The following is a 72,089-nucleotide window of genomic DNA, read 5'->3' on the forward strand; positions in this document are numbered from 1 at the left end:
TAATCTCATTCTCACAATAGAGTTTGAGTATTCTTGCTCTTGTGATTGAAGTTGCTTGTATGATTTTCTCTTCTTCCTTGTTGCATGCATACTTACGGATTGTGTGAGAGAGTGATGGTGTTGATGTATGCTTTCTCCCTCCCTCCTTCTCTTATCTACTCTCTCGTGCTTTCACTCACTATGGCATATTGAGCTTTCCATAGCTCTCTCTCTCTTTGCTCCCCACCAATTGCAAAGTGACAACAAAGGAGGCAAGGTTGAGAACCCTAGCTCTCCACAAGAGAGAGTTACTCTACTAAGAGTGGCTTGAGGTGCAAACCATTATGACCCTTGCATTCTCCTCTCTTTTCTCTCTATCTTGCAAGGCTCAAGTGTTCTCCCCCGTGAACAGATAAGGAAAGCAACCAACCATCTTGTTTTTCTAGACTTTGAGAAGGCTTACGATAGAATTGATTGGACATTAAGAAGGCATATGATAGAATTGATTGGGATTTCCTTGAAGGAACTCTTAGATGTATGGGATTCTGTCCTCATCATGACTAGATTAAAGGTGTTTCATGCTTTTATTAAGAGGTTTAGAGTAGGGTGCTCGCATATGGTGGGAGAGCTAATCACTTCTAGATCTCTCATTCTGTAGTACAGGGATGCCCTTAGCCCCTTGTTATATCTCATTGTTGTAGAGGCTATGAGCATCTTTCTTCTCTCCATTTTTGGACTTTTTGTATGAGCCTTCTCTTGCACAATGAGGATGATTTGAGCTTGCTGATGATATTGCTATGTTCCTTGAGGCCTCACACATATGTTTATGTTCCTTTCGGATTGCACAAGAGGAGTTTGCCTAGTTGCAAGAGCTCTCATTAAATCGGCATAAGTACGGTGGTCTTTAGATTATGGACTCACAAAGAGTCAACTAGGGTGTAGAGCTCGACGGTTATACTTCAAGATATTTGGGGTGTGAAGTTGCAATTGATATATCGCTTGCATAGTAGTTGATATATCACTTGCACAATATATTACACTAATATATTACACTAGTACTTATGAACATAAGGAAGAAACTTCTTCACTAGAGTTCTAGGAAATTGGATCTAGCTCCAAATCTTTGGTGGTTAACCAAGTATTGCTTGTCTCATATTGGTTCATTGCCTCATGTTGGTGCTTCTCTCATGGATGGATTCACCAATTATGGAGATTGGTCTGCAACTCTCTCTCTCTCGCATTAAGTTTGGATAGTACACTTCATACCTGAGCTAGAGTTTCTTGGGAGATTGTTATACGCCCCAAACAAGAAGGGGGGATAAATATTATAGATCTAGATATACAATGCAGAGCATTGCTTTGCAAGTTAGCAGTCAAAGGTTTCCTTCTAGGCACTAAGCCTTGGAATAATCTCTTTATGTTTCATATCTCCGATTGTATGCGTCATGGTGGTGGAGATTGGATGCTCATTACATATTTCTTATTTATTGAGGTGACACGGTATAGGGCACCTTCCTCTCCACTCATGGGTGTCATTATTAGAGCCTATATAGCAGCATGAGACCTATATAGCCTCTCTCTCCACTCATGGGTGTCATTATTGGATGCTCATTACACATTTCTTATTTATTGAGGTGACACGGTATAGGGCACCTTCCTCTCCACTCATGGGTGTCATTATTAGAGCCTATATAGCAGCATGAGACCTTTTTTGAGATAGAGGCTTCCAAGATCAAAGGATGAGGCTGACAAACAGCCTGTTATGTGGAATGACCTCATTAGAGATGTGGTTGGGTGACCTTTGGGTATGTCTGGATATATATGGCACAACTGGGAGAGATGTGCATCCACGCAAAGTCTTCCTATGGATCGGAGACTTGCATCCACCAAGCTCCTCAAAGGGAGTCTAGACAAATCTAATCTAATTAATGCAACTATACCTTTTGAGTGGATTATTGGCACATTTCATGATCAGCATCATCCTAAGTGACTGGGTGCTTTCTCTACGACAAGAGTGCCATTACAAGTGTCCTTGTTGGATCAAGATGAGGAGAGATCATGTTTTTTATTCAATCTAGCCAGCATGGATACTCATGAAATGTTTCCCTTCATCTAGTGAGAGTAGCTAGTCGCTCAGAGAAACATGGGCATGTTGACCCTACACCTGATATTGTGACCATGGGTCTTGATGCTTGGGTTGTATGGTGGATGTTCTATCAGATATCTTCATTGGGATCTTGATAAGTGGGAGTGGATTGATGCAATCAATCCTATGAAGACTCAGTCTCTTTTCAACTACGCAATCCATAATGCAAAGCTCCTTTTAGTTGGATAGATTCACATGACTCCCTAAGGCCACAGAGGATTATGATATTACCCCATTTATTAAAAAGAGATTTTAGCCTAAACTTTGGCACTCACACAAGAGGAGCCAACTCTCCCACTTCTTTTGGTTACCCATAAAGAAGTGGAGGGCTAGATTTGGGGCCGATCCCACCAACCTCAAATACACGATAGCTTGTGAGACATTACTACATTGCATATGGGGGTGTAGAGCTACTCAGAGGATTTGGGTGCTCTATAGCTCAGCTTATGAACAGATTAAGGAGAAAGACCATTTATCTTACTTGGGATGCTATTCCTTGGCTCACTCAGTCTTGTCCACAAATATTTTCTAAGGGTAAGGATCTTGACACCGAGATAATAATGATATGCGGAGGTGTCGCACAACCTTACATGCTACTAGATATTCCTCGTATATAATATAGACCCCCTCTGCAAAGGATTGATAATAGTTGGAAAATCATTGCAAGTATCGCAACTTGGCAGATTTGGAGGGACAAATACATAGAGCATATTGAGGGCATTCACATGTAGGATACTCATTGCATTTGTAATATATGGGGAGATACTATTCACTCTAGATCTGCGCAAGCAAAATGCATTGTTTTTGTGAGAGAGGGATCGAGAAATCTTTTTCTCATCGACCCCCACACGATTCTCTTGGCACCTCTGTGCCCCATATTGGTTGAGATCACCCTACATTCTAGGATCATGATCTTTTGTTCCATCCTCTAGTCGTGATTTTGTATGGTCTATTCATACTTAATGGAAGTTTCCTTTCTGCCCCCTCCCCCAAAAAAAGGCACACATGCCGCATATAGTGTGATTTGACCAATGACTCACATTGACAACACACAATTTTTCACTAGCCATAAACGGACACAAAGTTGCAATACCTAGAAGACATGAAGGTGTAAAGTGAAGCCACAAGGAAGTTGATGAAGAAAACACACAGTGTTAAATGTGGCTACTACAAGCTTATGAAACTTGCATGAGACACAACCAAGGCACAATAACTCAATGAAGTGTCACAAAAGGACCAATGTATTTACAATGGTGAGCCCACAAGAAATTCTCACACTAGAGCCATGAGGATACTCATACACATGCTCACAACAAAAAAATCACCACAAGATAACTCCACCTAGACATTGCATCAATGACTACACTGTTCTTCTCGAAACGTACGTGACCTGGTTACGTAGTTTGTTTTTGATAGAGGGGGGTGTGCTATGGTAGACATGTCCAAGCATCTCAAGGGTAACAAAACAGAAATGAAAGCCTTGCAGAACTACAACTCTAAGTTGCAATACTGGAGGTTCTTAAAAAGACTCCTGCGGCAAAGGTGTTGGGGCTAAATCTCACACACAGAAACGTTGGCCGCCTGCTCTCCTACTGTGTGTGCTACTACTTCAAGCATGCCCAGCAGCTAGAGTGATTAGGAATTGAACCCTTGACCTCATGCTTGGGATATATACTAGAGGGGAGGGGACTACTCCCACCTCATTAACCCACAAGCCCACAAGGTTGTACACTCATAACAATGTATAACATTAACACTACCCTTGCTTTTTGCACAACACAAACAGTATCCTCATCCTGACAAAAGAAAAACACAATGTTATTATTTGAACACCTTGAAGTGGTCCTTGTCCTTTCAAGTTTCACTTGAAAGCTATTCAGTGCAATAATTCAGAAATACAAAAGATCAAAACATACAATTAAATGTAAGCATGTTTGTATTCTGATTTCAAGCAAGTTGTGCTCACCAAAAAAAAAAAAAAAAGCACATTCAACCAAATATAGTCTTAACAGTATCACATACAACTTGCATGGGATCTCTCACATCACAATGTTGGTATAGAAGTTGAATGCCAATTGGTCTCCTTGTTTGTGCTGCTGAAATTTTCAAGAATCCTTCACTCTCCTTTTTGTTGGGAAGGAGGTATTGATGCCTCTCCTAGTTATCCTGATGATTGCTACTTCCTCTTAACTATCCTTTGCTTATAAATATTCTTTTTCTCGATGATGGTTTCTACAACTCATGTAGACCACCTTGATAATTTCTCCTTGCTCTGGATGAGGGTTATGATTGTGAAGAAAGCATGAGGATCGAAACCTTGTTTATTTTGCTTGGTCTAGCTAAGGAAAATCACCATTGTTTGGCATTGAAACAAGGGCCAAAAGGAGGAACTTCTAGCTTTTATTGGGAGGACTATGTAAGAACACAATAGCTTTTATTTTGCTTGCTCTAGCTAAGGGTGATCACCATTGTTTGGCATTGAAACAAGGGCCAAAAGGAGGAAAAGAAGAGAGTAAACAATATTACTTCTTGCAAACTCTGATTACAAACTAATGGATGTCCACCCAACCATAGGCTCCGGGTAAGGAGCTTTAATGGTGATCTAGACAAACTCTCAAAAGAGGATGTCTTGATTAGTGCTTGAACACAATGAACTTGATGATGAACAAAGGCTGCCAAACTAGTCTCTATATAGTGTCCTGGGTCGGCATGGATATAGGTCGGCTACGTCAACCAACCCACAACTTGGTCCAAAATGACCAACCAACCAATATCATTCAACTATCCAACTTGGACCATATTAGACTACAATAGCTCCCACATCCATTTGAGATTGTCTAGACCCTCAAACGAGCCTCGCAATTCGAGAACAGTGGTCTCAATTTGTTATCCAGTGCTCACTAATGTGGTCACATAGCCCACACAAGCATGCACCCTCCTTGGCAGAGTACCAATTCTACATAAGTCATTTCCTAACTATCTAGCCACATTTGGCTACCATCCAATGTCTAAACTCGAAACTGTCGGGTGCCCAAGGTACTATCCACAATAGCTACTACTCATATAGGAAGCCTTATGAAATAGAGCACGTCTGTCACCTACAGTAACAACACGAGGGTGGAGAGCATTGCGCAAATTCTTTTCCAATCAATATCATCCAACTATCCAAGTAGGACCATATTAGACTATAATAACTAGGATCATATTAGACTACAATAGCTCCCACATCCATTTGAGATTAACTAGACCCTCAAACGAGCCTCGCAATCGGAGAACAGTGGCCTCAATTTGATGTCCAGTGCTCACTAATGTGGTCCCATAGCCCACACAAGCATGCACCCTACTTGGCAGAGTACCAATTCTACATAAGTCATTTCCTAACTATCTAGCCACATTTGGCTACCATCCAATGTCTAAACACAATAGCTACTACTCATATAGAAAGCCTTACGAAATAGAGCACATCCGTCACCTACAGTAACAACACGAGGGTGGAGCATTGCGCAAATGCTTTTCCAACACCCCCCCCCCTCCCTCAATGTCCACTCGGTAGGTGATCTACCTCTTCAGTCCAATACTAAGTCAATGAAGATAGCACTCCATCAAATCTCTCCCGAGAGCCTTTGTGAAAATGTTTGCACAATTCTCTGTCGTTGGACAGTAGACAAGCTCCACCTCTCCATCCATGATAAGCTCACGCACATAATGATATTGTATCTCAATGTGCTTCATGAGAGCATGAAACACTGGGTTCTTGACAATCGCCATGCAACTCTGATTGTCGCACAACAACACCGTCACTCCCCTACACCCATGTCTCCTAAAATCCTTCTCAACCAAACTGTTGCCTTGTACTCGGCCTCTGCAGAAGAAAGTGCCACTACAAGTTGGTTCTTGTTGATCCAGGATCTAATTCTTCCAGACTCAATAAGAAAACAATAACCATAAATAGATTTTCTCTCATGTCAATCTCCTACCCAATCTCAGTCACAAAATCGAGTCAAGGTATTGCCCGATGTGTAAGTGATGCCGTACCCAATAGTACCTTTGATGTACTTTAACACCCGTATCCTTGCCTTCCAATGATTCTTTCGGGGCTGATTTGAGAACCTACTAAGGACACCAATTGCAAAGCTGGTGCCAAGCCATTATTGCACAAAAAGATCAAACTCCCCACTAACTTACTATACTCCTTCATATCCACAAGTGGAGAAGAATCTTTCATAGATAGCTTTGCATCAACCTCCATGGGTGTAACCACTACTTGCACTCATCCATGCCAAATGCCTTAAAATTTTCTCTTGCATACTTTTGCTAAGAAATAAAGATTTCATTGGACTCTTGCCAAACCTCAATCTCCAAACAGAAATGCAAAGGCCCAAGGTCTGTCATTTGAAACTCTGAACTCAATCATGTGTCTGTTGGATCTTCTCTTCACGGTTCCTCGTCACAATGAGGTTGTCCACATATAGGATAATGATCAAATACATGTCTTTCTCCCCTCCGCGTTGAATTGGAAGAGACCTACGAGTGTCATGGAGAATGAGAGAATGCTTCGCACCCAGCACTTGAGAGGCATTAGTCAAGGATTATGCAAATGAATGCAGCCATTCCTAACCACTGGATCACATGGAACTTTGTGGAAGGACCCCATCACTTGTGGTTTGGGGTATTTTCAGAGACGGGTACCTATTCAGGTCATGTGCCTTCCCACTTTGGGTGAGGACGAGATGTACCAGTCGTTTACTCCATTTAGGTCTCTTAGAGAGAAGTCTTGAGTAGGATATCATTAAGGGTCCAACGGTCCGGCCGGTGAGGGTGGTGGGCAAGACAAGGAAGCACATCTATACTGACCCATCTCAAGCGATGATTATGGACTTCTTGGAGCCTCTAGTTATATGATGGGTGTCCTATCAGATACTTGCACTCAGACCGCGGTGAGTGGGAGTGGAGAGATGCTTTTAATCCCATGAAAAGCATGCCTTTCTTCAGTTACACTAAACCGAATGCCAGACACTTGGTTCTAGGAAAAATCTAGAGAGTCCCTACTTCTAGACCGCAATTGGAGGCTTATGCTATCACCCTTGACATTCAAGGAGCTTTTTGGTGGAGGTTGTGGCACTCTAGAGGGAAGCAAAGATCTCCTCTTTTATTTGGCTTTCTCTACATGGTGGCCTTGCCAGCAACCAATGGAGATAGATCATTGGTGCTAGCCCAGTTTGGTCGGGATGTGCACGAGCTTCAAAGACAGTCTACCATTGCTTATGGCAGTGCAGGGAGGCACATAGGATTTGGACTGCAATAGAACACCTTTTTGGAAGGATGATGAGGGATGCCTACATTTGTTTTGGTGCTATTGTTTGGTTGACACAATCGGGCCAACAAATCAAGTCTGAAGGGAACGACCGAGATATGATCACACGGGTTACCTAGGGAGTGGGTCGACAGCGTCATCTTCAGGACATGCAAGAGTTAGGCTACGTATCTCCAGCACAGAGATTTGGGCCCGCAAATCAAGTCTGAAGGGAACAACAGAGATATGATCATATGGGTTACCTAGAGAGTGGGTCGACAGTGTCGTCTTCAGGACATGCAAGAGTCAGGCTACATACCTCTAGCATAGAGATTGGACACTGCATGGGAGATCATTACTAGCATCATAGCCTGGCACACGTGGAAGGCTAGATGCATTGAGACCATGGAGGGCACTTTAGTTTATGATACAAAGTGCATTTGCAGGATATGGTGTGATATTATCCACACACTCATGGCCACTTGGGCCAGGATTCAAGGATATTCGAGGGCTCCAAAGAGAAAACGTGGCCAATTCATGAGAGAATGGGATCGTGGCATTTTTTTCACTCTCTCTCATATGGGGCCTTGCTAGCAACACAAGGCACCCGATTGGTTAAGATTTGCCCCTTGCTTGGTCTAAAATCTCCTTGTTTTTTTTTTTAAATTATACTTAATAGAAGTCTCTTTTTTGGAAAAATATAGGGGGCCTTACAAAATAGAGCACATCTGTCACCCGCACGACATGAGAGTGGAGCATTGAAAAAATGTTTTTCCAACAAACTAAGTACCATAAGATCTATGCTTTGTTGTCACAAGTTTTGTGATCCACCACACAGATTCTGAAGGAAGCCCATTCGCTTGCATGGGAAATATGCGAGGCAAAGGAGTAATTGAGATCAAGAAAGAAAAGGCTTGGCACTTCTTTAAGCAAGAAAAAGTACTTGAATTCCCCACCTTGTAATAAAGCTGGTTGGATATAGTCATAATACAGTCTCCCATAATTAAATTTAAGAGAGGCCAAGCTTTGCCATAATTACCTTCTGCAGTTCAAGGGGGAGAGGCAAGGTTCCTGCCTGCATTGGTGCTCACGGACAAATTTTATTTTCTTCCACTTATATGTGTTCCCATGAGAGGGCTGATTCGGGCAAACACAAAGGCTTATAATACATCAATAACCTAGGCTTTTGGTAGCACGATTTCCCTTAGAGATCCTTGGCATAGTACTCCAACACGCTTGATGTCCAATATTGTGCTACCTAATCACATTTCACAAGAAGCCATCCCTGTTAGATACGATGGCCTATACTTAAGTATTCAGAGATGAGGAAAAACTCTCCTTCTATGGCAAGAACATGGCATTAAATTCAAAGACTGATTAGCATTCCATTGCATGTGGTTGAGACCTAGACACTATGCCAGGTGTTGAGCAGAACCATCGGGCATGATGTAAGCCCTTTCCAAACCTAGACTTCCTACACCTGAACCAATTTTCTGAACCTAGATTTCAAGTGCGGAACCTACATCTCAACCAAACAAAGCAAGGTGGCAGGTTAGGGTTGAGTTTTATAAAACTCAATCTTAATATAATATGTATATTAAGATAAATTGCACAAAGAATGCACATATAGAAGGCAAATAGCATAATTAAGTTCAAAGCAATCACACTATGGAGGAACCATCACCTCCTATGAAGTGAAACTGCTTCACCGCTACTTGTAGTGCCAAGCCACTTTGCCCCTCGTGGCTCATGGTCTTCATTTTAGATAGATATCTTCCCACACAAAATCTACTTCCAAGAACATATGCGACCCGATACATAGAGTGTAAGTTGATTTCATCCTTTGCTTGTTGGATACATCGTAGGACCTTTGGCCCTTGAAGACCAAACCCTTGGACAATGGACGAGGTACAAAGGAAAGGGCTGGCAAGGCCCTCCTGATCATCCAGACCACCCAACCCTTACCTTCTTTACTACTAAGGTTTAGATTTGTTACTACTGTGTGACTAAGCATCAAATCCATTAGTCAAACTGCATGGCCACATCTCCAGCACATTCAGCATCCCCCTCCCCCCACACACAAATGTCCCATATTGACAAAATTCCCCTAGGGACAAGTGCGTAAATGGGGAATCTAGCATGCTAAGCCAATGTTTGAGGTGGCAAATTAGCACCCTCATAAGCTTCTCCTCTTCACATTGCCCTCCTCAAACATATGTTAAGCCCTCTAGGCTCTCTCCTCAAGGGAATCCCATCAATACAAGACAGTAACCACCCTCTTTTTTCCTTGCCGTACACATCATAGTATTTTAGCCACTCAGAGGACAGTGTCGGAATATGCAGCGGAAATGATGACCAAATCTGGGAACACAAGAGCAAAAACGCAGGCAGAAAAAACAGCACAAAAAGAGAGAGATGTAGGCGTGTAACTCTGCTCTGATATACACAAGAAGATCCCGAATATGATACAAATAAGGCATGGGGGCTGAGGAGCTATATATACTCCCCTAGAGGGCAGTCGGCCAGCACTGGAAGAGGCCCACGACTGGACAAAACCAACGACTGCTGAAAAACAGCAGTCGGCCAGCATCTGGTGCCCCATGTCTGCACAGAACAAGTCGGCCAGCGCTCAGACAGCCCACGACTGCTACAGATGCAGTCGGCCAGCTTCAGAGTGCTCCTGGCATCACCTGGCAGCCATCCCAAGCCTCAGAAAAATGGGAAAAAATAGGGGAAAAATACGGAGAGTGGGGAAAAATGATAAAACACCTCATAAGGGCGGGCACACCCACAACAAAGGCCCTGGTGTATAAATCTAGACAGGAGATGACTTCTAACACCCCCTCTCAGCTCCTGGCTGTGTGACCAACCACTGGGAGCTGGGGTGCCGCCTGAGCAAATCCTGAGAGCGACTTCGTGAAGAGGTCCACCGTACTGTCCTCCGTCGAACAGAACTCCAGCAAGATGTCATCAGCAACAATCTGTTCACGAACAAAGTGCCTCTGGATGACCATGGGTTCCTCCAGTGGAAGCCCAAACCTGCAATGTAACCTCCTCCTGCTCCGTAAAACTGCTCCTGGGCCATAAGTAGATCCCCTCGTGTCCGAATCTCCTCCCCAAACTGAGTCACTCCAACCGCGGAGTCGGACTCCATCCAACAATCCCCCTCCTGTGTACAAGAGTCTATGATCCTTCGCATGCCGCAAAAACCACAGGAAACGCAATCCTGCCTCCCAAAGAGACATCTGCAACCAAGAGCTCAACTGCCTCATCAGGAAGCTCCCGTCCAATCCGGTGTCCATCAACCAGATCCATGAACCATACAGCTTCTGAATCACAGAGACATCACACTGCTCACAAGGATCAACACCTGTTACGGTGCACAAGCAAGTCCTGGAAACCTGATGAAACCTGTCAACCACCCCCTCTGAATCCGGAACCACAAAGCCTGGAGAAACCACCTCCTTCTGCAAGTAATCACTTGTCACCTGCCTGGCTTTCCGAAAGGTCCCCGTGGAAAGAACATCCTCAACTACTGGAAGTTCTATGTCCCGAACACTACGAGACATCAGAGCATAAGTGACCTGTTCAGCTTCCTCTGACTCACGAACACAAGAACTACCAACCTCAGTACTGGAAAGTTCCTGCCAACTGCTGCCATCTACTGGTAAGCTATCCACCACCTGGTCTCGGAAAGCCTGTACCTGCAGTGTATCCACACCTGAGTAGCTATTACCACACTGCCACTCATCACAATCTTAAGGACCTGGGAGAGAGAGTGCTGAAAGCCTGTAGACTCCATTCTCCACTCCACCTTCCCAAACCACTTGGCCTGTTGCTTTGTCCCGGAGAGCAACAAAATGCTCATCAAACTCCACCCGTACGCCAGTCTTGCAAACCTGATGCACTGACAACAGATGAAAACCAAGTGCCGGAACATACAACACCTGGGAGGAATGCTTCCCCCCTCTGCCATCGGGAACTATCTCCATCCTACCCTCACTGTGAACTGGGATAGTGGACGTATCCCCAGTAAGAATATGACCAGAAAGCCTGCAGAGATCCTGTAAACCGGAACGGGAAGGAGTCATGTGCCTGGAAGCACCACTATCGAGAATCCACTCCCGAGTATCCGTTGCGGAGAGTCCTCCAATCTCCTCCCTGCCTGAAGAAAATGAAGCATCGGTGTCCATCACCTCCAGGTGCACAAAAGCCGGAGTCTTCATGATTGCTGAGGAGTCTTCACCCTTCTCGGTCTTCCGCTTGGGACACTGTCTCCAGTAGTGGCCTTTCTCGCCACAATCATTACAGGTCCTCTCTGCCTTCAGCTTCTCGCGGTCAGCGTCGGACATCTTCTCAGAAGACTTCTCCGATGAAGCCTTCCCTTTGCCCGAGTTACGGCCTTTCGACCGTTGGCCAGTAAAGGCCTCCGAACCTCCACCCTGAGGAGGGTTCGTAAATCGTTCCTCCTGGTCCAGGACCATGGGCACAAGCTCCTCCCACGTGATGGTGCTGAGCCTGCCACTGGTAATCAAAGAGGAGTAAAATGCTGAGTACGAAGAGGGCAAATGTGACAACAACGTGATGGCCATGTCCTCTGACGATATCTCCTTCCCAGCCTGGAGAACTTCCTGCTGAAGAGCCTGCAGCTTGTTAATATGCTCCCGCATCGTCGGCGACTTTGCAGGGCTCATAACCCGCATCTGTACTTCCAAGGAAATCCTCTTCATGGGCGATACCCTGTTGTAAAGTGAGGCCAAATGCTGCCATATACCTCTGGCCAGCGTCATGTGCTTGACATGATTGATTACCTGCGGTGTGCAGTTGAGGAAAATAAACGAACGGACCCTGGCGTTGACGCGATCCCACATCTGCGTCTGGGCCTCCCGGTCCTTTCGGGTTGACGGTAACTCCCCTTCCTCTACTTCCGGCCGTGGAACACCAACAACGACGAAATCGGCGAGATCGTAGGACTCCAGAACGGATTCCATCATCACCTTCCATATGCCGTAGTTGCTCCCGTCCAACTGACGGTCCACCGGGAACGTGGGGAGAGTCGGGATCTTCACATGTCTCTCGGCCATCTCAAACAGATCTGCCATAGCGGGGATGTACTCTGAAAAGGGTGGGTGGGTGGGAACAAAGAAGAACTGATACCTGCAAGTGGCTGTCCAGCAAATCAGCCCGCCTTCCTCTTGCTTCTCCTCTTCCCGAACAGTCCAAAACAGTCCACCAATCAGCCACAAAACAGCCCCCTCTTGCTCACACAAATCCCAAGACCTATCTAGAGCCTAGGCTCTGATACCATGTCAGAATATGCAGCGGAAATGATGACCAAATCTGGGAACACAAGAGCAAAAACGCAGGCAGAAAAAACAGCACAAAAAGAGAGAGATGTAGGCGTGTAACTCTGCTCTGATATACACAAGAAGATCCCGAATATGATACAAATAAGGCATGGGGGCTGAGGAGCTATATATACTCCCCTAGAGGGCAGTCGGCCAGCACTGGAAGAGGCCCACGACTGGACAAAACCAACGACTGCTGAAAAACAGCAGTCGGCCAGCATCTGGTGCCCCATGTCTGCACAGAACAAGTCGGCCAGCACTCAGACAGCCCACGACTGCTACAGATGCAGTCGGCCAGCTTCAGAGTGCTCCTGGCATCACCTGGCAGCCATCCCAAGCCTCAGAAAAATGGGAAAAAATAGGGGGAAAATACGGAGAGTGGGGAAAAATGATAAAACACCTCATAAGGGCGGGCACACCCACAACAAAGGCCCTGGTGTATAAATCTAGACAGGAGATGACTTCTAACAGACAGATCTTAGGGACGGGTACTTAAATGGGGAGTCTAAAGGGCTTAAGCACTGTTTGAGGTGGCCGACTAGCACCCCTCAAGTCTTTCCTCTCATATTGGCCTCCTCATCGAGCATTGGATAAGCCCTCTAGACTCCTCACACACCCGTTCTTCCCAAGGAGTCGTCATAATACAGAGCATGTAACCCCACCCCCCTCCCCCCCCCCCCAAAAGAAAAAAAAGAAGAAGAGAGACGTTAAGGGAATCTCACCCAGTATTCTTTGGGTTTAGTAACATGTTGACCTGCCAGCCCAAGTTTGTAAGGTTATCAGTCTTAGGTTTGTGAAGTTTTCATTGTGTTTTCAAAAGCTTGGCATTAAAAGGAGAAAATCAGTGCATGCATTGTGCAAAGTTGTTGACACCAAGGGCAGCCAGACCACCTTCCATTTCCTGCAGGTTAACATGCCTAGAACGTATTGCTGATGGCATGGATTCTTGTTGCTCAACTTTATTACACAGCCGAATCTACCAGGATGCCATCTCAACCTCATCATAAATAGGAACTTTTTAATGATCTAAATTGCTATTTTCAAGATCCAAAAAGTTGATGGAACAAAAGTTTCAGCATCTGTCTACACAAGCACTTCCAAGACAACATTCAACATTTCGACACAAACGCAAATATAAAGTTTGTACTCCTATGATTGTTTGACCTCATCCAGAAAGGATTGTGTGATCTAGCCAAATGATCAAATGAAGAAAAATCATACCTCCTCACTTTAACGTAGGTCAGAGAGATCTAAACTTCTTGAAAACAGGAGTTTCGCTGGTAAACCAGACAGGTACGTGCCAGTCGTGTCACCAAGCAATCTGCGAAACCCCAGGGCTGATAGCACTTTAATGTTGAACACATCATCATTTGCAGAGGTGCCTGAGACAGAATCCTGCCGGCCTCCACTCATATTTTTTTTACTCGTTTCACCTGCATAGAATTTTCTCGACCTCGAATGTATACTGAGGTGGCCAGTATAGCGTGAATATTCATCAAACACCTTACCACATTCCTGACATGTGATTGCCATAGGCTTTTCTGACGTCCGTGGTATGCTTCCTTCTTCCCTACGAGATCTTGCTCGTCTACCAAGGGATTCTGGCTCATGTTTCCTCTTTCGTTCCTCTGTTGCCTGCTTGATGTGACCTGCCCCAACAAGTTTTGGTGGTCTGCCAGTAGGCCTGCCTTTGACTTTACCACTAGACCTACCAACTGGTCTTCCAACTAGCTTGCTAACTGGTCTTCCAACTAGCTTGCTAACTGGTCTGCCGGTTATCTTCCTAGATTTTTTGAAGTGTGTGTCCAAATGATGGACATACTGCTTTTTCCTGCTAAATGTCCTGTGGCATTGCATACACTTGAATTGTCTAACCTTGTTTTTCCAGGAACGCCTACGCCACAAAGTCTCGAATTTTGTTTTTCCAAGAGTCAAACGCTTTTCAGAAACATTACCTTCAATATCATCCCTATTTTCAAACTGCTGTCTTTCAGCAGTAGGCTTGCTTGCCTGTGGAAAAAAATAAACATGCATAAGAATCAGCAATCCTCCTAAATCAGCCTCAAACCCTGACCTGATATCAGATTTCTAACTTCAACCTACCTTATGAAAAGCATGTCCTGTTGAGATTGCATGCCTTTTCAAGGTGAATGGCGTAGCATAGGTGTTCCCACAAGTGATACACAGGTAATCCCCACCAATCAAACGTTTCTTGTCCATTTTATTCCTAGAGGTTTCGTTTCTGAACTGAAAAAGTACCAAAAACTTTAATTAAAACTTGAACAATTTAACCTTTCAACACAGGACTAGGTTCAAGGCATTTACCACCTTTTTATCCAGCATATGTTCTGCTTTAGTTGCATGCCTTTTTAAGCTGTATGGGTTAGCAAAAGTCTTCCCACATGTACCACATAGAAGAGCACTTCTTTTATTCACTTTATCCAAAAGAGTCCTGCGCTTTGACTGCAGGGAAGGCAAAAAAACCTCTCATTAGCTTCGTAGAATCTCCAAGAAACCAGAAAAAAAAAAAGCATATGCATAGATTCCAGAGGGTTGCCTACTTTCAGAGGTTCAGACCCTTCCATCAAAGCGCTAGTTGATTGTGCTATTACAGTCTCAGATGACTTCAAATCACTTTGAACTTGAGTAGAAGCATTCATCCCAACCACAGAACCAGCACGTGTCGAGATATCTTTGAACGTAAAACATTCTTCAGAGCCCGAGCTTCAAATCATCCCAAAATCACCCAACCTTTGAGTTTAAAATAACAATGTATGCTTATTCATCAGCAAATTGGCATGCTTTCTAAACTACATTCAAAAATCAAAGAGAACAATCATAACAAAATTCCTGTGGCCATGAGACTTGATTTGATCGAGGATGGATGCACCATGTGCACCTAGCCCATTTCAAAGTGTAGTGTGATTCCAAAACGTTAAATGGATAGCCTCATGAAGGTAAAAAGAGACAACCTGATGGTGTCTACTTGTGCGAAAATATGGTTTTTTTCTCTAGTGGAAGGTTGTTTTGCACTCAGGAATGACCATAGTGCCTCCCAGGAGGAGATGGTGGAACAGACCACACCTGTGAAAGCATCTTCCTCAGTGGAGACGCTCTCACAGACCCAAGTAGTAGAGTACACCTCTGACTTTGGCCCAAGTTGAGGCGATGATGGACAACATGCTGCAACACTTCTTCCTCTTTTTACAGACTCAGCAACCTACCCTAGTTCTTCAACATTCTTCAGCAACCTCCCTCAATGGCCCAGCGTTCCGAGCAAAAATTTGCTTTGAAACAAGATCATCAACAACACAAGCACGAGCATGTATGGAAGAAACATATCAAGAGTACCAAGCAGAAAAGTTCAAACGGATTCACACAGCAAAGGAGACTGGCTGTCAGTGGGCTCTAGAGATCAAGAGAGCTGTCTCAGAGGCGGAGACGCATCAAATGACGTTTTTTTTAGTATTAGCAGCAAATCAATGAGAAATACCATACAGAGGCACCCGAAGCATACCTCCGCGCCCTTGCCCACAATTCAATTGCCATGGCTACTCCCAATACATCAATCTGTTCCCCCAAAAAGGTGTTTCCAGCCTATTGAGCTTGCTCAAAGCATGGAGTTAAAGTACAATCCCAGAACACAACACCTAGCCACAAAGTTCAGGCAATAAAGCACCAACCACGAGTGACGAGGTCCACCCCACCACAGCCTTCTGGAGTTTCTAGCTCCTACCCTGCAGACACCACATCCACACTAACCTAGGACCAGAAGGCTAAGAAAGGCGTGACAAGAGACTGTTTGTCCAAAGATGAATTGCGAAAGTATAACAAGAGAACCGATGTTTTTACTGCCATACAATCGGGCATAGCAAGAAAAAGTATCACCAGGTATGCCCCAAGGTACAGTTAGCAAAACCTAGCTCCACATCTTCCACAGTCATAGTTACAAGACCCAATCATTAGTACCATCCTTAGTAGGGTGCTCGAAGGTATGCATGAGAGAACCTCCACAGAACTAGAAACTAAGAGTATTGTGCCCTTGTGCAATGTGCAGGAGCATGTGGTACCTTAGGTTGAGAGCGCAAGCACACAGCTGATGGGGAGAGAGAGAGAGAGAGAGAGAGAGAGAGAAAGGGAGGGAGAGAGATGTAAGACAAGGCACGCGCAGGAGGGACGCTATGGCGGGTGATAGTCCATCGTGGAGATTCCACACAGAGAAGTACAATGCTTTTTATAGCCTTTGAAGGTCCGAAGGTCCTTTTGCATGACGTAAGCAGTGATGTCACACAAGGTGCAAGCCTTCGCTTCTCTTTTCTGTGGTGCAAGCCTTCGCTTCTCTTTTCTGTGGTGTAAGCCTTCGCTTCTTCTCCAAGTTGGCAACGCATTTGTTGTGCGCCGTTTCGAATTTGGGTGGCTGGCCAACAAGTTGGCAACGAGTTTGTTGTGCAAGAATGCTAGTATAGTGTGAACCATAGTCACATGAAACGGGAAACAGAACAAGAACGACAAGGCTATCGGAAACGGAAACGACTTAATCTTGGAAATGGAAACGGATAAGAAACGGCTTCTTCGAAACAACATAGTTATATTTTGTATGCAACCTTAAGAGTTTCATCAAGAAATGGCACAAAGGAAATGAGAAACGGGTGACATTGGAAACGGCGTTTCCGATCTGATAGGCCATAGGCCCCGAAACGGAGTTTCCTTGTGACTATGGTGTGAACCCACTCTTATAGTGATTCAATAAATATTTAGATATTTATACCAGGAATTTTATTATTTTAAAAAATAATAAAATAAAAAAACGTCTTGCCAGGTGTCAAATCAATACGTACCTTACAAATCTTTTGGGGTTGACACGGCCGAATCTTACCTCCTGAGATTACGAGCTCGCTGAAGCCTCCCGCCTCCACCCTGCATTGCGCGCCTCCACGTCCCCCCCCTTTTTCTCTGTCGCCGGTTCGCCCCCCATCTCTCCGCCATTTCGCCTCTTCACCCCCCGCCTGCCTTCGCTCCCCTCTCCTCGCTGTTGCGCCTCCCCCCTCCTCGCTTTTTCGTCCCTTTCCTCTCCTCGCCGTTTCGCATCGTCACCCCCCGCCTGCCTGCTGCTGCGCCTCCTCCCCATTTCGTCCCCCCCCCCCCCCCCCGCCTAGCCGCCTTCTTGTTTTTCCGCCCACTCTTCGCCTGTTCGCCTGTTCGCCCCCTTTCCGCCTGTTCGCGCCAGCGCCCCGCCTCCCCTCCCTTTCGTTTATTTTGCCGCCCCCCCAGGGCCTCTCCTTCGTTTTCCCCCTCTCCCTCCTCTTTCGTGCTGCTGGTCACCCCCAGGGGGTTTTGTTTTTTTTCTTCATTTTCATCCGGTCTTCCGCCTCTTTGGGTGCAGCCCGCTTCTTGCAGGTTTTCCGCATTCGCCTCGCCTTCGCCTGAGTTTCAGACTCTGATGGAGACTCCTCCCGCCTCGCCTCAGAGGGACTCACCCGCAGCCCCCTCGCCCGCCCCCGAGGACATCCCCATCAGGCTTTCTCTTTCGCCGGAAGAGGAAGCGAGCCTCACTGCAGAGGTGGAACGCCTCCAGGCTCATTCCACCATCTGCCGTATAGTCGGCACTCGCCCCAGCAGAGGGGAGATCAGGGATCTTCTTCAGGCTCACCTCCTTGCAGATGTGGGCAAGATCCTAGATGTACAGCTCCTGGGCCGGGGCCATTATCAGATCGAGTTCGAGGCCGCCCAGAGCGTTGCCAAGGTCCTTGCCATGAGTCCTCTGGACATCAGGGGTGCTCGGGCTTTCTTCAGACCTTGGCAGCATGGATTTGACCCAGCAGCGGCGGAGCAGGGAGAGCGCCTCTTCCATATTACAGTTTGTTTCCCTGGTCTCCGCCGGGAGTATCTTCCGCTCCTCTCCAGGCTCGGAGCATTGGTGGGCTCGGTACTAGAGACGGGCCCCTTAGCAGCTTCAGTGGTGGCCAGAGCAGCTGGGCTACCTTCGGTCAGAGTGTTGGTGTCTGACATCTCCTCCCTTCCTAAGGTCATTCAGCTACCTAGGATAGGGGGGGGGGGGGGTGGATAGATCAGAGAGTGGAGTTCTCGGGGCTCCCGAACCAGTGCTTCATTTGCAGGCAGGTCGGTCATCTGGCCAAGGCCTGCCCTCGCAGGAGACCTCGACCCTCACCACCGCCGCAGGCTACTGATGGCCCGCCCACAGATTCGGCTCGGCAGGCTGCCTCAGGGACACCTGCTCAGGCCACAGAGACCTCGGAGTGGCAGCCTGGACAGGGGCGCCGCCGAGGGAGACAGCCACAGCAGCACACACAGAGACCGCTGCAGCAGCAGCCACAGTCTCAGCCTCACTGGGTTCCCGTGAGGAACAGCTTTGCTCCCCTTCAGGAGGAGACCCCTGCAGCGACCGAGGACCAGGAGATGCCAGCTCCCCCTTCTTCACCCCCCCCACCCCCGTCCCCTCCCACCGACTCGTTTCCACCTTCGCCTCCTCCCGCCCCCGCTCCGATTTCGGCAGCGGCTCCCTCTCCACCTCCCTCGCCTCCCCCTCCGCTCGCCTCACCTTCCCGGGAGACCCTGGCTGTTCCCTGGCGCTCACCTGCAGTCCGGAGAGCGCTGAGCACTGACCTCGCTCGAGCATCACAGAGGAGACCTATGCCGATTAGGGCCTCACGGATTTCATCTATCCGCAGTCGGCTGAGTCGCCTTGGCATTAGACAGCGCTCGGAGGCCTTTGATTATACCTTTACACGGCTTTTTGGAGCAGAGGGCCCCCATGAGCCAGCACCCATTCGAGTTCATGTAGTGATACCTCCGGCCCGCGGGGGAGGAGGCACTAGACTCAGCGGTGGCCTTCTCGTTCCCTCTATGTGGACCTTGTGATCGGGAGTGGACTCTAGAGCTCGCTCTCAGCACTTTGAAGACTCAAGCAGTTGAGTTTTCTCACCACATGAGCGATCTGGAGGTGACTAATGTGATAGGCCGACTTTGGGAGTTGGCTCATTTCTTCTTGGATCCCGGGGAGTGTGGATACCTCAGGGATTCGGCATTTGGTCGTGCGCATAGTGGCAGACTTGGCACGCGACCCTGGATATGTGAGTATACACGAGGTTTCTCTGTCAGAGCAGGAGGCAGTCGCCATGGGCCACAGCCCCCACTGGCGCCTGATCCGGGATTCTTGCAGTACACCGGGTGGGCAGATTCGCAGCCGTTCGGATGGGGACTACTCTCCATCCAAGCCGCTTGCGAAGGCCCGCCGTACGGCTGAGACAGCATCCTCCTCAGCAGGGCATCCATGAGGATCATCTCATGGAATGTACAGGGCCTTGGCGGAGCACACTTTATACGCTATCGAGGTTGCTTGGGGCAGGAGCTTCAGAGATGCCTGGTTGGTGGCAGCATTGACATTTTGATGATGCAGGAGCACCATTTGGGTGAGAGCAGGATCCGGAGATATGGTTCGGTGATGCCTGGTAGATGGGACACTTTTTGGTCTGCAGGGTTTGGTCCTTTGGGTGGACAGGGAGGAGTATGCATGGTTATTGCAGATGTATGGCGGCAGGCCATTGTGGACCGAGGGATCATTGTGCCTGGTAGAGCACAGTATGTCACTCTGAGGATGCATGATGAGCTATTGGGTGTGCTCAACATCTATGCGCCCAATCATGCTAGTGCCAGAGCAGAGTTCTGGACTCAGGTTACAGATGCATTGCCAGAGGCCGCACATTGGTGTGTTGGGGGAGACTTCAACATGCTTGAGGACCCGGCAGATAGGGTGGGAGGCAGTCATGTTACAGTGCACGGCACGGAGCTTGCAGCTTGGGACCGGTTTTGCATGTCACTGAGGATCACTGATGCATGGCAGCATGGGGCTTTCTCCCGGTCTCAGGACAGTCTTAGTTTCTCTCGGTCGGATCGCCGGCAGGGAGGGACTAATCTATCTCGGATTGATCGCTTTTATGTGGGCGATTGGTTAGGGGAGCGAGGGGGCTCCGTCGGCATTCTTGCTGGCACCTCATTTTCAGATCATGCGCCAGTTATATTGACATTGGAGGAGGGGACACGGGAGCCCAGCTTGCAGTTGAGGATCCCAGAGAGGGTACTTGCAGATCCCAGTCTCGCTGAGGACATTGAGAAGATCTGGCATGATAGTCAGTGCTCTGACCAGGATGCAGCGGGCCAGTGTGCCCAGGGACTCATTGATCTTAGCTCTTTTCTACACGCTGCAGCTTTGACACGACTGGGAGAGATTCGCGAGCGAGAGCAACGGCTGAGACGCAGCCTTGCTTCGCTACAGCGCCTTCAGGAGCAGCAGCCTGCATGTGAGTGGGTGGCGTCCCAGCTGAGCCAGGCACGCCAGGAGGTTAGAGAGGTAGAGGAGCAGAGACATGAGTTTTACTATCGTCGTCAGGCCTCTCAGTGGACGCAGCTTGGTGATAGAGTGACTGGGGAGTTTTTTGAGATCATTGGACCCCGTCATGCGCGAGCAGGAGTGTGGGCCCATGTGCAGAGGAGGGTTACAGACCATATGCGCACAGTTCTAGGTGCGCCTCTGTCAGAGATTGAGCTTGCTGAGGCCTTGAGGGTCCTGCCGCGACATAGTTGCCCAGGGGAGGACGGACTGACGCCGGCCTTTTTTATGCGCTATTGGGACCTTTTGGGGCCAGGCCTCCGCAGGGGCTTTCAGCATGTTTTGGATACTGGGGTGATGCCGCAGAGCTTTTCAGAGGGCTTGATCTATCTTATCCCCAAGGGGGAGGGAGTATCGGATGACATTCGGCATTGGAGGCCTATTACGATCCTCAATACTGTCTACAAGGTCTTAGCAAAGGCCTTGAGTTTGAGGATCCAGCCCTTCCTGGGGGAGTTGATTCATGCTACTCAGACAGGATTTGTCAAGGAGCGCAGTATCCTTGACAACATCTTTACTTTCTAGGAGGCGACGGCCCGAGCTAGGTTTCTTGGCGAGGACTTGGTCGTGATGCTTCTCGATTTTGAGAAGGCATACGATAGAGTTGATTGGGGATTCTTAGAGGGCACTATGCTACGCCTGGGCTTTGAGCCAGGATGGATCAGAGGGGTGGCAGCTTTGTATTCCACAGCTCGCAGCCAGGTGCTGATTGCAGGAGGTCGGGGGCCGAGTTTTGAGCTGACCAGATCAGTCCGTCAGGGGTGTCCTCTCGCCCCTTTCCTTTTTCTCTTCTTTGCGGAGGCTATGAGTATGTATTTGACGGCAGAGGAGGTTGGTTTGAGAGGACTTCAGCTCCCAGTCCGGGGGGAGGATTTGCTTGATGCTGAGTTTGCAGACGACACGGGCTTATTTTTGCATGGCCAAGAGGCCAATCTTATTCGGGCAGAGCAGTCGCTCCAGGTTTTTAGTGCAGCTTCGGGAGCATTGATCAATTGGCGCAAGACAGTGGCCTTTTGGATCAGTAGTGCTCCCACTCCGGCATGGAGCCCGGACCCCGGTTTAAGATGGATTCCTCCAGGCACAGCAGTGCGGTATTTGGGATGCCAGATTGGCCTTGATTTGTCACCTGAGCAGCAGATTGCCCCGCTTCTTCTGAGCATTCGGAAGAAGCTATTGTATTGGAGTACAGCTCGACTATCCTTGGCTAGGAGGGTGGTGGTGGCAAATCAGGTGCTGTTAGCGACTGTGTGGTACATTACGTCTTGCTGGATTTTCTCGAGCTCTTGCATCAGCCAGGTACAGAGGCTGATCAGGAACTTTCTGTGGTCTGGGCGGGACGGTCAGCCAGCTCGGGCAAAGGTTGCATGGGCAGTTATTACACTTCCGCTGGCTCAGGGCGGTTTGGGCATTATAGATCCAGTCGATCAGAGTAGAGCCTTATTGGGGAAGCTTATTGTTCGGGGGTTGCTTCCAAGCGCTGAGCCTTGGAAAGAGCTCCTCTTGCAGCGACTGCAGGCCCGGGCGCCTCCTGCAGGGGGTACCTGGGCACCAGAGATTCGCTGGATCTTCATAGAGATGAGGAGGACAGGCCTCAGTAGAGGATGGGAGGACAGATTTGCTTTGAGTATCCTGAGGGCTTGGGAGCTGCTGAGACCGGGGCTCTCCCAGCGGCCTCCTTCTTGTGTTGAGGAGCGGGCCAGGCAGCCGCTCATCTGGAGCCCAGCGGTTCGTACAGAGCAGGGTCATATGCTGGGTTCTCGGCCTCGTCTAGCCTGGGGACCTTTAGCGGCAGGCCCAGCTCGTAGTTTTGGAGACTGGCAGGCTTTCTGCAGTCTACCAGAGGAGACCCAGGTGGAGAGGCTGAGTCACTTCAGAGGGGGGTTGATTATGCGGGATGATATTCAGGAGGCACTTACAGAGGAGTGGTTCACACCTCTCGAGCCAGTGGCCCCACGGTGGATGGGAGCCTTTACACAGTTGGAGATCCTGATTGCTGTCAGAGCTAGCACTGAGGATGGCAGATGCCTCTATTATGAGATTCAGGATGAGGGCAGACTCCAGAGAGTGGAGGTGGAGTCGCCTTTGGTTGCAGAGTGCACCTTTCAGAGGATTCGGGTAGTGGCTGCCGCTTCTCGGAAGTGGCATATTGACCCCGACCCTGCTGACGTGCTCCCGGATTGGCGCATATGGGCATATGCAGCGCGCCCCTTGGCCCGGCTACAGTGGGACCCCGGGGAGTACGAGTGGCATGATCCTTATGCATCCCTTGAGGCCACAGAGATCACTTTTTTCCAGTATACTGTTCGGCTGGGACGGCATATTTTGACGGCGAGGAGGACGGTTTCTCCAGCGGCAGCGGGGCATTGGCGATTGCAGGGACTATCACAGGAGTTCCTGGAGGATTTCTGGGCTCGGCTCTGGGCTAGTCGACAGGCCCGCAGGATCTCGGCTTTTCAGTGGCTGGTCACCCACAAGGGCTCAGCAGTTGGCACTTGGCTTGTTTACAGCGGTCTTCCGGCGGCCTGCGTCCGATGCGGCCACCCTATGGAGACACAGAGACATTGCCTTTGGGACTGCCCTCAGGCACAGCAGATTTGGCTGCGGATGCTGCGTATTCTGGCCCCCCTCTCTCCAGAGGGTATGTTTACGTGGGGTGCCGCTGCTTGGTCGACTTCGTCAGGGCCTGCTATGGGCTATGAGATGGAGCAGGGCAGTCAGGCCATCAGATTTATTAGGGGCCAGCCTCGCCTGGTTCCGGCACCGGATTTCTCGTCCGCCAGCTGGACACAGGAGAGGGATTTACGATGGGAGCTCCTCAGCAGCCTCACCATCTGGTTCACCTGGAGGGCTCGGTGCTTTTCGGCCTTTGAGGGGAGATTAGAGCCACCAGCAGAGACTGTTCGGGGGATTTGGCAGGAGTTGATCCACACCCTGCGAGGACAGTACGACCGCATCCGGGGAGACTCGGATGAGGCGATCTTACGGCGCCAGGCCTTCCACACCACTTGGCGCTGCGGCCCGTTCTACACCCTACACACGGGATCCCCCCGTTGGCACTACAGGCCACCTGCTTGGCTCTTCCCCCCCCCTATTGTATGATTTAGCCGCTCAGTTCTTTAGACTAATGCTTGTATTTTGCAGCACCTAGGGAGAGTCTCCCGGGCTGCCATGATGTATTCACTGCTCTTCTCTCTTTTAGGAGCAGGAGAGATCTCTTTTGTAGCCCTACGGGCGTTTTTTACATAACTAATGAAAGGATCTTTTCTCGGAAAAAAAAAAAACGTCTTGCCACCTTGCATAACGACCTCTCTCTCTCTCTCTCTCTCTCTCTCTCTCTCTCTCTCTCTCTCTCTCTCTCTCTCTCTCTCTAACCTTGCCTTGTGCAATGCATAAGGAAAGTCTAGATTTTGAAGCCTTCTTTTTGTCTTCCTATAGCTATGAGTATGAAGTTACAAAATGTCATCCTTTTCTGTCTTGCAATCTCTCTCCCTCTACTCACTCACTCTACTCTTTAGAGTTTAGAGTCTAGACTCTCTCTCTCTCTCTCTCTCTCTCTCTCTCTCTCTCTCTCTCTCTCTCTCTCTATATATATATATATATATATATATATATATCAAATTTCCATTCTCTCTCTGAGCTCTCTCTCATAATGCCTCCCAAAGGTACCAAAAGAGCTAAGAAGGTAAACTCTTGGTCATGGTGTGGGATGAAGTGGATGTCCTTGAACAGGGTGTTGGAGGGGGAGCTAGGAGATGGAAATGTCGCTATTGCAACATTACCGAATTCACGAGAGCCAACTAGGTACGAGGACATCTTCTTCATGAAGCTGGCCAGCCTTGTGGAGCTATCCCTACCGGAAAAAAAAAGGGAGCTTAACGCCAAGCATAATGCTGTCCTTTTTCATGCTCCCCCTCCAAGGTCTATGGCTGTAAACCCTTCACTCTTTACAGCTCCTTCCAATCCCTCTCAACCCATGAACTTCTCTGCATCGATTGGATCCTCTTCCACCCCCAAGAGCCACCCAATGCATTCTTGCTACCTCTTGGGATCCATGCAAAAGAGAAGCAGTGGATGCAGCTGTTGCAAGGTTTTTTTACCATGATTATACTGCATTCAATGTAGCAAGGTCTCCCTACTTCCAAGAACGGTTCGCCTCATTGCTGAGTTTGGGCCTACCTAATCTATCTATCATTGAGTCATGCAACACTCTGAGCAATGTCTTTCTCTCTCTAGCTCTCTCTCTTTCTCTCTCAGCACACACCATGGATATCTTCCATCCACCTTACGCATAAACTTAGGTGCACTTATTTAAACCCTAACCTTAATTCGATCAAGTCTCTCACCATTGGCCTCTGTAAGCTCAGCTTTGGGGATTTCTAATTTTGTTGCGTGAGCGTTGGCTTACGTGCTCAAGGTCTTATTCAAATCGTTATTCTGAACTTGGAGGACCTCCATGGCATGCTTATGAGTGTTGAGGAGTTCTTCCTATGTAGCCTCGGCCAAAACGAGCTCATGCTCAAGCTTGCGGACTTCTTCTTTGGCCTTTTTGAGCTTGGCTTCTAACATTACCACTTTCTCCTAAGCTTCATGAAGTTGCTAACGGGAGAGGTTATGCTTGGTGATCGCCTCTTGGATGAGCTTGTCATGGCACTAGAATTTCTCTTGTTGTGGGGCATGTGTCTTTTGGAAGATTCCGCGACATGGCCGATGAGGGTGACCCATTGTTGAGTGTCAACTTGTGGCTCTAGGTATGATTTCAAAAGCATTGAGTGAAGCCAACCCATGTGTTGGTTGTTGAAGTACTTGGTGGGCGGCTTGACCTTTGTCGGTACTAGCATTATGCACCTCATCCTGGGGGACATCCCATGTGAAGAACTAATGCCGCTCACAGAGATCATCTCCGGAGCAAAAAAGGTTCTCTTCTTGAAGTGGATGGGCAGCCGAGCCCGTTTTCCATGATCATTCTATTGTGGAGGCTCAAGGGTGCCAGGGTTCACGGGGAGGCGAGGGTGGACCATGGGTAATGGGGTTGGGTTAAATGAAGCTCCCAAGAGCAGCCGTGGGCGAGGTTCTGAAGGGTTGTGGGTCATCTCAAGCTTCTACTTCTTGGGGGGGGGGGGGGGGGGGGGGGGGGGGGGGGGGGGGGTCAAGTCAAGTTTGTTGAAGAGTTAAAGCTTGTCGAGGTGGATTATGTCATGCTGGGTACCTGTGGTGGAGGCTCTTTGCCGATGGCATGGTATAAGACCTTAGTGAGCATGTAGGCACAATTGATCTTGCCGACATCAGACTTGCAAACACCACAAAGTTCCGTAGTGAAAATATCGGCCCAATTTGCTGTGGTGCCTTCATGGAGTTTGGCCAGAATGGTGAGCGGCACTCTCCCATGCCAATCCTGAGACCTTTGGTGGGTAAGGAACATAAGTACCCCTTGCCGGCAGGCACTAAGCTTGGTACATTGAGTCAAATTTGACACCATTATTCTTGATGCCTTGCATCAGACACAAGTGGTGAATATTCAAGGAATGTTGGGGAGATTTTCTTTCATTTAAGTACCCATGATGATGTATTCCATGGACATGATGTAATCCTTTTGGTCGCATAGGTTATTTTGGCCTTATGTAGATGTTGATATCTCTCTCTCTCTCTCTCTCTCTCTCTCTCTCTCTCTCTCTCTCTCTCTCATATTACACCCCCGTTATGGTACTGGTGGAGCTAGACAAATCTGCATTGCATTCTTGTATACCCTGCGCATATAGGTTGCATACTGAGCCTCTAGCAGTAGTGCTCCATCCATCACACCCCCCACTAGCTCAGTACTTTCATATTTTGTTTCATGTTCATTTTTTCCTTTTTTTTCTCGGCATCCAGAAGACATTGACAGTTGTACATTGATTTGTCTCATAGGTCGAGTTCGGCCTCTAGTAGACATTAATACAGCTCTCTCTCTCTCTCTCTCTCTCTCTCTCTCTCTCTCTCTCTTATCTATCTATCTATCTATCTATCTATCTATCTATCTATCTATCTATCTATCTATATATATATATATATATATATATATATATATATATATATAGAGCTACCTCGGCCGTGTAGATCTAGGTGCCCTCCTCACCCCCTCGCTGATGTTGGACATCCTTTATGGAACCCTACCACACATCAATGGATAGCTCCCTCTCCACCCTCGCACCCCCATATCCTCTCCACCCATTTTGTATCCACGATGATGAGGATGGTGATCTTCCATGATGAGGATGACAATGATGATCTACATTTACCTAGGGATTAGTGTTAGTTCTTTTTGTTATGGTGTCTATTTTTCCATGATGAGATTCCATGGACACATTGTACACCTTTTGTCTCATAGACCCGTTGGGTCTTTTGCGAGACGTTAATATATCTTCTTCTTCTCTCAAATACTTGGCAAGGTTCAGATGAGGGGGTGGTCCAACATGAGGCTGTCGTGGCGGGAGGGGACCTTGCCAAGGACATAGCACGGGGTTGCTAAAGACGATGGCATGAGCAATGGAGTGGGCCGCAAGCAACTAATGCAAGGCGTGGGTGGCAAGCGCGATGCAAGGCATGGAGGTGCCGCAAAGCAAGGCGCAGGCGCAGTCCAAGGCGTGGATCATGGCCGTTTGTCATGTGCAAACATTGGTCGAGGGGCGTGAAGGTTTGGGGCGACGTGGCACATAGGTGATGTAGCAGACAGGGGCCACGTTCCCCGTCCGTATCGGCAACCAAGCACCACGGCCCCCCCCCCTCATGTGTGGCCATGCAAGTGGTCGGGTGGCCAACCGGCCACATGAGGCGTTGTGCAACAATTTTTTTAATGTAAAATACATTTTTTATTTTTGGAAAAAAATAATGTTAAGGGGGGTTTTTTGTAAATATGCAAAATTTACATATTATAGGTCCTTTTTTAAGAAAAAAAGTATTTTTTGGTATTTTTTATGGGTTTGTGTGCGTGCGTGCATGTGTGTGTGTGTGTGTGTGTGTGTGTGTGTGTGTGTGTGTGTGTGTGTGTGTGTGTGTGTGTGTGTGTGTGTGTGTGTGTTGGGGACGGGGGGGGGGGTAGTAATTTTTCTAGGTTTTGTGTGGTGTGTGTTTGGGGAGGGGGGGTTGTGCGTGCGTGCGTGCGTGTGCGCACGCGCTGGGGGGAGGCGGGTTGGGGGGGTGGTGCATTGTGGATGTGCACGTGCAGGTGTGTGCGCTTTGTCTCTGTGCATGTGCGGGTGTGTTTTGTGTCTGTGCACGTGCAAGTGTGTTTATTGTTTGTGCACATGCTGGTGTGTGCATTGTGATGGTGTGCATGCGGATGTGTGTTTTTCGTGGGGATGTGTGGTGCACGTGCAGCTGTGTGATTGGGCACGTGTATGCACTTTGTGTGTACGTGCGGATGTTTTTGTTTTTTTTTTTTTAAGTTTTTTATCATTCCTAAGTACATGTGTGTGCGGTTGATAGGGTGTGCTATGTGATGTATGTACAACAGGGAATTAAGGTTTTCATCTTACCATAAGCCTCAATGAACGAAGGTAGAAAACCGCTTGCCTAGGCCCCAACCACGACAAAAGCTTGGACGCTACTGCCACTAGCCTTGCTAGTGGGCCTGATTGAATTTTAGCTTTCTAGTTGACAAGTTGGTGTTACGGCATAAGGCACGGGGTTGTTGTGGGATTGTGGTGATTCCTTTGAGCCTTCAAATTGCTTGGCGCAAAGCAAAGGGGGTGTGTGCAAGGCTCTCTTAGAGTTTTGGCATCGTGGTTGGGTTTTCTTCTATTTGAACTAATGGGGGTACATGGGCTTGGTGATCCATCCACGGACTCTTGCACCATGGTCGGTTCTTCTTCCATTTGAACTGACAGGGATACGACCACCGCACATGGACATGGTGATCCATCCATGGACTCTTCCAATTGCTTTAATGGTGGTGTCGGCACATCAGTCGAGGACCAAGGTGGCAGCTACTGCTCTCCACTCCTACTTAGACTTTGGCGTGGCGTTGGAGGCACGGCTTTGGGTCTCCACTACATCTTGGATTTGACATTTGATGGGGTGTTGGTAGACGCTTGTGGCATGGGTTTCTTTGACCTTGGAACGTTCCCTTTGTAGAAGCCTTGAGCTTCTAGCAGCTTTGTCGGGATCCATAGTGGTGTTGATTGTTGGGATGGAATTGGGTGTTAGTGCCGTTGCTTGGCTCTCTTTGGCTTAGGGGATTGTGGTGCAGACAGAGAGGTTTTTGGGACCCAAACAAACAATTCCCCTTGTAGAAGGCTTGAGCTTCTAATACCTTGATGGACATCCAAACCAGCAAGGCTCGGGTTGTGGGTAAAACTCCTTTGCGTGAGACTCCCGCTAGGCAAAATTGTGCTCATAGCTAGGCTTTTGGCCAAAAGGTGGCTGCCAAGACTTGGCTTTGGCATCGTAGCTTCCTTGACTAGCCAAGGTACTCAGGGGTATGCACTCTTTTTTGGTGACCTTCCCAAAGGTTTGTTGAGGTTGTCCTTTGGGGGTGGTCTTCCTCTCTATCGACGAGGTTTTGGATCTCCATAATGGTTGGAGGGGGTGGCCGACACATCGAGGCAAGAGTACAGTTGAGTGTGAGGGGTTACCTAAAGTGATGGCTTGTAAATTGACAACGAGGCTACGGATATTGAAGGATTGGGGTGTTCTCGTCTATCACGGGTATGGTAACCATTATGTGGGGTACCTCAAGTGTCACGGTTCGCTTTCGACGGCTGACAACCCAGTCAGTGGCCACAATCCATGCCCTTTTGAGGATGATGCTCTCTTTCATGGTACCTACGGGAGTCACATAAAACTTGCAAGAGGCAACTTTAGTTCCAATAAAAAACTCCGCTTCAAAACAACCGGCAATTAAGGATTGGGAATTGTTAACCAGAGTAAGGGTAGCTCCAGATGGTGTGAGGAGGGTGTGGCCTAATGAGGTCCATGCCTCCCATGACAAAACACCGTGACTAGCTTGGATGTCAACCAAGGCTGCCCACGCAACTAGGAGGGAATTCTAGCTCAAGGTGAGACATGCCAAAGCTTACAGAAAAGGATTATACTTTGATAAATAATTTCAGCCCTTTGTTCTTTACGATGAATAGCACAATGTAGAGAAGATAAGACTGGAGAGAGAGAGGAGAAATAATTACACAACCTTGGGTCCGAAATACTCTCTAAAGGGTCCCCACCACGTGTAAGGGACTCCTCCCAAAGATCGCCTAATACACAGGCATACGCAAGATTAGAGAAACGAAATAAAAGGGGTGCAAGCATCACCCAGCCATAGGTTCGCGTCTGCAAACCTCCCCCGAGCCAAGGGCTAAGGTTCCACTCCTACGAGTCCATGCCAGTCAGTCATGGTGTCCCATACCACTAGTGCTTGCCCACAGGGGTCCTTGGCAAGACTACCCATGATCTACCATGTCCATGGCAAGACTAAGCCTCTTGGTCCAGGTCCAGACCACAATGAATCAATAATAACCCAAGACTCACTTATATAGTGTTTATTGCTGCTATAAATAACAGTCCAATCATAAATAGCCAACAACCTTGGATTTATTAAATGTGAACCCTAGCCACCTCAATCTATTTGCTTTTCCTAATCCCACGGCTCTCCTAGCCCTGATGGATTAGTCCCTAACCCCAAGGGTTAGGGTTAGGTACATAACATTCCTCCCCACTTAGGACATTTCCACTCTTGAAAATAAATGAAGGAGAATCTAGCAAATCAGGTTTATACCTATCCATAAAATCCACATAGCCACATATCAAGGAACCAACTCAACTAAAGCTATCATTTCTCCAACATGTGACCGTGGAAACAAGACAAAAAATAATAATCTTCTCAGGTCCTTGAAGAACGTAAACCATTCTTCAATCCTCCAACTCCTCATGGAATTGGAACCTAAAATCGTTGAGACAAATATCTACTAGCTGCAACATCATACCCATTCTTTTCATAATCTAGTAAACTCCTTGTACCTAGGGGGTATCATTCCTCCCTCTCAAAAACTCCTAAAACTATCAGGCACCACAACTATGTCTCCTTCAAGCTATCAAAGACTCACTGAATCTAGGTTTTGATCCAACTCCTATCAAACATAACCTAGCTATTGCCAGAACTATATGCTCAACAGTATCATAGGCAAACTTGACCATAGGGTTGCTCTCCCAATAAAACAGTCACGTGGAGCCGTATGCACAAAGCATAATCTCCAAAACCTTGTTCCACCCTCTTCGTCACCCGTATGGAGATTATGCACAAAGCATAATCTCCATAACGTCGGACTGAGGATGATCAAAAAAACACGTCTATCGAATCTCCGAAGGACCTGCTAATAAGAGCATTCCGATAATCATAAGAAATTCCTCTCCTAATCCCAACACAATCCGGCACACAAACTCTTCACCCCAGAACAACAGCTCGTTCCAAATAAAAGTAATGACTATCGTCCACCCTAACAAGTGGAATGATCCCTGAGTCCTGATCTAAATCAATGGAGCTTTTCGCTTGGACCTACTACCACTATCAAATGAAATGCCTATCGGCCCGACATAGCTCCCTCAAGGAATCATATAGGTCAGCACAAAACTGGTAAAAGATTCACCCACTGAATCCTTCAAACCCCATCCAAATTACCCTTCCGATTTCCTCCCCCATAAAGATATAACATAGCAAGGAGAAAATATAGACACACCCAAAAACTCTACATGCTGCATATCCTAGCGTCCCATACCACTAGGATACACACCATATAAAATTTCCTCAAGACTTTTAAAGCTGAGTCAAGGTGATCAATCCTTTCCTAACTAAGTCTTGGTAAACTACACCTCCACCCCATGCCATGGTCTGCCTTTCAAGTAAACCATTGAAATAACAGTGAAATAATTCACACATGTCCACACATCTTATAGCTCTCATCCTAATGGAGCTCCCACAAGGAAATATACCATGCAATTTGTCCCAATCTTGAGATTTTCCGACTACTGGTAGGCAATCTCATCCTCCCCTCGCTAGCTCATCCTAAGAGGCTGAGACCATGGAATCCAAACAATCTTGTGATCAACCAACTGTCTAGCTAGAAGACCACAACATAACTCAAGAAAACTAGCACTAATGCTTCCTAAACCAGTTTCTAACTTAACCATTATAACTACAATTAACATCAAATGAAACGGTACCAACACATTTAAACACTTCATAACAAATATACATTATTTCCGAAGTTCTATTGAGTTCGTAAAAATAGAGGATGGGACCGCAAAATCACCCTTCAACATATTGGAGCATCTTCCATTACAAAGGACAAAACATGACCCTTCCAACTCTCACACACACTAGTCCCAAATCTGTCCATGTCCCGCCGCCAGGTTCACACAATACGCGTGATCACTTGGTTATGTCACTCCCAACTTCTGCACAAGTTTAGCACTAACGAAGTTGTGAGTGCTACAAAGGTAAAAAGAATGTGCACACTCCCCTAACACCGACCCATACATACGTATCAAGCCGTTATGACCAAAGATTGCCATGCTGAAAACACATTCCATGCAAGCACTCTGACCTAAAACAATAATATTCACGGAAGAAATTTGAGGGTTACATGTTACTTTGGTCAAATGAGTTGCCTTGGTCTTTGCCTTCGGATAAATCGCCTTCATATGTCCTTTTGACCGCAAGAGAAATATCTGCCCTCCCTAATGTTATGGAGGATCTCTTGATGCTCTTGATGCTTCTTCAGATTGGGTTTTGTGGAGCCTTCTCAGACTTAAACTTTTGTTTACGCTTGGAAGCTTGCTCAGAGGTTTCTGTGGTTTGAGGTTTCTCAAAGACGTTCCTCTGAGACTGGCTGGCCATTGTCTCTTCATAAATCCTAGCATACCAAATGGCATCCTCTAGTGTCTTGCTATTATTGTTCTATACTTGGAGATTGTGTTCCCATGCCAACCCACAAATAAAAAACCCACACAACGTTGTGGCATCCATGTGTGCCGCTCGGGACTGCAACTCTCTAAATCTCTATAGGTACGTGTCAAAAGATTTCATGTCCAAGTCCATAAACTTGGCCACAATATCAAACTCATCCTTCACCTAGAAAGAAAGAAAGAAAGAAAGATTTTATTAACGTCTTCCAAAAGACCGAACTCGGCCTATGAGACAAATCAGTGTGCCTGTGTGGGGTATCCTCTGTCATCCCAACAAAATGAAAAAGTACTAAACTAAAAAGCTGAATTTGGGTGTGCAATAAGTACAATGAGCGGGGGAGGGGATGGAGCTCTACTACTAGGAGAATGCAAAGCTATATACATGGAGTATACAATCATGATATGCAACCTAGCTGGCTCCATCTTGTACCGTATTGGGGGTATAAAATGGTATACATCAATGAAGGGGCTGTCCATAGCTCCCTGAAGAACATGCCTGGGTCTGCTCTGAAGCGAGCCAGTCGCTCCGCACCCTCTCTGTGAAACTGAGCTCTGTCATCTCTCTCTGGTATAGGCGTGGTGTCCGAAAGCCACGTGTCCTCTGTCTCCTGCAGGCTCTGAGTGTCTCTGCTCTCTGAAGAGTAATTCCCTGCTGGGTAGGGGCTGGGAGTGGGATGGATCTCTGAAAAAATGTAGTAGTCTGTGTCTGTCGTCCCCCCCTGGAGCTGTCTGAGCCTATAATGATGTCTCTCTGTGACGCTGTATGTCTAGAATGAATCTCCCCCGTATGCGCTCGTCTGCTGCCTCAAAGATCCAGCGTAGGAAATATGGCTCTCTGAATAAAATGGGATCTCTCTCTCTCATGGCTGTATATGCTCTTCATCTGCATACATAATGCTCCTCACTCTCCACCTCCTCTCTGCACAATCTGCATACCCTCTCCTCTCGGGGGATCCGTGCTGCTCTGCCAGTCTCGATCTCCAATCGATGTGATGAAACTCTAAGCTGACCAATAGCCACTCGGGAGCCGTGTGGTAAAAAGCCCTCCATGTATCTAGGCCTCTCTATAAATCCATCATCAGTGATACTCATGAAGTGATCTCTATAGTATAGCATCTTCGGTGGAAGAGGCTATGTAGGCGATATCCATGTCTCTCGTGTATAGAGTTGCCATAGGTCCTGTCTCAATACTCTGTTCCTCTCACTATGAGAGAGACGGCTATGTGGTGCATCCCTATCATACTGGAATGGTGGTAGATGATCCATGTCTAGGCCATGCTGTGAGAACCAATGTGTGACCTGTGCATACCATGATCCTCTGTCTCCTCCCTCAGCCAGCTGTCTAGATGCCTCAAAAGCTCTGTATGACAATCTGTCCTGTGGCATCTCTTTGAATCTGTCTGGCAGGCATATAGTCTGGAATATGGCCTCTACCATCATAGGATGGCGCAGCAAACTCTGCTCGGATAATGTCATGAGGTACTAACGGTTTGTTGCGTATCATGCGTGCCATCATGAGGAACTGTGGTCTCTCTATCTGTGTCCACCAATGGGTAGCAAGGCCTGGCGCCCATACCGCTGCTCCATACATCAGTGCCGGTGTGACTAATGTGTCAAATAGCCACCCCTTCGTCCGGGGCTTCTGAAAATGCGCCTGGTGGCACTGTCTCTCTAGCATAGCCAATGCTGCATATCCCCGTGTCAATCTAGCTCTGGCTATTGAACCCATGATGGTGAAAGGCGTGGCTGCTGCTACAGAGAAGGTAACCCCTAGGTACACGTATGATGTCACCACCTCCACTTGGCGTCCTACGAGAAAGAATGTCAGCTGACTCCTGCCCTGTCTCGATGTATGAAAGACCATAACCTTGGTTTTCGCAAGGTTCAAGTAAGACCCCTCTGTGTGCAGAAATCATCGGGTGCATGTAGATGCTGCTGTAGACCTCCTGGAGACTCAGACACTAATACAATATCATCAACATAAAGCATAATATGTACTGAGGTACCTGCTAAATCAACTCCATCTCCGCCTCCCCGTTTAATGAAGTCAGCCACCTCATCAATGTATAACCCAAATAGCGTGGGGGAAAGTGGGCATCCTTGCTTCACACCAATGGTGCTAGCAATAGTCTCGGACATACCTCTCCTAGGCATCTGACTCGCCCAAAAACCTGCTCATATAATGCATAGATGCCCCATGTCATATCTACTGGTATGCCAAGAGACTGCAGGCGCTGAAAGAGCCTCTCTCGTGGTACTGTGTCAAATGCCTTGCGGAAATCCACAAAGCAGCAATAGAGCTTTCTCTTCCTCACTCTGGCCTAATCAATCATACATCTCAAAGTGAATACATGGTCAGTGGTAGAGAAAGCTCTCCTGAAGCCTGCCTGCCCTGATGAGCGTAAACCTGCTCGCTCAGCATATAAGCTAAGCTCTTGCTCCAACACTGCACCATAGAGTTTGGCCAACACGTGGCCAACCATAACCGTCCTGTAGTTGCTCGGATCGAGCATATCCCCTGCTTTGTGGATCGGCACAATGGTGTGCATCGTCCACTCCGCAGGCAAACCCTCTCCTAGTAATCTCCACCATGTCAGGACTTTCCCCTTCAAGAGACCCCTGACCATCTGAATCTTTTGAGCTTTTGAGAATGGATGAAATTCGAAGTGTACGTTCCAGCAGTTTAGCCAAGAGTCAACCACCTCCTAGGTTCTCTCCTTTGTCTCACCCGCAAAAGCCTCATGTGCAAAGGAAGGAGCTATTGTTGCCAGACCTACCGGAGCCGTTGCACCAATCACCACCCGTTGAAGTAAAACCACCTGATCCTGCAAAAGTTGGGTCTCTTCCCACAACTCTGCCCAGAGTTGTGCCATTTGCTCCTCGAAGTAAGTTTTCTCGCTCCATCGTGTCCTCACTCTATTATCACACCGGAATGCTCCTTTGCTAAGGGGGTGAAGATAGAGCTTCCTTTGCCTAGATGGAGACAAGAAGAAGATAGCCTTCGTGATGGTTCTTGTACACAAAAGGTGGGTGGAGAAGAAGATAATAAGAGAGAGAAGCCTACAAACAAACCTATCTAGCATGCATCCCTTAAGCAAGTAAGATTCAAGAGAACACAAGCAAGCGGGTAGGAAGAAGAAGAAGAGCTCACAATAAGTATTATATTGCAAGGGAATGAATGTATATTACTTCGTGTCAAAATTGACTTATATTCAAGTGACTAGTTTCAAACTAGACCAGCCAAAACTTAAAAATGATATGGCCACTAGTACTAGTCTTAAGCAAATATATACATGAATTCCTTAGACTTTCCCTATTTGATATTAAGCTCATGGTAAGGCCGCTTTATATGTTCCAGCGCCGACCAGACAAAACTTTAAAATGATATGGCCACTATTACTAGTCTTAAGCAAATATGTACATGAATTCCTTATACTTTCCTTATTTGATATTAAGCTCATGGTAAGGCCACTTTATATGTTCAAGCGTCGATCAGCCAAAACTTTAAAATGATATGGCTTATCTACTTTGACTAGTTTCAAACTAGGCCAACCAAAACTTAAAAATGATATGGCCACTATTACAAGTCTTAAGCAAATATGTACATGAAGTCCTCAGCCTTTTCCTATTTGATATTAAGCTCATGGTAAGGCCGCTTTATATGTTCCAACACCGTCTTATAAAAGATAGGTTCCCATTCGAGTAGATAAGATGGCAAAGCACCTTCCAGTAGGTTAGGAGGGTGAAACCATATTAACCTACGATGCGGTTAACACCCTTCTATACTAGATAAAAAATTTATTTTCATACCATCTTCATCAACATTTGCTTTTAGACTACCAAGTTGCTGAAGAATAGAGCCTATGTTGCTCAAATGTTCTCCTAGGATATTACTCTCTTTCATTTTCATATTAAAGAACTTTTGCTTCAAAACTACCTTTGAACTATTAATCTTGTTGCCAAAGAGAATCTCTAGCTTGTCCCATACCTCCTCTGCTCATTTGTCGAAGTCCACATAATGAATGAGACTATTTGCAAGACTAAGTCCAATGAGTGCAAGATCTTTGTTATTCTTGCCTTGCCAGACACGAATCTTCTCAGCACCTTAATCTACTGCAAGTTACCTGTTAATGCCCTTGACGACATTCCACAGTCCGTCTCTCATCAAGAGAAGCCTCATCTTTGTCTGCCAAGTACGAAAGTGAGCCATTGAATTTCTCCAATGCAATGTTGCATCTCTTGGTCTCCACAACTCACCTTTTTGAGAATCCCCAAATTAGCTAACGTGGCATTGCAAGTACAAGCTGCAAAACTAACAATGACGGTTGGCGCTCCTACCTAATGGACAGCGTTGTGCACTGTCTCACGAACGTCAAACTACTACTAGTGGGATGATGGGATCGTGATGTTGCTAGCGACGATCTACAGATATTTGAGATGGGTTTTTGGTGTCAACTTGGAAAGCATGGCTCGCAACAGTATGTTGATGGCGATGGACAAAAGCAAGTAATGCACTAATAGGAGCAAAAGCAACAAGGTTATGTGCTAGTAGGGTGTGTAGAGAGATGTGACAACGGGCAGATCATGACGGTCGGAGATGGTTGGGTGGTAATCCTTGTTGGTGATGAGAAGATGTGACGGATGAGACACATGGGGAGGCGAGGTGCAGGATCGCGAGAGAGAGAGAGAGAGAGAGAGAGAGATGACAAAGCTATAGAATGAGAGCTAGATTGCACGACTCAATGATGATTTGATTGATGTGTTGAACCTTCATCAAGTACATGCTTTTGTAGGGTTGAAACCTTATCTTTTCACCCATAGAAATCACACATCGAACTAATGACACATGGCACACCATCTTATCCGCACACATAGGGGGTGTTCACACCTACTAAGCCACGAATCTCAACAATTTCCTACATATAGGAGTGTCGTTTCATTCCATAACTATGATGCACACACTTATGCCCCAGACATAGGTATGGACATGTATACATAGTTATACTTGTATAAGTAAAAATTGTGGATGTGTGCATGTGCTTGTGTATCTTCATGTCTCACTTATGCATCATTATACATATCGAAACACAAATAAGCCCATGCATGCCTACGCATGCAAATGAATATCTACACACATAAACATATGCATGTCTACACATGCAAATGAATATCTACACATACATAAATATATGTATGCATTTGCAAATGCTTCATGTATGTACATGTTTAGCCATGAATAAAGCCCATGGTAAAGGATATCTGTGTAGCTTATTCATAAACGTGCATGTGTGAGTGCATACATGAATTTATGTAAACAAATATGGCTACAAATAATATTAATGTATATTGATTCCATGTGCATGTGCATACTCATATAACATTAAATAAATAGCACATTGATCAAAACATGTAAAAACAAGACAACTAAGTCACTTCGAAACCAAAAATATTTGTGATAATTCACCAGATATACCTAGTCACATCCCATCGTTAGATGTTTGTGATTGTCAGTCATAAACATATATACTTAGAAAAATTCAATATATATACCTTCATAAGGTCAGAAAAATCTGAACTTACGAATTGAGAGATTTGAGAAAGAAATAATAGTGAAGAAGGACAAAGACAAAAACAAAGCATTTGAAAGATCAAAAATAAATAAACTAACAAACCTAGCTACTAAGGAGATGAAATCAAAAGATACTATCAAACGAAGACTTTTAATTAAGACATTAACAAAAGAAAAAACAAAAACAAAAACAAACAAACAAACAAACAAACAAAAAACAAAACAAAAATTAAAATTTTAAAAAAACAAAATAGCGAAACAGAGAACTGTAAACTCTAGACCTAAAGCACTAAGAGCTAGAACCAAACATTAAGCTAAACTTTTAAAAAAGACTTCGACTCAAAAGTGCAACCATTAACTCCAATGTCTGTTCGAACATGAAGTGTAGGTTCATCAACTCTATCATGCTCTATCATGCATAGCGTGGACAATAAGCTATGACATCCCTACTCACGTCATCAGTGCCCAAGAGTAGATGCAAGTTTGTATAAGGTTAGTCCAAAAGAACATGCTTTATGAAACCAACAAACTGAGTTTCTATCACTCTCTGGAGGTGATGGGCATACTCAACCATGATAGAGACTAGCACTCAAAGTCTGCTCTAAGGTATAACAACAAACAATTACAAAACATAGGAAAGAACCAAACTAAGTCTATATTAAGCTAGAGCAAGAAAGAAAAGATTAACGAAGGCCTACTCTAAATTAAAACAACAAACCCTACTCTTAAGCCACTTTTACAAAAAAGAGCATTGAATTATGAATTAAGTCACCTAACCCTCTGGTTAGCATCAAGTACATAAGTCTTAGCTTTTACAAGTGACTTTAATGAAAAAGCAGAGGGCCATTTATATGCCTAACACCCAAATTAAGTCACCTAACCCTATGGTTAGCATCAAGTACATAAGACTTAGCTTTTACAAGTGACCTTTATGAAAAAGCAGAGGGCCATTTATAGGACATTTTTAACCTAAAATAACCAAAAGGCTATAGATCAACGAATATTACAAAAATTCAAATAGATCAACGAATATTACAAAAATTCAAATAGATCAACGAATAAAGTACACGTCATACATGAAGTTTTCATGCATTTTAAAAAATGTTGCGAGTGCAATGGCACGTGTATGCACTATTGTGTATATATACATAAGGGTGGGCACATTTGTGGCACATGTTAATTTGTGGGTGGGTGTGTGTGTGTGTGTGTGTGTGTGTGTGTGTGTGTGAGAGAGAGAGAGAGAGAGAGAGAGAGAGAGAGAGAGATCTTATGTGTGCACGCACACACTTGTGTATTAATGTAATTAAGCATCAGTGAAACACATGGCACGAATGTGATCACATTTGGATACACAAATTAGTGTTAGTGGTGGGAAAAGAAGATTCCATGCCTAATAAGTATGTCCATGAATATGTGTGCACTACATATTTAAGGGTATGTAGCGCGTCTACAAGCACATACATTACATGCTTTGACTTGCATGTACACGCACATGTATGGCTTGAATGCACAAACCCCATCTATACTTAGGTCACATACATGTGGCATGTGGACAAGTAAACACAATAATTTTTCTAAAAGAGAGTAACCTTAGCAAGTAAAACTACTCAAGCACTTCAATTACTCCGAGGGGGAACCACCTTAGCAAATAAATTTGTGGACAAAGATGACACTCATAAAAAATTTGATTGTGGCTACTACTAGGCGGCAACCCAACACCTAAAAGTAATATAATTCTACTCTCAGAGAAAGAAAAAACAGCGTTGCAGCACGGTATATAATTTATATGCCTAACGTGAAAATAATATGGTTATATGCCTAAGGTGAGAATATATGATTATATGCCGGCTGTGATGGTTCAGAAACCTCTAAGCATACCAGAAAGGAAAGTGTTGGTACATGACATACCCGATGTGCTTTACGACTTGGATCGCCTGCTTTTCCTCTTGTTGTTGCAACTCTGAACCATCGCGTGCCACTGCTTCAGCTTGAGACTCTGTGGTAACCATGGCAGACCTTCTCCGGGCTTCTTCCTTGGTCTTCATCTTCTTACTTGACCTGTGGGAGACCTCCGCAGCCACGGCCTTCCCGTTGGCTGCTGCTGCTCCCATGGACGGATCTTGACCGCCCGTGAAAGGGACTCTCCCCATTCTCTTCAAGCGGACTGCCCGGTTTCCGTCCCCCACAGCCGGTTCTGTACAAGATTGGTAGAGGGCACCATCCCCCTTCTCGGCGATGTGCAGCTGCCGACACAGGTGCACAATGAGGTCCCGATGGGACCGCCCCGCGGCTTCCACGGCCAGGTGGAGCTGAGCGGAGGCAGAGGCGGCGGAGAGGCGGCGATCTTTGTTGCGGGGCACGCGTTCCCTGTCGTAGGTCTGCCGACGGCTTCCGGCGCTCTCGTTGAAGATGGATTTGTCCACCATGACGTTGACGAGGTCCTGCAGCCTGGCGGGCACATCCCCGCAGAGCCTCGCCACGCTCTGGATCTCATCCTGCCCGAGCGAGCGGAGGTCCAGAAACCGCACTGTGGCGATGTCAACGAAGTCAGCAGCAGGATTCTCCATCTGCTCACAGACAAAATCACGCATACATCGAAGGCCCTGCTTTCATGGTGCGCTTCAGAAAGAGAATTTTGTTTTTTTCTTTAATAACATAAACATTACGGAACTGAAAAGCCTCGGAAATAAAGCTTTGCCTTTACCTCTGTCTTTCTTTCTCCCCTACAGTCCTGTCTCTCTTTCTCCTCTCTACAGTCTTGCCACCATGTCTAGCAGCATGCAAATAGCTCCCCAAATTGATGAGATAATATCAACTGCTAAGGATTATAATGCGTTGTATTGCCCAAACATAAATAATGTTTAATACCCTAAATATGTATATAATATATATATTTGCTATAAGAGTTCCTTGTAACTGAAATGATTTTAGTACCCTAAAAGTATATAATTGCTTATGTTACCCCCGAGAAATATTTTTTAATTAGAAATCTTCCACTTTTTAGAAAAAAAAATCACATTTTAAGCAAAACCTTACCAAAAAAAATTCCCACAAAGCTCAAGAAAAGCTCGAAGAATTCTCACTTATAAGAGAGGCAAGAGAAGAGACCTCACATCTGAGATCTCTATATTATCTTAAGGAGGAGTTTCACAAAGCTGTCACGTTGCAAGAATTTGGAGGTTCGGGGAAGAAGAGGAGGAGGTTTGGGTAGAATTTGATTTTGGAAGCCTCAAAAGATGTGCAAAGCACGGGTTCCCAACTAGTTATAAGAGAGGCAATAGAAGAGACCAGTCCAATTTTTAAAATCCCACAAAGCTTGAGAAATTTTGGTTCGAAGAGAAGAAAGTAAAGCTTGAGAAAATATGGCTCGAAAGAGAAGAAAGTATTTAGTGGAAGTTAAGGATCGGGTATGTGTGGAGGAACAAAATTGAGAGTGGTCCATTTATTTATGGGCAAACAACTTAATAGAAGAAAGTATTGAGTGGAAGTTAAGGATTAGGTAGTGGCACTCACACTCCAATGGAGGAACAAAATTGAGAGTGATCCATTTAATCAAATTTTTTTATGGGCATACAACTTTCTAGTTTAAACACCTACCTCTATAATGGTGGGGAAGTCAAGTATGTTGCCTTTAAATCACCCACCTCTATACTAGTGGGCGGTCAAGTATGTTGCCTTGATGGGTGTCAAGCATTTGGACCCTTTACTCTAGGGCAAATTACTACACAATCACTTAGAGATCTAGATAGGATTCCTACATAGTTGCATGTTACTCGCTCAAAGACCTAGCTAGGATAAAGGCCCCTAAAGGGCACGTGGGCCTATCTAGGTAGGGTAAAGGCCCATGTTTAAGGGTAGGTGGGTTTTGGTGAAGAACGTGCTACTACTAGCCTAATATTTTGTCATTCAAAGCTATTTTGATTCACAAACCGAGTGTCTTTCATGAAGTCAGAAGATATCTTGATTCTTCCTATGTACCCTTCCACTCATTTTGGTGGCATTCATTTTCACTCACCATCATTGTCATTTCATTAATACTAAGGTGAGTTTCTTTGTTGTTATACCTCTTAGAAATGCTCCACATCTCCTATTACAAAGTATAGTAATAGTAGCCCATGCCAACAGGAAAGTAGGGAGAATCACTTGTACACCAGAATAGTGGATATATGCTAAAGTAATAAAGAAGATATAAGCTAACAATATCTTCACTGAATAAGCCCTAACCCCACCCAAAGAGTGAACTCTAACTCACTTACCCTAACCTTGACCCTAAACAATCCCCCCCCCCCAAAAAAAAACACCACCCCCTAGGTCAAGGCCACACTTTCCCCATACCCATGCGTAGCCTCCATCACTCAAGTAAGGATGGAACGTGAAACATCCCAAGTAAGAAGTCCACTTACGTGTGGGTTCACCCAAGATCCACCCAAGATCCAAACATGCATAAACCTACCTAAAGCATATACAAGCATCTACATTCCATGGTTATGTACACATAAATAATAAATACCATCATAAGGATGATTCAACTAGCACTCACCACCTAACAAGAGGCTCCAAACAAAATGTAATGGTAAGCCAACCCCATCCCACCGCCCCCCCCCCCAAGCTAGAATGCAACCCCAACGTAGCCCGTAGCCTCAAGGCATGCATGTCCCATACCGCGTACCTGCAATCCTTATAGCTACCATTAGCAGCTAGCCCCACTAGACTAGCGAGTAGCTAGTCATTTAGGAGGGCATGCACCCTCGAGTAGCTAGGTCATTAGCTAGTCTAGTGGGGCTAGCCCCACTAGACTAGCGAGTAGCTAGGTCATTAGGAGGGCATGCACCCTCGAGACATGCATGTCCCATACCACGTATCCCCAATCCTTATTATGACTATCATTGGTGCGACTATCTAGTAGCTAGGTCCTTAGGAGGGCCCTCTCCCAAGTTTAGAGTCCGACCAAGGAACTCTCTCACAAAATGATGAGTAAAAATCCCAACTTATAACCCATGATCTAGTTCACACTATAATGAACTCTCTAGGCATCCTTGTTAGTTTACCTTGATTACTACTAACCTTGTTATGTCCGAACATGAAATATAACGTTGAGTAGGGGAGTAAATCTAGAAATTGGCTCTAAAATGAAGCAATATGCTCCCTCTGTTGTCTTCATTCTCATGATCTTTCCATTTAATCAACCACTCAAGACATCACCACTTTCTAAGGATTCGTTCCCTATTATTAAAATTGAAACCGGCTCATGGAGAATACAAATTGATAAACCCTTAAGTCTTGCAAACTCTTGGTCGAACATCAAACTATTTCCTGTCCATTCAAGAGAGACACAACTACATCAATCTTTTCCAAGATCAAATAAGGTTTAGAATACCTCAATTTATAGACTTTTTCAATTCTCATTACGTGAGAATCTTTACTCTCAAGTAAACCATTTGCCTTCTTCTAGGAATCTAGCTAATTGTTGTTGGTTACCTAGAATTGTGCTCTATCTTGCACACTCTTTGTATGCTCTCTTTTACAAACTGCAATATCTCTTGCTATTGTTTAAAGATTTCAACCACAGTTTCATATAATTGAGCTCTATCTTGCACACTCTTGCAAACTGCAACATCTCTAAACAATAAGCACACTCTCACAAACTACAACATCTCTTGATGTTTCAAGATGTCAACCATAATTTCAACTTTAACTTTCTCTAGGCCAACCACATCCATGATGCTTTAGGCTAATATCCATATAGCCATGCTTTTAAGATCTCAACCATAATTTCAACTTTAACTTTCTCTAAGCCAATCATCCATGAGGCTTTAGGCTGATAGCCATACATTAGCGTAAAAAAGGGTTCATCTTAGTAGCAAAATGCTTAGCACTATTGTAAGCAAACTCTACTAATGGAAGGTACTCTTCTTAATCAAACTGTCTCATGGAGACATACGCATGCAACTCCATTGTCTAATTGAGGCTTTAGGCTGATAGCCATACAGTAGCGTAAAAAAGGGCTCATCTTAGTAGCAAAATGCTTAGCACTATTGTAAGCAAACTCTACTAATGGAAGGTACTCTTCTCAATCAAACTGTCTCATGGAGACATACGCATGCAACTCCATTGTAAGCAAACTCTACTAATGGAAGGTACTCTTCTCAATCAAACTGTCTCATGGAGACATACGCATGCAACTCCATTGTCTAATTGACACGCTTTTTGTCTATCCACCAGACTCAAAATAATCGAATGAGCTTATACTTCACTTAGTGTCTGGTTTCTTGAACACCTTACACCATAAATGTGTCGGTGAAATTAAAATAATGGTCATTGTAAATGTCAACTTGCAAGCCATAAAGGCTAAACAAATTCCAAATAAACATTAAGCAAGTTGCATAGCTGAGATTTACTCTTTGGTTTGGAATAAATCTTGCCAACTTGATGAGTCAGTCAAGGATCACCCAAATGGTATTATTCAATCTCAAAGCTCATGGTAATCCAACCACTAAAATCCATAGAAATACTTTGTGATTTCTTTTCAGGTATTTCAATGCAATATAGGTGGTCATTATGTCTAAAGCATTCAGCTTTATTAACTTGGCATTGTTAATAATTTTGAACATATTGTTTGAAATAAATTTGCCAAAATAAATCTCTTCGAATGCTCAATCTTTAGTACCCATGATGCCCAAAAAGGGTGTGTTATGACACACAAACAAGATGCAACTCATTGCACCATCCATGTCGGTACACGAACCTTCCCATTTTGGAAGAGAAATCTATTTCCAATAGAATAGTACTTGCAATAAGTGTTGAATATGAGAGTATAGAATACTCTCATAATCAACACTTATAGGGGTCATCCTAGCCTGGACTATATTACAGGGGTCGTCCTAGCCTGAACTATATCCCATCCTCTCATAATCAACATTTATAGGGGTCATCCCTAGCCTGGACTATATCCCATAATCCTATAAGGGTTGTCCTAGCCTATATTATTTTGAATAGAATATTTTCATAATCGCTATAGGGGTCGTCCCTATCTTGGACTATATCCCATAATCCTATAAGGGTTGTCCTAGCCTATATTATTTTGAATAGAATATTTTCATAATCGCTATAGGGGTCGTCCCTATCTTGGACTATATCCCATAATCCTATAAGGGTCTTCCTAGCCTAGACTATTTTAAATAGAATAATCTCATAATCAACACTTATTATAGGGGTCATCCTAGACTAGACAACTTGGACAATAATCTAGGACTCAAGCCTTGAGAGTCATCAGATTGAATTTCAGCAAAAACGAAAGCTCATTCACTTATAGAATTCTACTCAAGGCATCTTCCACTTGGTGAATTATTATTAATAACCTTTCTTAAAAATTCAAAATCTTGCATAAGCTCTAATCAACAAAAGAGCTCCACATAGACCACAAAAAGTAGAGCCATATAATTAATGTTTCCACATTTTTTCTATGCATAGAAGCATAGAGTTTTTTCTATGCATAGAAGCATAGAGTTTTTTCTATGCATAAATTGTAAGCATAGAGTTTATTCTTGCATGTCCGTTACTTCCAACATAAAATAACAATCATTATGATTTGGCAAATGTGACCTAATATCCCATACCATCACTATAGAATGCCAAAACTCAATGCATGCATTAAATTGTTAAAGCAGTACTGTACATATGTTATTATCCCCATTACTTCCAAAATATAATAACAATCATTATGATTTAGCAAAAGTGACCTGGTGTCCCATACCATCAGTATAAAATGCCAAAACTCAATGTAGACATTAAATTATTAAAGCAACACTCTTGCACAAAATCTTAACATTTAAAGCTGTTAAGGACCCTCGTGTAATACAAGAGGAAACATAATAGTCAGCTATCATGCCAACATAATAAAAAATCCTTGTAATCATATACATATTCTTTTTTGTTTTATCTTTCTTGTCCACCAAGAGAACTGTTGCTCCCCAAGATGATTTATTAAGACTCACATGTGACTGTCTAGAAACTTCATTGTCCTTAGATTGACTCAATTTATAGGATTACCACTTATTTTTCCCACGTATAAGCTCAATCTTATGGTCTACACAAGGTAAACCGTATGGTAGTTTCTTTGAAAGCACATTTGAATACTCAAGCACCCCTATTTGGAGGTAAACCATATGGTGGTTTCTTTAAAAACACATATGAATGCTCAAACATAATCTCACAAAGAGTTGGTCCTCTAAAGAATTTGCACCCCTAAGGTCAACACCCTTCTTTAGAGTTGGTCCTCTAAAGAATTTGCACCCCTAAGGTCAACACCCTTCTCATACCTGCCAAATTCATGGCATGAGAACTCAGACCAACTTGTTGATACTAACTAAATGCTCAAGGAGAAAGGCAACACCCATTTTCCCCCATTTAAAATCAAATCCATAACTAAATGCTCAAGAAGAAAGGCAACACCCATTTAAAATCGAATCCATAACTTTATGTTAACAATGATTTATATATGTGTATGAACTTGTGGTTACATTGTCTTGCCACCACTTCACCACCACCTTCGTGTTCATAGGACAACCATAATTAAGCATGCATAAACTTGTGGCTACATTGTCTTGCTACCACCACCACAAAATTTGGTGTTCATACGACAAGCATAATCAAAGTGTTCTGGTCTATGAAATTTGTAACATGACCCCTTCACAGAGGCCTTAGGGGCTATAATAGAATTGGATTGAGGTCTCTTACGAAGAAGATCTCAGCTTTGATTACTCAAGAATTGAGGCTTGCCCCACCACTAGGTCTCTGGGTTATGGTGGTCCTTTTTAACCTTTGTTTTCTTCTTCCATTCACTTTTTCCTCATCAGGTAGAGGAGAAAACTTTGTCCACACTATCTTTGAAGAAGTAGCCTAATAAACATAACCACCAATGATAGTAACAAGTCCACGAGAGGTGGATTCATTAGATGATGAAGAAAAGAAGCCTCTAACACCATAGAAGGGGCCATCTCCTAAATGGGTGAAGCAGCTTTTAGATGGGAAAGCTGCACCACCAGCAATCATAGAAGAGCTAGCAAGCTATTTGTAGATCCACGAGAATAGAGGAATATCACATTGTCAATGTGGCCTTGATGGGGCTCAGATAATGGAAGTATAGGAGCTAGCCAACTTGGAGGAAGCATTAGTAGATCTAAATTGGAAGGGCGCCATGGAGTCAAAGTAGTATGACTCAATTTTGAGAAACCAAACTTGGGATCTTACGGTGGTTCGTCTTAAAAACATATGGTTATTAGCAGCAAGTGGGCTTGGAAGCTTAGGTACAAGTCTTATAGTACAAGCAAGGTTGTGGCGAAGGGTTTTGCACCCCAGGTTGAAGGGTTTGACTTTCAAGAGACATTCACCCCCCACAGCTAGATTAACCCTATTTGCACAGTACTAGCCTTGGCCGCTTATGGGAAGTGGTCGATATTACAAATGGATGTGAAGTCAACAGTTTTGAATGGCCATCTCAAGGAGGAGGTTTATGCGGGTATAGCCACCGGGGTTTGAGATACTTGGTTCAGCTGGGTTTGAGATACTTGGTTCAGAAAAGAAAGTGCGCAAAGTCCGGAAGGCATTGTATGGGTTGAAAAATAGGCCCCCCTCAGCATGGTACCCATGGATAGATTCTTCCTTTGTAAGTATTAATCTTTTGGAAAAGCTCATCAGATGCAAATTTGTATATTTTCTTTGAGTATCTAGCAAACACAGGAGATGTTGAGTTCAAAGTTTGATAGGATAAGCCTTTGGCTTATACATTTTTGTTTGGGGATTGAGGTATGGCAAGAGTAAGATGGAATCTTCATTGAGGTATGGCAAAAGTATGCAGGAGAAATTCTAAAGGCATTTGGCATGGTCGGTCATCAGTGGTGGCTACACGTTAGTCAACACTCTCGAGACCCACTCATACTTAGAATGAGATACTTATAACGAGCTTATATATCTTCTTAAACAACAATGGATATAACCCAAGCTTAATACTTCATCAATAAAAAAGCCTACATATCTTTGTATAACTAATAGTGGATGCAAAAACCAAATGTATCCTTATGGAGTAAAGCAACATTGAAGTTAAGTATCATATGTGACACCCAATAGCAAAAGTGTATCTAAACATCAAATAGAGTGTCTAAAAATCTAATAGAGTGTCTAAAAATAAAAAGTGTATCTAACCATCAAATCAAGTGTCTAAACATTAAACATAATGTCTAAAAATCTAACAGCAGTGCCAAAACATCCAATGTCATCAAAGTTAAACTTAGCCATGAAACCTTTTGACCCAAGTTAGTTTATGGGAGAGAGTCTTACTTGATGCTTGCCTCTATTTACAAAAAGGGAGAGCTTTTGAACTATCTTGAATTAACCAACTTCTAGACTAAGACATACCTTTAAGCATTCATGTATCCTTGTGGAGAAAAACCAAGCATTAGTACTTACCTATGAGTGTTAGTCAACACTCTCGAGACCCACTCATACTTAAAGTGAGATACTTAGAATGAGCTTACATATCTTCTTAAACAACAATGGATCTAACACAAGCTTAATACTTCATCAATAAACAAGCTTACATATCTTTGTAACTAATAGTGAATGCACTTCAAGTCTTAACCTTACTTTTAACATCATGAACTTGATTAGATACAAGTTATTCATGCCTTGTATAAGCAAGGCCAATCCAATACCAAAAGTTACTTCCATCCAACATTGCAAGAAACAATATGCACCACCATCTATGAATCAATGGTAAGTCATTGTCTATTAGTTATTGATGAGATTTTGATGATTAAGAAACTTAGTGATAAAGCTAAGAACAAGATACAAACTAGAATAAACAAACAAGACTTAAGCTTAATCCATAAACAAGACATATGCTTAACCCATGATCAAGACATATGCTTAATCCATGATCAAGACATAAGATTAATCTATAAACAAGACATAAGCTTTAATTAAGCATGCTTTAAGTAAATGATTAGTATTAAACAGAATGATTAATCTTAATCAATCTTAACCCTGTATGTTCTTTTCACTAATAAAAGAGATCAAGCATCATTAAAGCTTCTCTAATCAAAATATTTTATTTAAATTAAGCCCACGCTTTACGCAATACAAGAAATCACATGAATAATCATTAAATTAGATTAATCCTTCACTAATCAAGCTTAAGGAAATGAATGATTTGAATCTTGTTAATCTACTTCCACACCTTAGGGGGAGGGTCATCATTGGCTTGCTTTATAAGCCTAACCTCACATCAATAGACCAAACATGATGAATATTCACCTAATAAACCACTTAACCATGATTAGCATAAGATGTAAGTCTAAGATAAAAATAGAGAAAAATAGTCATTTTTGGGAGCTTCTCCCATCCATTTAGGGAGTCCAATGGACTACAAGCCAAGGATTAAGTACCCATATGGATCTATCAATACCAACCCATAGACCACTCCAATGCACACAAGAGGGCACTTGATTAAGCATGGGGGAAGAGGGAAGAAACTAAACTATTTTTTCTCTCTCTCTCGAAAAAGAAACTTCTATTAAGTATGAAATTTTTTTACAAGAAGGGATATTTCAGACCAAGCAAGGTGGAAATCTCAACCAATCTGGTGCCTTGTGCTACTAGCAAGGTCCCATATGAAAGAGAGAGGGAAAAAGATGCCATGACCCCATTCTCTCAGAAATTGGCCATGTTTTCTCTCTATAGCCCTCGAAGATCCCTAAATCTTGGCCCAAGTGGCCATGAGTGTGGGGATAGTGGACAATATCACACCAGATCCAGCACACCAAACGCACTATGTACCATAAACCAAAGTGCCCTCCATGGCCTCAGTGCATTTAGCCTTCCAGATGTGCTAGGTTGTGATGCTAGCAATGATCTCTCATGCAGTATCCGATCTCTTGCTAGAGGTATGTAGCCTGACTTTGGCATGTCTTGAAGATGGCACCACTGACCCACTTCCTGCGTAATCCACATGACCATATCTTTGTCATTCCTTTTAACCTGATTTGTGGGCCCAACTGTGTCAACTAAACAATAGCACCAAAAAAATGTAGGCATCCCTCAGAATCCTTTCAACAAAAAGGTGTGCTATCGCAATCCAAATCCTCTATGCCTCTCTACACTCCCATAAGCAATGGTAGACTGTCTCTAAAGCTCCTGCACATCTCGGACAAGCTAGATTAGCACCAATGACCGCCGATCACCACTACACTATTGTAAAGAGGGATTACTCATAATTAGGGAGAGCTTGAGCTATTAGGAAGAGATGAAGAAGAAGCGATCAAAAAATGAGAGGGGCAGAGTTTGGCAAGTTGATTGATGTTCCCCGTACTCAACACTCCTCGGCTGCACCCATAACTTGCACCCTTCCTAGACCTCGCTACCCTCTCCTTTGCCTACCTACCCCTGCTTTCTTATCGTGCACCTCTCCTTCCCTCCTCTCCGCTACCCCTTCCTTTGCCTACATGGTCATCCCTCCTTCCCCCTACCTACTATTCATGCACCCCTCCCTTGTCCTTCACTGCCCTTTCATCCACCTACCTACTCACCCTTCCACCTCCCTCCTCTTCATTACCTTTTCCTCCACGTACTTGCTCATCCCTCTGGCTACCTCCTCATCCCTTCGCCTAACTCCTATTCATTGTCCTTTGCTCTGCCTTCTTGCTTAACCCTCCTCCTCTCTCTTCTTCTTTGACCACCCCTCTGTCTCCATGCTTACTCCTTTTCCTCCTCCCTTTTCTTCGCTACCTCCCCTCCTCTGCCTCCTTGCCCCCTTTGAGTTGCCCCTCCTTTGCATTGCCTCCCCTTCCTCCGCTTGTTTCACCTTAGGTGACATTTTTTCCCCTTTTTTAGCCTTAAGAATGGAATACACTGAAACTTGGTTCACTAAAATAGGGTTTAAGTCAACCTTATTTTTTGATTAGCATCATGGCTAATCAATCCCCTCCAGCCAGTCTTCACAAGACGAGATTGGGACTCTCTTTGCCAAAACTTGGTTCACTAAAATAGGGTTTAAGTCAACCTTATTTTTTGACTAGCATCATGGCTAATCAATCCCCTCCAGCCAGTCTTCACAAGACGAGATTGGGACTCTCTTTGCCAAAACTAAGAAAGACTCCATGCCAATGCTAATTAGAAAAATATTTGGCACTCACCTTTCCCGTATACAAGCTCATGATTGGGTACTAGTGATGTTGCCTCAGAAGTGCTCACACAGAAGTGCTGCTCAAGGGTGTGCTTAAGGGTAGTCCTTTTCCTTTGGGACCAAGGAAGATTTTCATGCTACCCTCCTACACTAGCTACTTCGACCCTGCCGAAGAAGATCGAAACTACTGCTACCCTATTACACTCAGATTCCCAAGTCTTCCTCATGCTTATTGGAGGCCATTAGGGTAGCCTTTTTGTTGGTCCACCACCTTCATTGCTTTACCCACTTCTACTACTAGGACCAGCCTTTGGGTTAGTCCACCACTATCCCTACTTTCCCACTTCTACTGCCCAAGACTAGCCTTTGGGATAGCCACTTCTACTGCCGAGAAATATCCCTTGGCTTGGTCCTACAGGTGCCCACAACCATCCCTACTTTTCCCACTTCTTTTGCCCAAGTAGTCATGACCTTGGTTGATGTTTCCAGGGTTGTTGTGTTGACTCGTGATAGTGAGTCTTTTGAGGATTTTGTGCTTCTTCTGGGACCTAAGTAACGTATGGAGACATTAGGTAGGGTCTCTCACTAGATGGGCCAATTTATGTGAGATTTCGCTAGGTGTCATAGGAGGCAGCATAAATGCGCTCCTCAAGTGACACAACCTAATGCTCTGCCCTCAGCCAAATTTTTGTAAGGAGTGGCAGGCTGTCTCTCATGGTCACCCTCCAAGTGGGAACATTGGGGGGCATAGGATAATGCCTCTCCCAAAGACAATGTACAGAGTGATGAGATGTAGTAGGTCAGAGTGATGAGTTTGTAGAGTCATCCTTGCATAAGGATGTTGCATAAGGGCAGAATGACTATGTTCAATCCTCCTTGCTTGGGATGGACAAAATATGTTGGATGCACTTGGACAAAATATGGATGCACATAACACATTGCCATCTCATAACATCCTTGCATAAGGATGTTGCATAAGGGTAGAATGACTATGTTCAATCCTCCTTGCTTGGGATGGACAAAATATGGATGCACATAACACATTGCCATCTCATAAGGCCTTGTAGGATGCAGGCTGCCTCTCATGGTCACCCTCCAAGTGGGAACACTGGGGCATAGGATAATGCCTCTCCCAAAGACAATGTACAGAGTGACGAGATGTATCAGGTCGGAGTGATGAGTTTGTAGAGTCATCCTTGCATAAGGATGTTGCATAAGGGCAGAATGACTGTTTAATCCTCCTTGCTTGGGATGGACAAAATATGTTGGATGCACTTGGTATGGATGCACATAACACATTGCCATCTCATAAGGCCTTGTAGGATGCACATCACAATGTATGCCAGATGCCTCCTTACAAGGCGCCCATGCATTATGCACGCATGCAGAGAGTCTAGAATATAGTGAATGACAGTGGACTTTGCTCCAAGGATCACCCCCTCCTCTAGCATTATGGGAGGTGGGTTTAGACTTCGGCCAGACTTCGGCCAAGTGGTTGCTCAAGTTAGGATTGTCTCATGGAATGTGCAAGGTCTAGGGAGGCTTCCCAGTCTCGCAAGAAGCACCTTGTTAAGGATTAGCTCCACCCTGCCATTACAAGTGGACCTATGTATGTGTTGCTCCTACAAGAGCACAAATTGGATATGTATGAGTGTGATAAAACTAGTAAGATCCTTTCTGGACGTACTTTTTGGTCTTGTGTACAGGGGACCAAAGGTGGGGTGTACATTTCAATGTTGACATCACTTTTGCCTCATGTTATCAGTCATGATGTCAACATCACTTTTGCCTCCTGTTATTAGTGATGGTGTTCTCGTACCTTCTAAAGTATAATGGATTATGGTTATATAGAAGGGGCATAAGTTGGGTGAGATCTCTTCTATGCGAGCCTGCGATTGCATAAGGAGTTTCTTGGTTCATATACCTCCCGCATTCAGTTGAGGAGGCTAACAGGCAGCCCATTGTGTGAAATGACTTGATTTTGGATGAGTACGGTAGACCTCTTGGGGCAGCCACACAAATCCAGTGGGCTGCCTGGGTGACTCTTTTCTCCACCGTGTTGGATTGAAAGACACTTAAGGGCCTCACGGAGGATGAGAGAATGCGTCACGCACACACAACACTTGAGGGGCACTAGTCTGAGGATTATGTAGATTGATGTAGCCATGGGCCAACCACTAGATCACATGGAACTTCATGGAAGGGCCTCATCACTCATGGTTTGGGGTGTTTTCAAGGACAGGGGTACCCCTTTAGGTCATGTGCCTTCCCACTTTAGGTGAGGATTGTCGGGAATGAGCTGTTAGGGTTTGGGTTTTGGAAGGCACTTCAACAGGAGGCATGAGAGTAAGAGAGAGGAACACGACTGCTCATATATTGATTGTGATAAAATGAAGTACAATAGCCACATAAAGATGTGACCTAATAGTGTGTTCACATGGTCCGGCCATAAATAGTGCCAGGTGGACCAAAACCACTTATAAACCTTTATAAGTGAAACTAAGCTAAACTGGGGGAAAAAACCTCCACTAATTGAAGTAAAAAGTGCCCCAGTAACCTACTGATGATCACTAGCACTCCCCTGGGTGCATACACAACGTAAAACCCAACAAACCCCCCTGGAGTGATATGTGATCACTGTACATCATCCACCAAAAGGAAACAAATTCAAAGCAGTGCGGAATGCTTCGAATTTCGGACATGGTAGTGCCTTGGTGAAGATGTCTGCCACATTCTGATATGTAGGGCAGTAAATCAGACTGATATCACTTGCCTGGAGTCTCTCCCGAACAAAGTGATAGTGAATCTCAATGTGTTTCGTGCGAGCATGAAACACAGGATTCCTGGCCACGGCAATGGCACTCTGACTATTAGTATAGATAGGTGTAGGCTCCTCCACTGAAATATCCATATCAGTTCATAAGACGACGCAGCCAGACACACTCAACGGTAGTAGTGTAGGCTGCTCTGTACTCTGCCTCACAAGATGAAGTGGCCACTGTGGTCTGTTTCTTGCTTAGCCAAGAAATACATGAAGAGCCAAGAAAGAAACAATTTCCACTAGTGGAATGTCTGGTATCAAAATCTCCAGCCCAATCTGAATCGCTGTAAGCATATAGCTGCATGTCACCCCCCTCATGATAAAGTAATCCAAGAGACAAGGTACCCTGCAAATACCGAAATACACGCTTCACAGCTTGCCAATGTGACAATCGCGGGCTGTGCATGAATCTGCTCAACTGAGATACGTCATACTGAATATCTGGCCGTGTAGTACACAAGTAAATAAGGCACCCAACAGCCTGAGCATATATAGTGGCATCAAATAAAATACTGTCATCTTGTAGTGACAGTTTCATCCCAGGCTCCATTGGAGTGCTAATAGGCTTGCAATCCTGAAATTTAAACTTCTCCAGAAGTTTAGCAACATACCGAGATTGCAACAACCCAATGCCTCTGTTATCCTGCACAAACTGTATGCCCAAGTAGTAGAGTACGAGCCCCAAATCAGACATGTCAAATGTCTGTCGCAGTATCTCTTTAAAAGCTGCAATTTTGTCATCATTTGATCCCATGAGTAAAAGATCATCTACATAACAACTGATGACCAGCAGATCTTTCTCTTCTTTCTTTACATACAAAGTGGCTTCTGATGAACGTCACAAAGCCTTGAGTGAGCAGGAAAGCATCTATCTTTGCATACCAAGCTCGTGGAGCTTGTTTCAAACCATACAAGGCCTTTTTCAGCTTGCATACTTTCCCTTCATGACCATGTTCTTCAAAACCTATGGGCTGATGTACATAAACTTCCTCCTCGAGGTCCCCATGTAGGAAAGCAATCTTGATGTCCAACTGATGAACAACCCAACCACGATGTGCAGCCAATGCAATGACACTCCTAAGTGTCGACATACGGGATGTAGGAGCAAATGTCTCCTCATAATCAATGCCCTTCTTCTGTGCATAGCCCTTTGCAACTAGACGGGCTTTGTACCTGTCAATGGATCCATCTGCATGTCTTTTCAACTTATAGACCCACTTAGTACCAATGGCTTTCTTGCCTTTGGGAAGATCAACCAAATCCCATGTTTGATTCTTTTTAATAGAATCAAGTTCATCCTGCATGGCTTTGTTCCAATGCACATTGTCTCGTGCATCCACAAATGAATTAGGCTCATCATCATCCTGTAAACTGGTTGCCATAACCATATTTAAATCCATGATGTGTGCATGCTCATTGGTCCATGTCTCCCTACGAGTACGGCCAGCAAGAGGAGTCTCTAGATGGTTGTCCTGTAATGTCCTCAAATACCATCTAGGTATATGTCTGACCTGTGGAGCCTGTTGCCCCATATGTGGCTCAACTTCTGGCTCAATTTGCTGCTGAATTTCTGCACCACCTTCATGATTGACTGGCTGTCCTGCACCCTCATGGGTTGGATCACCAACTGTGGAATGAAACTCCATAGGTAGTAGACCTTCAAACACGTCATTTTCAGCCTGATTTGCATCATAACTAGCCATGGATAATTCTGATTTTTCATAAAAAATGACATCCCGACTAGTGAATATCTTCTTAGACAGTGGGTCATATAACCGGTAGCCCTTGCTCTCACGGCTATACCCAATAAAAATACATTTTGTGGCTTTATCATCCAACTTCCTCCTCAACTCTTTGGGTATGTGTGCATATGCTAGACACCCAAAAGTACGAAAATGTGTGCATATGCTAGACACCCAAAAGTACGAAAATGTGATACCGAAGGCTTGTGGCCATGCCAAGCCTCAAAAGGAGTAATGGAAACCAATGCCTTTGTGGGACATCGATCCAAAATATGACAAGCACACATAACAGCTTCCACCCAAAAGACATGTGGTAGCTTCTTTGCCTTTAACATACATCTGGCCATCTCCATGAGTGACCGATTCTTCCTTTCTGCAACCCCATTTTGTTGTGGAGTATAAGGAGTAGTAAATCGATGCTTGATACCTCTACTCTCAAGAAAGGAATTCAACATCTGTGACACATATTCCCCCCCTCGGTCAGAACAGAGAGTCTTAACCTTGCATCCTGACTCTGTTTCAGCAAGTGCTACAAAGGCCAAAAATGCATCATATACTGTGATTTCTGTGTCAACGGATAGACCCAGCATATACGAGAGGTCATCAATAAATGTAGTAAAATAGAAGCAACCTCCTAATGACTTCATTTGCATGGGACCACAAAGATCACTGTGTATAAGCTGCAACTTTGCAGTTGCTCGTAGAGCCTGATCATGTGGAAAGGAAAACCGATGCATTTTTCCCAAAATACATCCTTCACATATGTGATATGGAGGCTTCTCCATAAGAGGTAGGTTTGTCAACATGTTATGTCACTGCATAAGCATAAGACTACCAAAATTTACAGGCCCCATGCGAGCATGCCATAACTCCGCATCAACCATAGCTGGAGTAAGAGTGAATGCATTATAAGCAGACTGATCCACTGGCTGAAATGCATCCAACTGATAGAGTCCATGACATAATGTACCAGTAAGCATCAAGGTCAAGGCATTAGCTTTGTCTCTGACTATGCATTTGTCATCATCAAAGTTGACTTGCATACCACACTGTGCTAAAGAAGAAATGGACAACAGATTCTTCTTTATCCTTGGTACATATAAGGCATCTGTAAGGCGAAGAATAGAGCCATCAATGGCTGTGAGCTAAATCTTCCCAATGCCACAAACTGGATATGAAGCATTATTGGCACACTGAACAGTTTTGCCAACAGGGGCAGGGCATACATTACAAAACAAATCCCTGCGAGATGTGATATGCTTTGAAGCACCACTATCAAAATACCAAGTACATGCATGCTCAGTCACACTGAGTGCCTGTGAAGACCAAGAGGCATCATAACTGCATGTGTAGAAACAGTAATCCCTGTCTTCAACAAAGGAAGCAATCTCCGAGAGGCATCGTTTACAGACATCCCAGATTCCTTCTCCTTCTCTTTGGCAATCCTCTTCCTACACTCTGTGATGTAGTGACCTAGCTTCTTACAGTAATGGCATTTGCCCTTCTTCTTGGGTTGTCCATCACCTTTCTTGGTATCCTGAGATGAACCACCATCACCTGAATTCTGATTTGAACTCTTTGGCTGAACTTTGCCTTTCCCTTTTTGACCTGTCTCACAAATGCTTGTTCAGCACTTGTGTTCATGTTCATGTTCTTCCTGATTTGCTCTTCCTGTAACAAGAGAGCAACAAGTTCCTGATACTTTAGGGGTTCAATATCATTCCTCATACTTTAGAGGTATGAAAAGCCAAGTAGGATGAGGGGTTCAATATCATTCCTCATTCCTGATGTTGGAATTAGGGTTGCAGGAATGCACACACAACTTCAAGAAGATGAGGAAGCTTGAGCACAACACAGTAGTGTATTATGAGTGCCAAAAATGAAAGATTACTAGCCCTAGAAGATAATGGGCGTATATACAATGCACGGGGGAAAAAACCTCCTAGTGAGGGAAAAAGTGCCCCGGCGGTCCTAAGTGTGTTCACACACATCACTACTATAATATGGTAACAAATCCCCCCTGGAGTGATGCGGTGAACAAGAGCTAGCACTCATGTATAGGGAAGTGTCTAGCTATGTGGACGAATCCACAAAAGGGAGTAAGCCCAAAGCTTTGCGAAAAGCTTCGAACTTCTCACGAGGCAGAGCCTTTGTGAAAAGGTCTGCAAGGTTATCCTGTGTTGGCACATAAGCCAAACTGATCTCTCCTGCAGAGAGTCTCTCCCTGACATAATGGTAGTGCACCTCAATGTGCTTCGTACGAGCATGGAACACTGGGTTCCGCGCAACTGCCAATGCGCTCTGACTGTCAGTGAAGATGGTGGTGGCAGATGGCTGCCCAACACCCAAATCAGCCATAAGGCGTCTGAGCCACACACACTCAACCGTAGCTGTGAAAGCTGCCCTGTACTCAGCTTCACAACTAGAAGTGGCCACAGTAGGCTGCTTCTTGCTCAACCATGATATGCATGAGCTTCCAAGCATGAAGCAAAAACCACTCGTGGACACGCGTGTGTCATAACAACCAGCCCAGTCAGAATCTGAAAAAACATGTAAATCTGGCGGCAATGATCCCCCCTTGGGATAAAACAACCCAAGATGCCGAGTACCACTCAAATAGCGAAAGATACGCTTCACTGCCTGCCAATGCTTAATGCCTGGGCTATGCATAAATCTGCTCACCTGTGAGACTGCAAACTGAATGTCTGGCCTCGTAATGCATACATAAATGAGGCAACCAACAGCTGTCTGATAGAGTGTGACATCAAAGTGATCTCCAGCATCATGAAGACTCAACTTCAAACCTGTCTCCATTGGAGTAGCAATAGGCTTGCAGTCTTCAAGGCCAAATCTCCGCAACAATGTTTCAATATACTTTGTCTGACACAAAGCAATACCTCCATCACACTGCTTAAATTGTATCCCCAAATAATGATGCAAATGCCCCAAATCTGACATCTCAAAAGAGGCATTCAAATCAGCCTTAAAATCAGCAATATGACTCTTATTTGGTCCTGTGAGCAGCATGTCATCGACATAGAGAGCAATGATTAGATGTACACCATCCACACGTTTAACATACAAAGTGCTTTCTGTTGGACTATTCTGAAACCCATGTGCAGTCAAATATGCATGTATTTTTTCATACCAAGCTCGTGGAGCTTGCTTTAAACCATATAAAGCCTTTTTTAACCTGCACACTTTGTTTTCCTGCCCTCTTTGAACAAAACCACGAGGCTGCGATACATACACCTCCTCATGCAAATCTCCATTTAAGAACGCAGTCTTTATGTCCAGCTGATGTACATTCCAACCATTATGAGCTGCTAATGCACAGATGCTACGAACAGTGGTCATACGACATGTGGGAGCAAAAGTCTCATCAAAATCAATGCCCTTCTCTTGAGCATAACCTTTTGCAACAAGCCTAGCCTTATGGCGATCCACTGTGCCATCAGGCTTACGCTTCAATTTGTATACCCACTTAGTGCCAATGGCCTTCTTGCCAGGGGGCAAGTCACATAAAGACCATGTACCATTCTTCATAATAGCATCGTATTCTGCTTGCATAGCAGCCATCCAATTTTTTGAACTTTGTGCCTCATCAAATGAAACAGGCTCACTTTCATCGCACATACTAGAAACAGCCAATGCATAACAATCTGACGCATAAGAGGCACCATGAGAGCCAGAACGAGTGCGACTAGACAAAGGGGCATCCAACTTGCTGTCACGCAAAGTCTGCACCAGCCATCTAGGCATATTCCTAGAGCCCTCAATCTCTTGTCTCTCATCCTCAAGTGCATCATGCACATCTGCATCAGATATAGGCTGATCTGTGCCATCATTTAAAACCTGCATAGGCTGAAAAACTGCCTCATGAGGTATTGCACTTGACTGTGCACCACTGAAAAGAGGCAACAATGTATCATAGACATCACGTGAGCTGATATCTGTCTCCTTAGTACATGAAACCAAGGGCTGAACTGCATCTTCCACAAATACAACATCACGGCTAACCAAAATGCGCTTTGTCTGTGGATGATACAAACGATAGCCTTTGCTCTCAGCACTATATCCAACAAAAATACATTTGACAGCTTTGTCATCCAATTTTCTGCGATGTTGCACAGGCACTAATGCATATGCCAGGCAACCAAAAACACGTAAATGGCCAACAGATGGCTTGCGGCCATGCCAAGCCTCATATGGAGTGACAACCTGTAATGCTTTGGTGGGACACCTGTTTAGTACATAAGTGGCACACATGACAGCCTCAAGCCAAAAACCATGTGGTAGACTTTGACTCTTAACCATACATCTTGCCATTTCCATGAGAGACCTGTTTTTTCTCTCAGCCACACCATTTTGCTGTGGTGTATACGGCACTGTACATTGGTGTTTTATCCCACGCTTAGCCAGAAATGCATTAAATTCTGAAGACATATACTCCCCCCCTCGATCTGAACGGAGGGTGCCCATCTTACTTTCTGACACATTTTCAGCCATAACCAAAAACTGTTTGAAGCACAAAAACACTTCGGACTTTGCCTTCAAAGGATATACCCATGCATGCCTGGTAAAATCATCAATGAAAGTCACGAAGTAAAGGTAGTTTCCAAATGATGGAGTTTGCATGGGACCACAAACATCACTGTGAACAAGCTGCAATCTGCGTTCAGCTCTCACTGATCCATCTTTGGGAAAGGAAGCACGCTGCATTTTACCCAATATGCAGCCCTCACAAACATGCTTGACAGGTGCCTCAAGCTTAGGCAAAGAAGACACCATTTCAGATTTCTGCAGGCGCAGCAAACTTGCAAAATTCAGATGACCAAAACGTGCATGCCACAGTTTTGCATCTGAAATAGCCTGCGTATCCATAATAGCACATGATGAATCCTCTACACATTTGCCATCCATATTGAGCTTATACAGCCCTTGACATAGTGAACCAGATGCTACAATGATGTCACCACAAGAGAGATCATGAACAGTACATCTGTCATCCACAAATTTTATAACCAAACCTGTTTTGGCAAATGCGGAGACTGATAGCAGATTCTTTTTGATCCCTGGCACATACAATGCATCAAAAAGTGTAAAGGTGTTGCAATTTGCAACATTCAGCACAATCTGTCCAACTCCTTTAACGGGATAAGAGGAGTTATTGGCACAAGTGACAGTATTCCCTGTGGGAGCAGACTCAAGGAAAGTGAATAAACTGCGCTGCGAGGTGATATGCTTAGTGGCACCACTGTCAAAGTACCATACATCTGAATCTACTGCAGACATACATGTGTCATGCAAAGATGGGTCATAACTGCACTGCGCATTGAATGCCCATTCTGTATCTAGCACAACATTAGCAGATTCATTGTTAGAAGGAGAGGCATCTGCAATAGCCATACCAGCCTCTTTCTTCTTAGCCTCTTTCGCAGCCAGCTTAGGACACGCTTTGATGACATGATCATTTCCCTTACAGTACTTGCAAAATGTCTTCTGTTTGTCACCCTTCTTCTCATCTTTGTCTTCCTTCTTTGGTTGCGCAGCATTTGCAGATTTCTGCTTACTAGAAGAAAAGCCAGCTTTACCTTTCCCGCTTCTCTGACTAGCAACGAAAGCTTGATCTGCGACACGCATAATATTCCTGTTTTGCCTTGACTGGTCTTCTTGCAGCAAAACAGAAACTAACTCCTCAAATGATAAGGCGTTGGGATTGCCTTTCATCATCAAGCGAAGAGTGGAAGCAAAACCCTGATAAGAATCTGGTAGACCATTCAAAACAGTCTGCACAAGTGAACTGTCTGACAGGATTTCATCTGCAGAAATGAGCTGCTCTTTGAAATCCTTGATCTTTGTCAAAAAGCTATCCATAGAATCACCTTCGTTCATATGCTCACTCTCCAACTGTTTTCGGAGATAAGCAACACGAGCCTCATTTCTTGCCTGATACAATGTGGCAAGTACATCCCAAGCATCCTTAGAAGTCCTGCAGGAGCGAATATGTGGGATAATGGTACGTTTGACAGACAGCGCAATCAAGGCATGAGCCTGCGCATCTCTACCATCCCAACGAATCTGCTCTGCTGAAAGTGGTGGTTCTCGAACAGCTGCTACAGCACTTGTGCCTGCACCATCATCAACAGTACCTGTTTCTGATGTGTTTGCAGCATTCCCAGCCACAATAGGACGTGCATCAATACCCTGCACAATGTTCCATAACCCCTTTGCTACCAATACATGTCGCATCATATATGCCCACAATGGATAGTTGGTGCCATCCAACTTATCCTCAGCAGCCAACATGCGGAATACATCATTGTTGTCAGCCATGGCCAATGACTGTACTACTAGATGTAAATGCTGTCTGTAAGAGGTAAACCTGTATAAAATCGACCTGTGCTATGTAGCACAGCCCAAAACAGACGAATGGGCACCTGTCCTGCAGATTTTAATCTTGACAGAAAATCTGCACAGTAGGACGATTTTGCCTGCGCAGTACTTGGAATGCAAAAACGGAGGGCGAAATGACTTCAGATCAAAATTCTGAAACGAACAAGCCCTACGGGCTTACCCACGGCATATACTAACCTGCAGACGCTCGTGAAACCTCGTTGCAATCGGAGGAGATGAAGCGGCAGGTGCCGGTGATGCTGCCCGGGAGGAGGAAGCCTGCTCTGATACCAATTGTTGGAATTAGGGTTGCAGGAATGCACACACAACTTCAAGAAGATGAGGAAGCTTGAGCACAACACAGTAGTGTATTATGAGTGCCAAAAATGAAAGATTACTAGCCCTAGAAGATAATGGGCGTATATACAATGCACGGGGGAAAAAACCTCCTAGTGAGGGAAAAAGTGCCCCGGCGGTCCTAAGTGTGTTCACACACATCACTACTATAATATGGTAACACCTGATACTTTAGGGGTTCAATATCATTCCTCATACTTTAGAGGTATGAAAAGCCAAGTAGGATCTTGGCAAAGAGTTTAAGATGGTGGATACAAGCTGTGTCTCAGGAATAATCTCATCCACATTGATGAGTTGCTCTCTCAAATCTTGCAGCTTGTTCAAGTGGCTAGACATATCATCTCCTTCATGCATCTTCTGATTTTCCAGCTCTCTTTTCAAAAATGAGATCCGTGCCTCATTACGAGCAGCATACATTTGCTCCAAAGTAACCCATGCATTCCGTGAAGAGCCAACTGAACGAATATGAGGTATAATAGACCTTTGTACTGACAATGCAATAAGTGATAAGGCTTGTGCATCTTTGGCATCCCATGTCTTATGAGCATTTGTTCTTTGAACAGGTAGTGGCTGACCTGGTGCCTGTGCCTGTTGTCCTCGTCCACGAGCACCCCCTTGGGGAGAGGTCTCTGGAGCCAATGGACCTGGACGTGGTTCATCACCACTAACAAAATCCCAAAGACCTTTTGCCACGAGCACATTTCTCAGCATAAAACTCCACAAGGAGTAATTCATGCCATCCAACTTGTCTTCCTTAGACAAGTACGTGAACACATCACTTTGCTGTTGATTTGCCATTATGCCAGTGCACAATGCTGTACCTGTGTATCAAAAAACCCAAAAGCAACTGTACTCCACTGAATACAGTTGACCCAAATATGCCTGCACTCTCAATCCTCTGAATGTGCAACACAATGCACCACTGACTGAGTAGAGCAACAAAAGTGGCTCACACAGTGCCAAAATGCTCAAAAATGCCCAAAATTTATGCACCCAAAGCCTTGCAAAAGCCTGTAGAGATTTCTTTACAAGAAAACCTCCCTGTATTTGCCAGAAAACTTTCACAGAGAAAATGCCCAAATTTCAAAACATGTAAGGCTTACCAAAATGTGATTTTGCAGGTACACTCGGCTGTATGCTGTACGGAACAGTAGTAGGTACTGGTCGACTGTCCAGAGCAGACTGTCCAGAGCAGAGTATTGGTCGACTGTACATAGCTGCAGGTACTGTACGGGTACGGAGCTGCAGGTACACACAGCAGGTGCTGGTCGCCTGCTGTCTGTTGTACGGAGCAGAGCATGCGTCTGTACGGAGCAGGGCAGTCTGATGGCGAACCAGTATGGACAGAGCAGGCGAGCCAGTAAGGGCAGCTTATGGCCTGTATGGACAGCTGGTGGCGCACCTGTACGGACAGCTGGTGGCGAACCTGCACGGACAGCTGGTGGTGGCGAACTGGTTGTACGGACAGCTGATGGCGATGGCCTGTACAGACAGTTGATGGCGACAGATGATGGCGATGGCCTGTACGGGCACTGAGAGTGGCTGCACAGCTGAACTGAAAGCAGGCGAACTGATGGCTATGGCCTGTACGAACAGCTAGGCGAACCTGCTCTGATACCAAATGTAGGGAATGAGCTTTAGGGTTAGGGTTTTGGAAGGCACTTCAATAGGAGGCGTGAGAGTAAGAGAGAGGAACACGACTGCTCATATATTGATTGTGATAAAATGAAGTACAATAGCCACATAAAGATGTGACCTAATAGTGTGTTCACATGGTCCGGCCATAAATAGTGCCAGGTGGACCAAAACCACTTATAAACCTTTATAAGTGAAACTAAGCTAAACTGGGGAAAAAAACCTCCACTAACTGAAGTAAAAAGTTCCCTAGTAACCTACTGTTGATCACTAGCACTCCCCTGGTGCATACACAACATAAAACCCAAGAAGGATGATGTACCGTTTTGTCAACTCCATTCAGGATAGATGGTTCTTAGAGAGAAGTCTTGGGCAAGGATCTGATGGTCGGGTCGGTGAGAGTGGTGATGGGCAGAGCATGGAAGTACTTCTATATTGAGCCCTCTCAATATAGAATCTGATGGTCGGGTCGGTGAGAGTGGTGATGGGCAGAGCATGGAAGTACTTCTATATTGAGCCCTCTCAAGGGTGATTACACATTCTTAGATGGTTGAGATTTCCCCGTTGCTTGAGTTTCATCAAGCCATCCATCTCAAATTGATGTGAGACGGTATGGTGGTCCTTTAATTTGGGGTGCCAGTGGGAAACCGTTGATGATCAACACATAAAATAAAAGGCCGACTCCTCCAAGCGCTGCCTGCTCAGCGATGGGGAGCTGGAGCATCCACGAGAACAGGGAGGTGTCTTCCAAGTACCAGATTTTGGGGCACATAGGGTCTGGATCTTACGCCGATGTTTACCGGGGGCGGCGGAAGGCGGACGACGTGGTGGTGGCGCTCAAGGAGGTTCACGATTATCAGAGCGCCTGCCGGGAGATCCACGCCCTCCTCCGCCTCCGAGACCACCCTCACGTCGTCCAGCTCCTCGATTACCTCTGGCTTGCCGATGACGCCGCCGTTCTGGTGCTCGAGTACCTCCCCTCCGACTTGGCGGCAGTGATCCGCCGGCGCGGGCGGCAGCACGGTCAGGTAGCCATGGCGGCCGCAGAGGCGGAGGCCAAAGGGTGGTTGGTGCAGCTGCTGCAGGGAGTGTCCGCCTGCCATGCCGCAGGTGTGCTGCACCGTGATCTGAAGCCCTCCAACATGCTCATCTCGGCGTCGGGGATCCTGAAGCTGGCTGATTTCGGCCAAGCCCGCATTCTGGAGCCTCCCGTGAGTGAGGGGGAAGCGTATCCATCCTTGGTCACCAATGAAGAGGGAATCAGCCAGCCTTTGCCACTGGAAGAGCGAGACGACGGAAGGACGATTGCATCCGTAGTAGCCACGTTCCACACAGGAACCGTGGGTGCAGGCATGGACAACGAGGATGATCAACTACTCCCATCACCACCACTTATCGAAGGCAATCCAGAGATGCAGGGTGAGATGAGGGTTTTCCTTGGCTGCTTTTTTTCCTCATGTCTCATTCATTGTTAACGTGGGTACATTCTTTAAACTGCTAGGGGCCCTCTTATCAGCAGAGTTTTGATCTAATGTGGATTATTATTGTGCATGTGCATGCCACCTGTATGCAAGCGAGTCTTTCACAAAGAGCATGTTTTACCGCGTGTGGCTCCAGGTCAGGGAAACTTGCTGGCAGTAAACCGCACCAATGAGGATGCCAAGAAGAATCCCAAGTCACCAATGCTGAATTTTGTCTCTCTCAAATACAAAAGCATCACAGATGAGGATTTGAGAATGACAACCATGGAGAGAAACATGCCAATAAAAGGGCAAGGAAACCTTGAGATGGCAGAAGATCTGGCATGCGAGCTCACATCCAATGATTTGATTGTGATGGATAAAGTAACTTGCATACACAATGCCACCGATAATGAGATTGCCATGTCTCAACAATATTATGCTGGCACAGACGTGCTTGAGGGCAGACATTCTTTTGAATTGGCAGAAGAGGATGATTTTGGGCAGCCAGCTTGTGAAACTTGGGTAGAATCGGATGCAGATCAGAGCTGGACAGGTAACTTTATTACCAGGTCCGAGTGGGATTCACGAGGTGATCACGATCAAAGGCTGCATGATGTTGATGAAAGAGTGTCTGAAAGGAGTATGGAACTTTTTGGCAGTGAGGTTGGGTTTTACAAGGAAGAAGTGGGCTCTGAATATACAGGTTGTGTTGGGACAAGATGGTACAGGGCTCCAGAGCTTCTTTATGGTGCCACAAGCTATGGTACCGGTGTGGATATGTGGGCTGTTGGTTGCATGTTTGGTGAGTTGCTGCTAGGGCAGCCTGTTTTTCCTGGCTGTTCTGATATTGACCAACTCAGCAGGATTGTAAAAGTGCTAGGCAATCCAAATGAGGAGCGTTGGCCTGGTGTTTCTAAACTACCTGATTATGGGAAAATCTCTTTTGCTGATGATGGGAATTGCTTTTCTCTGCATCAGCATATAAAAGAAGGCTCGGAAGAAGCACATGAATTATTAAGAAGACTTATTAGTTACGATCCTGCTTCCCGTCTGAGTGCTGTTGATGCCTTGGAACATGCGTTTTTCCATGTGGAACCCCTTGCAGTACCTGCCAATGAGCTTCGAGTTCCTTCTCCTAGTCTGAGCGATGATGACTTTATGCATAGTCTTTAAAGTGGGAAGGCTGTGGCATGGATATCGTTATCAGATCAATAAGCCAGGGTCTTTCATTTGCATTGGTGGGACAAGGCATTCTTGATGTGCTATTAATGCTTCTAATTGCGATGACCAGGTATGGAAATAAATAACAAAGTAAAGCTAATGTCTTCAAACTTTGCCCATTGTGAGTCTGTTTGGCCCCCCTTTCATGTCTTTCTATACATGTATTCATTCTGGAAAGTATGTTTTTATGTAAACCACTTTCCAGGTGCCAAAGTTGGGGGGATGCACAACAATAGCTGGAGAGGATTTGGTAAGAAAGTTTTGAGTGCATGCTTTAATATAGGACTGTTTGCAATGCACCAAAGTTGAGGTGCACGCTTTCTAGAGGAGGATTATGTCCATGACTGGGGATGTTATCAACATAAATATATGTGTTGAGGTGATTTAGTGACTTAGTTTTGTTTGACTATGGCTGTATCTATTTCTTGAATAAGAAGGCCCCAACTACATGGTTGGTTTATACCTGAATGCTGACATGAACTTAAATTTTGCTTTTCTTGATCTGTTACTTCAAGTCTCTTAAGTGTTCACTAGCTTAATCATTTTGGCTTTCTGTGCCACCATTTAATGGTGAAGCATCAAAACTATTATGAGTTTTTGGTACTTTGTGAGTTTGGTTGTGTGCTCTGTTTATGAGCTTCTTTGCCATGTTATTTAAGTTCCAGAACCGATGCATTTAGCTAATTGGCATGTAATTTTTCTCTTAAAGAGCAAAAGGTTTTTTGACTCACCTCCACTAGATTGACTAGCTGAGCAGCCACATGGGTGGCCAGGATGGCCAGCAGGGAGTGCCTGGGTAAGCTGGGTGAGAATGCAACAGCATGGGCACCTGTCGGGGTCAGGTATTGCACGTCAGGGGAAGCTGCCCTTGCAAATAGGCTGACCAGCCCCTCGGGGTCCTATAAATAGGTACCCCCGTCTCAAACACATAAATTTACTGAGTAAGAAGTGCCGAGCTATTTTTTCTGAGCGCACTCTTAGTTGATTTGATCTAACCACATTTCTCAAAAAAATAGTATCACTTTCCTTCTCATTTACCCTCAAGTATACCGTAAATGAGAATGAGAATGATTGGGACATGTAAACCCACTTTCAAGGAAGGGCATGCATGCATCGATTCACTAAAGGGTGCATCGATTCACAAAAGGGTACACATGCACTGGTTCAAGAAAGGGTATATGTTAACCCTTCTTTGAATCGGAACATATGAACCCATGTACTTCAAGAACCCATGCCTTGAAGTACATGTGTACTTTTGTGAAATGGGTATACGTACTGATTCAAGTAAGGGTTTACATGTACCAATTAGGGAAGTGTAGTTGTGAATCATTCTCTGAATCAATACATGTGTAGCCTTCCGCGAATCAGTACATGTGCTTGAATTGGTTTATATGTGCCCATCCTTGAATCGGTGTGTGTGTGTACCCTTCCTTGAGTCGTACATGTGAATTATTTGCTGAATTAGTACATGTGTACCTTTCCTTGAGTCCGTACATGTGAGTCCTTCCTTGAATTGGGTTATATGTACCCTTCTTTGAATTGCTATGTGTGTACCCTTCCCCGAGTCATTACATTTGTGCCCTTCCTTGAAGTGGGTACACATGCATCAATTTAGGGAAGGGCAAGGGTAGATGTGACTTCTTTGTTGAAAATCGATACATTTGTATCCTTTCCAAATTGGTACACGAACCATAGATTCAGGAAAGGATATATACACATGTTTAGAATAACAAAATTGTAGTGGTTTTCGGAGTAGAAGGATGTGTTGTTTTTTTAAAGAGCTTATCTTGATTTTGTCCTTGTGATTCCGAAGCACTAATTTGGAGCAAATCAACCTCTCTCTCTCTCTCTCTCCCTTTTTTTTTTTTGAATCGAAATATGTTAATGTTGTCATTGACGGGCATAAAACTATAAAACCAAAGTAAGGGCATGAGCTCTTATGTTATCATTTAGAGGATTATTCCCAATTGCTAAATATGATAGAAATACAATGACAAGGAGCTTATCTTGATTTTGTCCTTGTGATTTTGAAGCACTAATTTGAAGCAAATCAACCTCTCTCTCTCTCTCTCTCTCTCTCTCTCTCTCTCTCTCTCCCCATTTTTTTTTGAATCGAAATATGTTAATGTTGTCATTAACGGGCATAAAACTATAAAACCAAAGTAAGGGCCTGAGCTCTTACTACAATGTTATGCATTTAGAGGATTACTCCCAATTCCTAATCTATGGTACACGAACCATAGATTTAGGAAAGGATATACACGTTTAGAATAACAAAATTGTAGTGGTTTTTGGAGTAGAAGGATGTGTTGTTTTTTTAAGGAGCTTATCTTGATTTTGTCCTTGTGATTCCGAAGCACTAATTTGAAGTAAATCAACCTCTCTCTCTCTCCCCCATTGTTTTTGAATTGAAATATGTTAATGTTGTCATTGACGGGCATAAAACTATAAAACCAAAGTACGGGCTTGAGATTATTCCTAAATGCTAGATATGATATAAATACAATGACAAGTCTTCCTAATATACATTGATTCTTTGAATGTTTGATGTGGCTTTGATTTGGATACTTGTGCATGTGGACGTGTTGAGAATAAACTTCTTGCAAAATAACTTCATTCACCTTAAAGTTGTTGGTCCAACTCTCCACATTTATCAATGTTAACCGTTCCGTTGGTCAAAATGGTTTCTGTCACCTGACATATCGTAAAGCGTGTTGATATTTTATTGTGTAAACTAATACTTGACTTTTGTAAAATGGTGCTCGAACATATAAAGTAGCCTTACCATGTGCTTAATGTAAGTTTAAGGACTTGATCTAAGACTAGTAATAGAGGCTGGATCATTTTTAAGTTTGGTTGGCTTAGTGTGAAAACTAGTGATTTGTATACAAGTCATTTTTGACGATAAGCAATACACAATTATTTCCTTATAATAGTTTTCTTGTGAGCTCTCTTCTTGCTTGCTTGTATACTATTGATTATTGCTTGCTTGATGGATGCATGCAAGAGTAGAATTAGTTTAAACAAAATGTTTTTTGTTTTGTTTTAGTGAGGAAAAAGAAAAAAGAGCCAGAGAGAGCGAGAGTTCAATTGTAAGTTTTCTTCTCGTAATAGTTTCTTCTTTTTCTGCCGCTTGTGAGAGAGAATCGTTTGCGAATGTGGATCTCTTCTTGTCTCCATCTAAGCATTGAGAGCTCTCTCTTTACTCTTTTGGCAATTCTAATGTAATAATGGAGTGAGAACGCGATGGATGAGTTAGAGCATCCACATTGGAAAGTTGCATTTATGGCTCGAAGGCAAAGATCCAATGATATATACTTTGGCAAGACTAAGGTAAGCTCTTGACTTGAATATATTTCGCGTCAATGATGTCGGGGATTAGATTAGGGTTAGCTCCATTTCTCTATTCATTTCAAGTATTGGGATCATTCAATATTGTTCGGTGTTGATTAGGAGGTTATACTCCAAAAATATATGGTTTTGGAGCATTGGATGTGTTTGATTGTGTGTGATTTTGATTTGAAGTTTATTTTACATTTAGGGCATTCTATTTCCATTTATCGGTAGGGCAAAACTTTGGGTCTTTGTAATTTGCATAAAATTGGACCCTAAGAGGCTTAGATTTCATTGCTTTGATCCAAGGATTAGCTTAGCAATTAATCCAAGAATTAGATTAGCAATTGTGATTAGGAGTGGAATCCACTCTAAAAACATGAGGTTTAGAGCGGGATTGTCAATTTTTGTTCATGCATGTCATATTTTTTCCATGCATTGTTGGAATTGGTAGATTAAAAGCATGTTAAATCATTAAAAAATAATTATAAAACACTTAATTAGTTGTATCACAACCATTTACTAGGATAAGGATCATTAATCACACTTCACCAAGTCCAAAAAATCACAAAAATCATAAAAAACAAGGTCAAATGAGCTCTTGGGTAGGGGACATGTGAGCCTCCTAGCCCCGTGCAAAAAGACATGAGTTTGTACATGTGAGCCTACATATGTGAGTCTAGACATGTGACCCGTAAACTTGGATACGTGAACCGATAGACATGAGCTTGGAGACGTGATTTTGGAGGTAGGTATAGCCAATATAGTACAGACCAATTATTACTACCATAAGGACTCGTACACGGACACATCCACCTATGTCCTTGGAGGATTTTCTTGTTATACAATTTGAACCAGAGCTATAAATTCTAAATTCTTGTACTTTGTAATTAATTGAGAATTAAGTATACTTATTCCTTAGTAATTGCACACCAACCCAGCCTAGTTCTTAGTTTGTCATGTCCCTAGGTAGGTTCATTTCATACAAGGAAAGTATGTGAGACGAGTTCATACAGAATTGACGTGAGCCTGTAGACGTGAGTCTAGAGACGTGAACTTGCATATATGAACTGGACACACAAGCCTTCATATATAAGCCTGGAGATGCGTGAACCTAGAGATGTTAGCCTAGAGATGTCAGCATGTTTGAAACCATTTTGAAACTTGGACCTTCTGTTTGAGCTAATTCTAGACCCCTTCCTAGAGCCAATCATAGAACCAATAAGGAAACCTCAATGCCTCTGCCAAAGGTTTTGATCAAAATTGTA

At 44.7% G+C, this 72,089-nt stretch overlaps 2 protein-coding genes across 8 annotated transcripts; one reads left to right on the forward strand and one right to left on the reverse strand.

Moving 5' to 3' along the window:
* Nucleotides 1-8,375: 8,375 nt before the first annotated feature.
* On the reverse strand, nt 8,376-41,589 carry LOC147634711 (uncharacterized). 6 transcript variants are annotated; one of them, XM_086803861.1, is made up of 6 exons: nt 40,585-41,344; nt 15,328-15,490; nt 15,092-15,229; nt 14,870-15,013; nt 13,988-14,776; nt 8,376-8,676 (listed from the first exon to the last, which is right to left on the reverse strand). In XM_086803861.1, the coding sequence occupies exons 1-5, from the start codon at nt 41,265-41,267 to the stop codon at nt 13,997-13,999; spliced, it is 1,908 nt and encodes a 635-aa protein (XP_086659987.1). In that variant the 5' UTR covers nt 41,268-41,344; the 3' UTR covers nt 8,376-8,676; nt 13,988-13,996. The 6 variants fall into 6 exon arrangements, with proteins under 6 accessions (XP_086659987.1, XP_086659991.1, XP_086659990.1 ...); XM_086803865.1 differs by lacking the exon at nt 8,376-8,676 and adding an exon at nt 41,381-41,589 and having other exon boundaries at nt 13,773-14,776; nt 15,095-15,229; nt 40,585-41,243; XM_086803864.1 differs by lacking the exon at nt 8,376-8,676 and adding an exon at nt 41,381-41,589 and having other exon boundaries at nt 13,773-14,776; nt 40,585-41,243.
* Nucleotides 41,590-65,342: 23,753 nt separating this feature from the next.
* Nucleotides 65,343-67,953, forward strand: CAK1AT (CDK-activating kinase 1AT). Of its 2 annotated transcripts, XR_015266780.1 has the most exons (3): nt 65,343-66,223; nt 66,422-67,558; nt 67,694-67,953. XR_015266780.1 is itself a non-coding variant. In XM_086803866.1 (2 exons), the coding sequence occupies exons 1-2, from the start codon at nt 65,512-65,514 to the stop codon at nt 67,438-67,440; spliced, it is 1,731 nt and encodes a 576-aa protein (XP_086659992.1). In that variant the 5' UTR covers nt 65,343-65,511; the 3' UTR covers nt 67,441-67,953. The 2 variants fall into 2 exon arrangements, 1 of the variants encoding a protein (XP_086659992.1); XM_086803866.1 differs by having other exon boundaries at nt 66,422-67,953.
* Nucleotides 67,954-72,089: the final 4,136 nt, after the last annotated feature.

The sequence above is a fragment of the Cibotium barometz genome, chromosome 10, assembly GCF_041138505.1.
Source record: "Cibotium barometz isolate CiBa-2024 chromosome 10, ASM4113850v1, whole genome shotgun sequence".
NCBI classification, from domain to species: Eukaryota; Viridiplantae; Streptophyta; class Polypodiopsida; order Cyatheales; family Cibotiaceae; genus Cibotium; species Cibotium barometz.

What these genes read in the sequence shown, in the direction of transcription:
- CAK1AT (XM_086803866.1), top strand. Translation starts at nt 65,512, where the DNA reads ATGGGGAGCTGGAGCATCCACGAGAACAGGGAGGTGTCTTCCAAGTAC. An exon ending in AGGCAATCCAGAGATGCAGG is followed by an intron (nt 66,224 to 66,421) that starts GTGAGATGAGGG and finishes GTGTGGCTCCAG; the next exon opens with GTCAGGGAAACTTGCTGGCA.
- LOC147634711 (XM_086803861.1), bottom strand. Translation starts at nt 41,267, where the DNA reads ATGCGTGATTTTGTCTGTGAGCAGATGGAGAATCCTGCTGCTGACTTC. An exon ending in CAAGTCGTAAAGCACATCGG is followed by an intron (nt 15,491 to 40,584) that starts GTATGTCATGTA and finishes GATGATTTGAAG; the next exon opens with CTCGGGCTCTGAAGAATGTT. An exon ending in CAGGACATGCTTTTCATAAG is followed by an intron (nt 14,777 to 14,869) that starts GTAGGTTGAAGT and finishes TTTTTTCCACAG; the next exon opens with GCAAGCAAGCCTACTGCTGA.